Source organism: Schistocerca cancellata, chromosome 4 (genome assembly GCF_023864275.1).
Source record: "Schistocerca cancellata isolate TAMUIC-IGC-003103 chromosome 4, iqSchCanc2.1, whole genome shotgun sequence".
NCBI classification, from domain to species: domain Eukaryota; kingdom Metazoa; phylum Arthropoda; class Insecta; order Orthoptera; family Acrididae; genus Schistocerca; species Schistocerca cancellata.
Window position 1 is genome coordinate 830,637,362 of NC_064629.1, and position 72,089 is coordinate 830,709,450.

Below are 72,089 nucleotides of genomic sequence, written 5' to 3' on the forward strand. Positions count from 1 at the left end.
TGTATAACCCGGCGTGATGGTCTGGGATGACATTGCTTACACGTCTCGGTCACCTCTTGTTCGCGTTGACGGCACTTTGAACAGTGGACGTTACATTTCAGATGTCTCACGACTCGTGGCTCTACCCTTCTTTCGATCTCTGCGAAACCCTACATTTCAGCAGGATAATGCACGACCGCATGTTGCAGCTCCTGTACGGGCCTTTCTGGATACAGAAAATGTTCGACTGCTGCCCTGGCCAGCACATTCTCCAGATCTCTCACCAATTGAAAACGTCTGGTCAATGGCGGCCGAGCAACTGGCTCGTCACAATACGCCAGTAACTACTCTTGATGAACTGTGGTATCGTGTTGAAGCTGCATGGGCAGCTGTACCTGTACTCGCCATCCAAGCTCTGTTTAACTCAATGCCCAGGCGTATCAAGGCCGTTATTACGGCTAGAGGCGATTTTCTGGGTACTGAATTCTCCGGATCTATGCACCCAAATTGCGTGAAAATGTAATGACATATCAGTTCAAAAATGGTTCAGATGGCTCTGAGCGCTATCGGACTTAACATCTATGGTCGTCAGTCCCCTAGAACTTAGAACTACTTAAACCTAACTAGCCTAAGGAAGTCACACAACACCCAGTCATCACGAAGCAGAAAAAATCCCTGACCCCGCCGGGAATCGAACCCGGGAACCCGGGCGCGGGAAGCGAGAACGCTACCGCACGACCACGAGCTGCGGACACATGTCTGTTCTAGTATAATTATTTGTCCAATGAATACCCGTTTATGATCTGCATTTCTTCTTGGTGTAGCAATTTTAATGGCCAGTAGCGTACATGCGCGCAAGTGAATAACCTAAGCGCAGCTGAAAAGAAACTGACGCCATAGCACGTGGCTGGTCCTTGATACCCTGGAACTGTTTATTGTAAGGTAACCGGTAGTGCTATTGTTCAAATACCAAGTACACCAAGTCAAACGACTCCTATTATGGTCACTTAAGGGTACTGAGAAGATAGCTCTTTGGAAGCAGTTGTCAGACATTGTATTTTCTCCATGGTATCTCATATCACAAGTGTGTACTTGTGGGCTAAACTTTTGTGGGCTGTTTAGCATGTAACTGATTTCCGTGAAACATTGACGAATACATTCCAATGGCGTGTTGATATGGCCGATGTTCGTTGATGGAGTCCTGTCGTTGGAATCTAAGATATCAAATACGTTTTGTAGTGCTTGGCCGGTTTTCTTGCAGTGTTCTAGCTGTGCTCTTAAAGAAAATTGATGCGCACTGTGATTCGATATCTTTGATACCATGTGCGCCTTTAAGAAGCCCTATGGTTGGGGTCTTGTAGCTGACTTTAAAGATATTCCATTTCTAGATATACCAACAAGCGAGAGCAAATATTTCATTTGCTATAATACACTCCTGGAAATGGAAAAAAGAACACATTGACACCGGTGTGTCAGACCCACCATACTTGCTCCGGACACTGCGAGAGGGCTGTACAAGCAATGATCACACGCACGACACAGCGGACACACCAGGAACCGCGGTGTTGGCCGTCGAATGGCGCTAGCTGTGCAGCATTTGTGCACCGCCGCCGTCAGTGTCAGCCAGTTTGCCGTGGCATACGGAGCTCCATCGCAGTCTTTTAACACTGGTAGCATGCCGCGACAGCGTGGACGTGAACCGTATGTGCAGTTGACGGACTTTGAGCGAGGGCGTATAGTGGGCATGCGGGAGGCCGGGTGGACGTACCGCCGAAGTGCTCAACACGTGGGGCGTGAGGTCTCCACAGTACATCGATGTTTTCGCCAGTGGTCAGCGGAAGGTGCACGTGCCCGTCGACCTGGGACCGGAGCGCAGCGACGCACGGATGCACGCCAAGACCGTAGGATCCTACGCAGTGCCGTAGGGGACCGCACCGCCACTTCCCAGCAAATTAGGGACACTGTTGCTCCTGGGGTATCGGCGAGGACCATTCGCAACCGTCTCCATGAAGCTGGGCTACGGTCCCGCACACCGTTAGGCCGTCTTCCGCTCACGCCCCAACATCGTGCAGCCCGCCTCCAGTGGTGTCGCGACAGGCGTGAATGGAGGGACGAATGGAGACGTGTCGTCTTCAGCGATGAGAGTCGCTTCTGCCTTGGTGCCAATGATGGTCGTATGCGTGTTTGGCGCCGTGCAGGTGAGCGCCACAATCAGGACTGCATACGACCGAGGCACACAGGGCCAACACCCGGCATCATGGTGTGGGGAGCGATCTCCTACACTGGCCGTACACCACTGGTGATCGTCGAGGGGACACTGAATAGTGAACGGTACATCCAAACCGTCATCGCACCCATCGTTCTACCATTCCTAGACCGGCAAGGGAACTTGCTGTTCCAACAGGACAATGCACGTCCGCATGTATCCCGTGCCACCCAACGTGCTCTAGAAGGTGTAAGTCAACTACCCTGGCCAGCAAGATCTCCGGATCTGTCCCCCATTGAGCATGTTTGGGACTGGATGAAGCGTCGTCTCACGCGGTCTGCACGTCCAGCACGAACGCTGGTCCAACTGAGGCGCCAGGTGGAAATGGCATGGCAAGCCGTTCCACAGGACTACATCCAGCATCTCTACGATCGTCTCCATGGGAGAATAGCGGCCTGCATTGCTGCGAAAGGTGGATATACACTGTACTAGTGCCGACATTGTGCATGCTCTGTTGCCTGTGTCTATGTGCCTGTGGTTCTGTCAGTGTGATCATGTGATGTATCTGACCCCAGGAATGTGTCAATAAAGTTTCCCCTTCCTGGGACAATGAATTCACGGTGTTCTTATTTCAATTTCCAGGAGTGTAGTTACAATGCGAAGTATCGCAGTCATGAGGTATATTGTGCTAAATATGTACGTATGTAGAACGGTGAGTCTCTATATTCGTTTAAAATTCCGCGTAATTTACTCTATGATCGTATGCCGTAGTGCAATAAGTTTCATTTCCCAGTTCATTTTGATCATGTTCTTCTAATTCTGAGTCAAGGTGATCCCTAAAATTTTAATCTCATTCGTGTGCTGTAGCTAGGTTTGGTCCATGCGTCTGGTTTGGAAACCTAGGAGCATTATTTTTGATTTGGTGGAACTGAGTTTAGCTCCGGTTGCATCTTCATACTATTTATTATTCTAACTTTGTCAAACTCTTCCCTGGAATTGTCGATCATACTAACGTTATCTGCGTAAGCTTGGCATACTGTTTGTATATTAAATGTCTGAAGGCCTCGTAGGGAACTATGAAATTTATTCATCAAACGTTCTATGGCTATGGCGAAGAGACACTGAGAGTAGGACATCCCTGTCGTACTCCTTGTTTAATCGGCTCCGAAGCTGTCAGTTGCCATTAATCTTCAACTCGAACCTATGTGAGCTATGCTTTTTTATCAGCTATTTGACTCGCTAACTAAAGCCATATTCCTCCTTAGTTAGAAATAAAATTGGTGACTAACCCTGTCAAAGGCTTTATTAAAATCCAGAAAAGCTGTTGCTAATCTCGTTTTGCATACCCGTTTTATATATACAACATCTATGTACTCGGCTAAAATATGTTTCATTGAGTTCCTTGTAGATGCACTGGCTTGGTATGGTCCAATTACTTTACAGAGTATTTTTTTAACTCTGTTGTTTGTAACACTCATTAGAATTCTAAAGTTGGAAATTCTTCAGCCTATTATTCTGGGCAGTTTTTGCCATGAGAACCATTATTCCTTCCGTAAACTGGGAGAGGTGAAGACATTAATTACTAGGAGTTCATTGTACATTTCAGTCAGGTCCTCTCCTATGATATCCCAAACCTGTTCGTAATATTCGGAGGGCAATCCATCTAATCCAGCATATTCTCTCTTAGGAGCATCGGTGATACGTTTGAGTTCTCATTTGTTATCCTAGAGATAGGTTCTTCGTTTTCAGTTGACTCAAAAAATGGCGTGGTATTGTTCAAAAAGTAATCTGCTGATGTCTCTTCTACATTCGGTGATGAGTAGAGAACTTCATAATTTCTCACAACATATTCCTTGATCGTATTTTGTTGAATATATTAATTTCCATCATTATCAACAAACTTCGTGACCAGTTTATGTTTCCCACTTTTGGTTTCCCTTATCATGTGATAGACGGATGCTGTTTCATGATTGACGTCATTGATACCTCCAGCCCGAACTATAATACCAGGTAAAATTTAGCGAACTCGTGCTGTTATTTGTGCATTAATTCTTTTGTTTTTAATTGTATCTTCTTCTGTAGTGGTCAATCCAAGGATTGGTTTGCAACAGCTACAATGGCAGCTTGTCTCCATTCTGTGCGTCTTTCAGCTTTTCTCTTCATTTCTTTATAGGTGTTACATCCCACATCTTTCACGATTTGATCCATGTACCTCAGTCGTGGTCTTCCTCTTGGTCTTTTTCCCTCGACATATCCCTCTATGATTGTGTTCAGGAGTCCTTAATAGATGGCCTGTAAATTGCACTCTTCTTTTAACAATGAAACTCCAGAAGCTTCTCTTGTCACCTGCTCTTTCCAGAATCACTTCGTTTGTGACCTTGTCGATACATTTTATATTGAGCATGCGTCTATAGCACCACATTTCAAAAGAATTTAGCTTCTGGTCTTCCTCTGTCTCGAGAGTCCATGTTTCACACCCATAGCATGCCACAATCCACACATATGATTTCAAAAATCTTTTCCTGATTTCAAGGCTGATGCTCTTAGACGTTAATATGTTTTTCTTCTTGTTAAAAGCAGCCTTTGCTTGAGCTATTCTACTTCTCACTTCTGCCTTGCTCCTTCCATCCCTGGTAATATTACTGCCCAGATAAGTAAATTTATCAACTTGTTCAAGCAGATCATTGCCTACATGAACTTGGACTTTCACTTGATCTTCTTTGTCGCATGCCATTACTTTTGTTTTTGCTTTATTAATTCTCATATTATATTCTTCACCCATAACTTTATCCATTCTATTCAGTAGCACTACAAGATCTTCTTCACTTTCAGCCAGGACAGCTATATCATCGGCATATCTTATCATATCTATTCGCTGGCCATGAATTACTACACCTGTCTATGAATTTTCCCTTACTTTTTTGAGCGCCTCTTCAATGTATACGTTAAAGATAACAGGGGATAGTGCGCAACCTTGTCGGACACCTTTCCGTATCTGCATCTCTTCTTGTTTTGTCCGTCCACGGATAACTGCTGTCTCGTTTTTGTACAGGTTCCATAACATTTTTCTATCTTTAGGGTCTATTCCTACTTTTTTGAGTACCTCAAACATCTTATCCCATTTAACATTATCAAAGGCTTTCTCTACATCTACGAAAGCTATGTATGTTTTCAGGTTCTTATCTAGTCGTTTCTCTATTATTAGTTTTAGAGCAAATATTGCTTCTCTGGTTCCTCTATCTTTCCGGAATCCAAACTGGTCTTCGGAGAGTGTAGCTTCGACTTTTTGTTCTATGCGTTTTAGGATAATTGAGGTTAATATTTTAGAGGCGTGCGTAACTAGGCTGAGCGTCCTATAATTTTCACATCTTGTAGCATTTGCCTTCTTTGGAATGGGGATCATAATGTTTTTCTCAAAGTCTGTAGGAATTTTACCCTGCTCGTAGATGTTGAAAACAATATTATACAACTCCCGATTCAGTTTTCCTCCTCCAGATTTCAGAAGTTCGGCTGGGATATTGTCTATACAAGGCGATTTGTTGTTTTTCAATTTTTTCAGAGCTAGTTCAAACTCTTCCTTTAATATAGGTTCACCTATGTTGTGTGCATCTACTTCTGTTTCTTTTTCCATGATGTTTTCAGACAGGTCTGGTCCGCTGTACAGTTTTCCAATATATTGTTTCCATCTTCTTGCAATTTCATCATCGTCATGCAACATATTGCCATTTTCATCCATCACAGCCCTACACTTGTTTCTTCTGTCTCCAAAGCACGGTCTCACACATTTATAGGCCTTGTCGATATTTCCCTTGCTCATGTTGTCCTCAACTGAAATACAGAGATCATCAAGGTATTTTTCTCTTGCTTGTTTTGCCTCTCTGTTGATTCTGTTTTTCAGACTCTTGTATTTCTCTTGGTCTTCCTTCTTCACAGAATTTTTTAATTTCCTTCTTTCTTCCATCATATTTAGTAGGTCATTAGTGATCCATTCCTTCCTCTTCTCTGTCCTTTCTTTTCCTATTACTTCTTCTGCTGCTTCTAAAATACCAGTTTTTATTTTTTCCCAGCTGCTTTGGATGTCATTGCAGCCCTGTGTATTTGTTTTCTTGTCTGTTTCTAGTTGATAGTGCTTCAGAGTATTATCGTTTTTCAGGTTTGTTAAATCCCATTTACATGTACTTCTTTTTTTAATGTTCTTGAATTTTAGTTCAGTCATCATCATAACGAGTATGTGGTCACTTTCCACATCACAGCCTGGATATGATCTGCTGTCCTTAACTTGGTTTTTAAATCTTTGCTTCACTAATATGAAGTCAATTTGATATCTGTTAATGTCACCAGGTATTTTCCAAGTATATCTTCTTCTTGGATGATGATTAAAGAAGGTACTTGTAATGCAAAGTTTATTTCTTTGGCAGAATTCTACAAGTTTATCCCCTCTTTCATTTATTAATCCTAATCCAAAATTCCCTGCCACATCCTCTTCTTTACCTTCCCCGACAACGGCATTCATATCTCCCATGATGACAAGGTTTTCAGCTCCTTTAATTCTGCCAATTACTTCTTCAAGGTGGTCATACATCATGTCGATTTCATCATCCCCGTGCCTCGTAGTTGGCATGTATACTTGGACTATGATTGTGTCTCTTGGTTTAGTTTCCAATCGGACATAAATTATCCTCTCACTATGTTGAACAAATCATTGTATAGTTCTTGTAAAATTGTAAAGAATATTCCAGAGTATTTCTCCTGCAGTATGATCTATTCCGTGCAAACTGGATGATGCATTTCTTTGTTTGCAGCTTTTCCCAGTCCGTCCACCGTGGCACTCTATCTCGATACCTGTCTCCTCTATCTAAACATTTCCTCGAGATGTCTGGAATTTCCTGCTTAATCTACTATCGTCAAGTAGCAACAGATTCAATTGCCATACGCCACGCCTTGTAAAAGTCTTGTGTCTGGTGAGCGTAACGGTTATATGACAAGCGTGGTGATAGGTAAAGTTGAGCGGCCATGTCTCATAATCTTGTAGGTTATCTAGCATGTCTTTGGAGATATGAATTTTGTCTAGTCTGCTGGCATACTGGCTACTGAAGCACTTCTAGCGTGCAACATTAGGGTGGGGGTGGATCCAAGTGTCTTTGAGGTCTAGGCGCTACAGTCTGGAACCGCGCGACCGCTACGGTCGCAGGTTCGAATCCTGCCTCGGGCATGGATGTGTGTGGTGTCCTTAAGTTAGTTAGGTTTAATTGGTTCTAAGTTCTAGCGGACTGATGACCTCAGATGTTGAGTCCCATAGTGCTCAGAGCCATTTGAACCATTTTTCTTTGAAGTCTAAGCCATCTGTTAACGTTTGTAACTCTGGGCAAAAGATGTACTTCGCGTTCTCATCTTCTTCCCTTATTATGCAGTTGAAGTCTCCTCCTAATATTATGTTCCGACTTGCATTAGTAAGAAGGACTGCGATTCCATCTCGAAATAATTCACTTCTCGCTTTCGTATCAATTGAACCCGTAGGGGCGAATACGTTGATGAGGAGCACATCCTCTCTAGCAGGACAGCAATGCGTCTTTCTGATTCTAGGCAGGTTTGACCCTTGCGTTGTACAGCCTTGCTATGTAGAACCGTCATTCCAGATTCTTCAGTAGTATTGAGTATTGCATCAAATCCAAATATATCTGAAATCTTTGGCGTCATCACCTCTTGGATAAGACCTGTGTCTACATTCTCGGAATATAATTTTACTTCTGACTAATTTCGGTTGATATTGACAGTCGCTATTTTATATGACTACATGCTCACTTCCAACAGTTCAAAGTCCCTTGACTAGATTGTTTTCTACGGTTTATAGGTGTGTCGCTGCGAACTGTTGTTCTTGTCGTTCATCTGCGTTCATGGGAACATCCAAGCTGAGGAGAGTCAGCACTGTCGTATCGTCCACTGCAAATTTATTTTTCAGTTATGATTTCTCTTCTTACTCCCCAGTTTAATTTTCTTGACCGAGTCGTTTCCAGCAGGTTCATTTTCTGTTCCTTCCTTCTCGTCATCTTTGTATTGCCTTTCCATGTCTTTCTTTTTATCACGTGTCACATTTCAATTAGGTTTGACTTTCTCACTTGTTGCCTTACCGCACCTTGAGGTTTTGTAGCCTTTTGGTTGGTGCTACTCCACTTACTGAGTGTTTTTTTGATTCTGTGGTGATAATGACATTTGGTTCCTCACGATATTTCAGTTTACTGCCCCGTTTACGTATTTCAGTAACCGCCGCTGTGGTTTCACTCAGTTGTTCTGAAGTTGTTGCCTGGCGTGCTGCTTCCTGCATCGGTTGACTGTGGGTGACTGATTGTCGGGAATGGGGAACAGCTGTTTCCACGTGATTTTCCGCTACCTTGTAACGCTGCAACGTCATCGGACTTCTGTTTTCCGGGTATCTTTGCCAATTTTTCTTCGGGGTCCTCTTCGGAGCTCGTGCTACCTTTATCAAGTAGCATTTATTTTTTTCTTTTATGAGAACTGGAAGGACTTAAATCGCCCATATCCATGTCGTTATCTTGCTGGTGAATTGGAATGTCATGGATTGCGTAGCTTTTTTCCTAGAAGCTAGTTGCAGACTGCTCTTTGTCGCTTTCAACCTCGTTAGCGTTGTTTGATTTTTCACGTAATTCGTTTCCTGCTGGTTCCTTATGCAAGCCGGTCGGCGTGGCCGAGCGGTTCTGGGCGCTACAGTCTGCAACCGCGCGACCGCTACGGTCGCAGGTTCGAATCCTGCCTCGGGCATGGATGTGTGTGATGTCCTTAGGTTAGTTAGGTTTAAGTAGTTCTAAGTTCTAGGGGACTGATGACCTCAGAAGTTAAGTCCCATAGTGCTCAGAGCCATTTGAACCTTATGCAAGGAAGGGAATTCCTCCGCATCTGAGATAAGGGAGTGGTCAGTCGATTTCGTGGGAGTACTCTTGGTGTTGCCCGCTGCATTACTTGTGTGGGTCAGTTCCTGTACCACAGATTGTGCCCGCGGTTGCAGGTTATTTCGTAGATTATACACTTGCCTTGGACATTTTTCCCGAAGATGCCATGGTTCATTGCATACCTGACATGTGGGATTTGTCCCAACATATAGGCCTATTATGTGTGACTTGCAACGCCTTACTAAAATGTAGGGTGGGATACTGGACGTAACAAACCTAATCTGTTGTAGCACTGAATCCTGTATCTATTAGACTACTTTTCCGAGTTCGATGCCTTTGACTTGTCCATAATTAGAAAGTACCTAAATTAAGTCCTTGTTGTCTAGCTCTGACAGTTTTCAAAGAAATGGTTCAAATGGCTCTCATCACTATGGGACTTAACTTCTATGGTCATCAGTCCCCTAGAACTTAGAACTACTTAAACCTAACTAACCTAAGGACATCACACACATTCATGCCCGAGGCAGGATTCGAACCTGTGACCGCAGCGGTCGTGCGGTTCCAGACTGTAGCGCCTAGAACCGCTCGTCCACTCCGACCGGCTGACAGTTTTCAGTTAACTGTTAGCGTTACTTATACCGACGGTACTAACAGAATTATTACAATGACAGAATTTAAATTTGCCCTGGGTTTTAAGTAATTTCTGTCTAACATAACAGAACTACGCGTTTTAGCAAAAACACAGTACTTCTCATTACCCATTTGAATGAACTCTACGTTATGACCAGTAGTAGTGAAATCATCATGTAGCGAGTCATGGATTTCCAAAGCTATAGGTTGCACATGTCTTGTATTCTCGTCAAACGCGACTCCATGGTCATGATTCAGAGCCGCGAACTGTAGACAAAGTCGATGAAAAGGAAGTATTACAACTTACAAGTTTAGTGGCTGCACAAAGAAAAGCGACATACACGTAAAGTAACGCCTGTTTACGTTACCAGTCAGCTACACCACGGAGCGCAGCACCGCACGTCAACACAGGCTAAGACTCGGCCGCGACTGATTGAGCTACCCAAGCACGACCGACGACCCGTCCTCACATCTTTACTTCCGCCATTAACTCATCTCCTACGTTCCAAACGTCACAGAAGCTCTCCAGCGACACTTGCAGGACTAGTATTCCTGGGAGAAGGGATATGGCGGAGACACGGTTTAGCCACAGCCTGGCAGGTATTTCCAGAATGAAATTTTCACTCTGCAGCGAAGTGTGCGCTGGAGTAAAACTTTCACGCAGACCAAAATTGTGCCCCAGCCCGAGCTTGGAGCTCGGATCCTTTGCCTTACACGGTCAAGTGCTCAACCTCACTCTCAGGTACACTGAGATAAACGCGTTGACGCTCTGTAGTACATTCGAGTGAATTCCGGGGCAAAAGTGAATTTACTACTGAACCTATAAGCGTCAGTCGTCAATTTGCTCAGATGTGTCTTACAACTCCGTCGATACCTAAGTTGTGATTAGAACATTAACTTCGAAGACAAGAACTTAAACAGTTTCAGTTCATCCGCTTGGCTAACTGGCAAATTATTTCTACAACGTATGAGAGAAAGCGAGCAATATTTCAAAAGGAAAAAAAAAAAAATGTTTCAAATGGCTCTGAGCACTTTGGGACTTAACTTCTGAGGGCATCAGCCCCATAGAACTTAGAACTACTTAAACCTAACTAACCTAAGGACATCACACACATCCATGCCCGAGGCAGGATTCGAACCTGCGACCGTAGCGGTCGCCCGCTTCCAGACTCTAGCGCCTAGAACCACTCGGCCGGCAAAGGAAAAAAAGACGAATCACTTGATATTCCCTAGTTTATGTTTGCCATGCCATTCACGGAAGATTTTGGTCTTCTACTAAGACGTAATCTGTGTTTTCTGCGTTTAGAGGGAGATTACTCCACGTAAAGCAGCTGAGGATTGTTGGTTGGTTGGTTGAGTTGGCAGGAGAGGACAAAAAAGGCGAGGTTCAAAATGGTTCAAATACTTCTGAGCACTATGGGACTTAACTTCTGAGGTCATCAGTCCCCTAGAACTTAGAACTACTTAAACCTAACTAACCTAAGGACAGCACACACAACTATGCCCTAGGCAGGATTCGAACCTGCGACCGTAGCGGTCGCGCGGTTCCAGAATGTAGCGCCTAGAACCGCTCGCCACTCAGGCCAGCAAAAAGGCGAGGTCATCGGTTCCATCGCGGTAGGGAAGAATGGGGAAAGAAGTCGGTAGGGCCCTTTAAAAGAACCATCACAGCATTTGCCTGAAGCGAATTAGGCCAATTACTGAAAACCTAAATCAGAAGGACCAGACACGGGCTTGAACCGCCGTCCTCCTAACCACGGCGCCATGTTGCGCGGTAGAGGATTGTCATACAGGACACAATGTTCGTGAACCGTCACCTCTCGGCGTGATACTAATGGCAGCCACACTTCATATACTTCTCTCAATTGTTTGATATGTAAAGTTCGTTGAAGCGTCCTGGTCACATACAGGACATCCACCTCAAGAGCAGTGCTTCTACTGCTTCGCTGCCTCTTTTTCTGTGTATGTTGGTTTTATCACTATGCGAATTACCCTGCAACGGGTGATAGTTGATACCAGTTCTTAACATTACATGGCTGCCTTTCCATTCCAATCGTTGGAATAAATTTCTCTCATAATTGGCGTCTCCACGCGGCATGTAACGTGCAAAACAACTTGTTTTCTGTCACCTTTTTGAGGCAGTGTTTGGAAAAGTTCAAGAGCAAGTAGCCATGGAAAAAAATGATTTTCTTAGATAAATGTTCCGGCATTTGACTGCACAGATCACTTATTCTACTGCACAATCATGATTTCGGCCTTTTGTCACTTTCAAGTACCACACTCAAATACCACATTTGTTGGTATTGAAATAGATTTAATCCTCAGCTGGATGTAGCTCAGGATGATGTTATTGGTCATACACTTTTTGTTAAACATGATGCGTTCAGTCGCTTTAACCAACTTTATCTTCGTACGGTGGAAACGAAGAATTGCCTTCGGTGTTTGGCTAGGCCAACTGTTGATAATTTTACCATGGTTTGTGCCCAGAGACATGTAATTCTTTTTAAATCAAAGTTCCGCCGTTTGACGGTATAGATAGTTTATTCTACTGCACAATCATGATTTCAGCCGTCAGCCATTTTCGAATACCACATTCCAAATACCTGTTTTGCTGGTATCGAAGTAGATTTAATCCTCAGCTGGATGCAATTCGGGATCAGTTATCGCTCCTGCACATTTTGTAAAACCTGATGCGTTCAGTTGCTTTATTATTATTATTTTCGATTATTCGCATTTATAGAGAGCGTTTGAACTGATGATTGTTTATGTTTTTCCTGAGCCCAAATTTTCTTCATGTGTTCACTGTGTTGTTTCTTTCGCTCCGCTGTCCATTTTCATCCTGGTCTCTTCTGTGTTGTGGTGTCAAATTTATGTTTTTTGATGATGTTCCTGAAATCAGTTCTATTTTCTGCGTCGTTTACTGTTATGTGTGCTTGTCTGAGGTCCTATTCAACTTCTTTTGTCCATCTTGTTTTTCCCCTGCCTGAGTTGGTGACTTTAAGAATTAACTTTGACATTCTGTTTTCATTCATCCTGTGAATATGTCCGTAGAACTGCATTCTACTTTTCCTTATTGTATCCGTAATCTTGTCTGTGTATTTATATAATTCTGATGTTGGACTCTTCTTCCAGATTCCTTGCTCTTGTATCGGGCCAAAAATTTTCCTGAGAATTTTCCTTTCTTGTTTCTCTATTTCTTTGATTTTAGTTTGCCCACCTATTTGTGTTGTTTCAGATGCATGCAGCGCCTCCGGAAATACGACAGTGTTGAAGTGCCTCAGTTTTGCGTTAATGGATACGGACTTTTTGTTATGATAGTTCAACGTGAGTTTATATGCTTTCTGTAGTTTTTTTATTCTTTCCTCATTGGCCTTTAGGTTGAACCCTGATGGCTGGATGATTTCTCCCGGGTACTTAAAATGTGGTACTTGTACGATTTTCCCATGGGTTGTCACAATAGGCAATTTGTCTTGTGGCACTCTTTCTATGTACTGCGTTTTCTCATACGAGTTTTGCGGGCCAGTTCTTTGGTCAATTTCGTGTAACTTCTCTATGGCGTTAGTGGCTTCTTTTCTATTATTTGTGAGGATTGTAAGGTCATCTGCAAAATCTAAACACTTCACATGGAATCTATTATCTTTTCTAATACCAATTTGGATTCCTTTGACTTCTTTTTCCCATGTCCTGATAATTTTTTCAAGAATGATATTAAAGAGTAATAGTGAAAGTCCGTCACTCTGTCGCACTCCAGTTTGGATTTCAAGCGATTCAGAGATATCCCCCATAAATTTAACCTTGGAGACTGTGTCAGTTAATGTTTGCCGAATTATTGCTCTTGTCTTTGTGTCAATGCTGAATTCTTCCAGCGTGTTGCAGAGCGCTACTCTGTCTATTGAGTCGTAGGCCTTTTTAAAATCTACAAAAGTGACTTCTGTGTTTCGGGTGTTTCTCATCTGGAGAATCATTTTCAGATTCCAGATCATGTTCCATGCATGATCGTCCCTTGCAAAAACCAGCCTGGTATTCTCCTACTTGTGGGTCAGCTTGTTCTTCTAATCTATTCATGAGAACTTCTGATAGGATTTTATATGTGACCGGCATGAGTGAGATACCCCTGTAATTATTTGGTTCAGATTTGTCCCCTTTTTTGTTGAGTGGATGGATGAGTGAGCATTTCCATTCAGAAGGGATCTGCTCTGTTTCCCAAATGTTTAATATGATTTTGTGGATTTTTCCTGTTAATCTTTCATCATTTAGTTTCCATAGTTCTGCAATAATTCCATCTTCTCCTGGGGCTATATTGTTTTTCAGTGTCTTGATAATTTCTACTATTTCGTTGATGGTTGGTGGTTTAGCGTCGGGATTTGGTGTAGACGTCTGGTAGTGACGTGACGTCTGGTAGTGACGTCTGTAGGTCTTTCGCAGTTGAGAAGTTTGTTGAAATAGTCTGCGAGGATTTGGCAGTTATCCTTCGTGTTAGTTTCTAGTGAACCATCCGGTTTCTTGAAGCACAGATTGGGCGGCTGGTATCCTGCAATATGTTCTTTAAACGTCATATAAAAATTCCTGGTGTTGTTCTTCTTAAAGTCTTGTTCTGTCTCATCTAGTCGCCGTTTGTCATAATTTCTTTTTTCCCTCCGGAAAGTTTTCAGTGTTTTTTTCGGATTACTAGAAATTGTTGCCATTTTTCTGATGTATTGTGACTATTGAAGTTTTTCCAGGCATTGGTCCTTTCTTCTATTGTTTGGTCACATATTATATTCCACCACTTGTGTTTTCTCCTTCTCGGGGGTTGACCCAATCTCATTACGGATTTGAGGACGTCCACAAGTTCTCTCCAGTTTGTTGTGTTTGTCTGACTAATTTCCTGTAAGATGTTTTCCTTATTGAGTTTTATGCATTAGGGGTCTGGTCTCAGCACTTTGTTTGGTTTTGGCTTTTTTCTATTGTGTTGCAATCTGCTCTTTATCTGTAGATGATGGTGGTCTGATTCAAAAAATCCTCTTCAGTCGCTTTATTATTATTATTATTATTATTATTATTTTATGGCCAGCATTGAACCGCTCTTGTCATACAAAGGTTTACACAGGTCATTGTTATTCAGTAATACAATACAGTTCACTAATATTTCAATAAGACAATACAATAGTGTAGTGGTTGTACAGGGTTTATTATAATTTGTTATTATATGAAGGGTGGTTTTCTTTTCTGTCTGGTCAGTACTTCTATATTCCTTTAGATATTTTCATTCTTTCGTCGTCTGAGATCACTCAGACCTTTTATTGACCTTCGTTTGTAGCCTAGTTTGTGTGTCTTGCAGTATTCTGGGTTTCTCTGTTTTGTTTTTTAAGTCATCTACTGGAATTTGGAGTTCTCTTATATCTTCTTTCATTTCTGCGATCCATTTAATGTTTCTCTTCCTATTCCACAATTTTTCTACTATTCCCTTACTGATTGTATTTTCTGCTGCTCTCATCATATGTCCAAGGAATGAGATACGCTTCTCCCCGTTTTCCAATACCAATTTATGTGATACTGTTTACTTGTCCATGTCCTAAGTATTCTTCTTTCTACCTATAGTATTTTGTCAATTTCTGCTGTATTAGTTGTTCTGAAGATGGTTTCAGCTGCGTAAGTTATTTCTGATTAACTAACTGTTTTATAATGTTTTAATTTTGCATGTACGGATAGGCTTTTCTTGTTGTGTGTGTTTTTGGTAATGTAATTTGCTTTGTTCAGCTTTTTTATTTTATTTTGCCATGAGAGTTTCTCATTCAGACAGTAAATTACGATTTCACCTACATAATTAAATTTATAATTGTTTTGATTTCTTGTTCTCCTATTGTAATTTTGTTTGCAAGTGGTGAGTCAGTTAGCATAATCTCTGTGTTTTCAAATAATGTTCCAAGGCCGCCAATTTTTTGTGCTATTTCTTGTAGTGATTTAACTTTCCTGAACATTGTTGACTAGGAGAGCAAGATCATCAGCAAATACAAAGCAGTTTAAGTTTATTTTATTTTTAGCACTTCCAGTTCTTATGTTCTTTGGGTTATCCTTGTACCATTCTCTCATTATGTATTTCAGAGAGCAGTTGAACAATAATGGTGGTAGACAGTCACCTTGTCTTAAACGAGTTTTTATAAGGAATGGTTCAGAAATTTCTCCTCTAAACTTAACTTTCGATTTGGTGTTGGTTAGAATAAGTCCTATTAATTTTATTAGATTTCTATGCAGTTCCAGATACCTTAAAAGTTTTAGTGTTTAAGGTCTACGGAGGTAGTCATATGCCTTCTTAAAGTCTACAAATGTTATTGCGAGAGGTTTGTTCCATTCTTTTAGTATGCCATAATCAAATTTAAATTAATAATCTGCACTGCACAGCTTCTCCATGGTCTGAAACCTCCCTGGTATTCCTCTAACTCCTGTTCTAGTTGTTCCTTGATTCTTTCATATAGGATCTTGGATAAAATATTGTATGTACAGTCTAGGTGAGCGATTCCTCTGTAGTTGTCTGGATTGCTGTTATCTCCCTTCTTGTATAGTGAGTGTACGATGGCCGTGTTCCAGCGTTCAGCGAATTGTTCTGTTGTCCAGATTTTTGTTCGAGCCTTGTGTAAGGATGTCTTGACTGTGTCACACGAATATTTTCATATTTAAACAAAAACGTGATCTTCTCCACATTCCCTATAATTTTTTTGCCCTTTGAGGAATCTTTCTACTTCTTGGAAAGTTGGGGGGTCTAATTTATTATATTCGGTTTTAATTGGCTCATTTACGATGATTTGTAAGAGTTCTTTGGGCTCTTCACAATTCAAAAGTTTATTAAATGCTTTTGCCATGTTTTCAGCATTTTCTTTGTTATTGTGTACCATTCTTCCATCTTCATCTTTTAGTATTGACATCGGGGGCTCATACGGTTGTAGTTGTTTCCCAAAGATTTTGTAGTAATTCCTGGAGTTGATTTTGTGGTAATTATCTTCTGTGGAGTTTATTATGTCTTTAAAGAATCCTCTCTTCATGATCCTAATGTTTTGTGTTAATTTTTTCCTTCCGTTTATAAGGTTATGGCATTTTCTTCTGTTTTGTTTTTCTGAAACTTTAACAATGCTTGGTGTCTTTCTTCATAGAATTTGACACATTCTAGAGTCAACAATGCATGTTTTCTTCGTGGTTTCAAGGGAGCTAGATTCTCGGCTTTTTTCTTGAGACTTGGTATCAGTTCTTCTAGATCGTCTGTTAATTTAATGGTTTGTGTTATTCGTTGGTATTTGTCATTTTTAATTAGCTTATGAAGATCATACCTCCTTTTCGTTTTATTAGTGTTTTCATTCTTTTTCTTTAGTGGTGTGAATTTAATTTTAATTTTAACTAAGTAGTGGTCTGGGTCTGTGTCTACTCCTCTCAACACTTCAGTCATGATTTCGAACTTCTATCATTTTCAAGTACCACACTCAAATGTCCGTTTTGCTCGTCTTGAAATAGAGTTAATGCTCAGGTGGATGTAGCTCCGGATGATGTTACTGGTCCCACACTCTTTTTTAAACATGATGCATTCAGTCGTTTTGATCAGATTTATGATCGTGCATTGGAAACAGAAAAACATCCCCAAATGCCTGACAAGCCAAACTGTTGATAATTTTACCATAGTTTGGGCCCAGAGTCATGTAATTCTCTTGAACTGAATGGTCCGCCATTTGACGCCATATATCGTTTGTTCTACTGTACAATCATGATTTCGGCCGTGGCGATTTTCAGGCACCACACTCAAATGCCCATTTTTCTGGTGTCGAAGTACATTTAATCCTCAGCTGTATGTAGTATGGAGTGATTTTATTGTTCCTGCACCTTTAGTTAAATCTGATGCATTCAGTCGTTTTAATCAGCTTTATCTTCGCCCACTGGAAACGAATAACTTCCCCAAGTGCTTGGCTGCGCAAACTGTGGTCATAAACCATGTTATAATTATCAACAGTTTGCCTAGCCAGGCACTTGGCGAAGTTTTTCGTTTCCATCGTACGAAGATAATGTTCATTAAAACGACTGAATGCATCAAGTTAACAAAAAGTGTAGGTCCAATAACATCATCCCGAACTACTTCCAGCTGAAGATTAAATTTACTTTAAGACAGCAAAACAGGCATCTGGGTGTGGTACTTGAAAATGTCCAAAGGCAGAAATCTTGATTGTACTGCAAAACAAATGATCTATACAATAAAACGGGGGAACTTTCGTGTAAAAAGTATTACATGACTGTGGACCAAAACCATGAAAAATTATCAAAATGACCTTTTATTATAGCGTCCCGAAACATGTGCCGAGAAAAACAAACTGTCTTGAATCGTGCACCTTTGGACTTTTATCGACATTCCACTTCTGGAAATACCCAACACTCAGTAACTGTCCGATCTATGGCGTTATACACGGCTGAGTTACCTCACCTTGCCCTTTTCTCGTGCTGAGTACGAAAATATTCTATCACTTGGACCCTGCGACACTACGTTTTTCTCTGCATTCGGGGCTGTGCTCGCAATTTGTGTTTTACAGCCACCGAACATCAAGAGGTAAGAAATGCTAAAGTAAGCGATGTACTGATTACAATAAAATACGTTCGTCAACATCGAGAAGCCTAGCGACTTTCGACTGATAATGTTCTGATGCAGCCTGACATTACTCTAGACGTACCCAGACAGTTGTTTTGCGTCTAGAGGAGTCTATTTTACAATATATATCATATTTTTAATACCGTTCTGTTACCTTTAAGCTCATCAACAAGTATATTTTACTGTGAATTGTATAGGGATTCCCTTCTGTATGAAAAAATATTGACCGCCTAATTTCATCCATAAAGAATTTCACCAAAACAAACCCTCAGTGTAGGAAATGAAATTATTCATGACCAAGACTAGCAACTAGACACTTAAAAAACGGAAGTATGGTGTAATATGGTTGATATAGAGGATAATACATGTGATGCAACCTTTAACGTATTATATGTGATTGTGCAACTAAATATTTTGTAGTTACCTAACATGGAATGATGGCAACATTCAACATACAAATTCACTTGATAATGGATAGTCCACACTATCTGAAGATGAGATTTGCAGCTCCAAACCGGTAATGGCATAAATAAATTTTGTTGACTGTAACTGTTTGCTGTTCTAATTTATGTATGGACAAGGTCGGTATCATGGTAAGTTGAAGACGAGGTACAAGGAAGATGCCTCCTCGAAGACGGCTAAACAATCGGGCGTACCCTGGAAAATGTTGAGGGTAAAACCAGTGGCTGAATCTTCCACCACCAAAGACACTACAATAGTCACTTAAAACGACATTTGTCAATGCCAGATTTGGTAGCAATCTCCTCCACTAATGCTGGGGGGATTTCAGCAGAGAAGGAAGCACTACTGTCTGACATTTGCATGATGCATAACTGTGGTATATTAGTGGACGAAGAAACACACAGTGGACGAAATGACCGTCGACCGAGGGTGAATGGAATGAAATTTACCTTAGAGGGACCTAATGAGCGCTATGGGAGTGCAATTTTCGCAAAACTGGACACTGATATGTCCGCAAATATGAACCGTGTACACAACATTGAAATCCTAACAGTAGAGATTCAATCTTGCACTATTAAATCTGTTTACAAGCCACCAAATTAGGGACAAAAATTTACAAAAACTTGTGGTTTTTATTCTTAGCCAACAGAGCTGGTCACGGGTGTCATAGTACTTATTGCGGATATAAGAAGACAACCACTAATGGCGAAAACGTAGAACACTGGCCGAATTCATGGGTTTAAACCTAATGCATGATCCAAAGTTGCCCTATTTTTTAACAGTGGACGATGGAGGAGTGGCTACCATTTTGCTCACTAAATCAAGAAGCACATTGTAGAACCATTCCCATGTACATAACACCGAGGTCTTATATCTACTGTAGAAGCAGTTGTTACACCAGAAAAAGTTATAGTCAGAAGACATCTCAACTTCATAACAGTTCGGTGGGATCAATTTTCTCAGAACTTGAGTGAAGAAGTCATAAAAATCAGGCCTAATCCAGAAAATTATGAAGATTTTTCAGAGCTAATAAAGAGAACCTCTCGCAAATACATTCGAAGAGGTTATAGAACAGTGTACTTACCAGGATTTGTTAGAGAGTCAAAAGTGCTCCTTAAGAGGTATGAACAACTTTTCGAAAACAATCCATTTTCAGAAGAGACAATACAAAGAGGAGAATCATTTATCCAAGTAACATCAACATCTGGAACAGAAAAAGGGCGTAATCTCCTCTAAAGTTTGTACATGAAACGTAGTAGTCGACAAGCCTGGAAGTTACTGAGAAACCTAAGCGGTATTACTACAGTTTCAGACTCAGGAGTGATCAAGGTCACCTCTGAACAAAAAGCACACCAACTGCTGTTGAGTGAAAAAACCACAAAAAGAACAAAATCAAATGAGGTGGGAGGAGAATCATCGTCTTGACACTCCATTCACGTATGGAGAACTGAGAACTGCTATTCGTTGAATGAGAAGTAACAAAGCTGCAGGCTTGGACGACATTAGATCAGAGCAAATAAAGAACCTCGGCCTTGTAACTATCAACTGGATACTGAATGATGAACACTTGTGTTGCTAGAATGATAATTCCACATATCTGGCACAAGGCAAAAGCGGCTCCATTGCTTAAATCAGGCAAAAAACCAAATAACCCCAAGAACATCAGACCTGTCTCATTTCTGTGCCATCTGTTTAAAGTTCTGGAGGGTATGATTTTGTATCGAATTTCTGATCTGCCGACAGGAATATCATTAAAGAACAGTCAGGCTTCATGTGCTAGTCAGATAGTTAATTTAACCCAGTACATCGAGGAAGGGTATGAAAGAAATCAGATTACAAGAGTTGCCTTTATCGATATTACAGCTTATGATACCGTGAATCATAAAAACTAACAAAGAAGCAGAACACAACAACTAAGGACAACCGACTGACGCAGTTTATTGAGCGTTTACTGCTGAACAGATGATTTTTTGTCATTCTAAATGACAAAAAGAGTCAGTGGAGGATGCAAAAGAATGACCTTCCGCTGGCTCCGGGATTATATAATATTATGCCAATGATGGGCCACTCAACACAGGAACTCGGTCCTTCATGTTTGCAGACGACACAGCTGTCGCTGCTCAGGGAGCGACATTTGAAGAAGTAGAGACCAAGCTAACGTCTGTTGTGGAAGAACGTGCCATCTATTACGATCACAGCCACTTGGAACCCAATCCAGATAAAACTCAAGTGTGTAGGTTCTATCTTCGCATCAAGGCAAGGAGAAAGTTGAACATCACCTAGAATGGATGCAGTCTTAGGCACTGTGTGCAACCCCAATGCCTAGAGTTAAAGTTGGATCGTGGCTTAATCTACAAACAGCAATGTATAGATACAAGGTAGAAGCTATGCACCAGGAATAACTCTATCCGCAAGCTGACAAACATGATATGGGGAGCCCAGTGCAGCGTCCTCTGTACATCTGCACTTACTCTCTGTTTCTCTACTGCGGAGTACGTCGCACCAGTCTGGAGGAACCCTGCACATGCTAACGAAGTTGATTTGGCTCTTTATGAGACAGGCTGCTTAGTCATAGGGTGTCTAAGACCAATCCCAGTCAACAAGATCTTCCCACTCATTGGAGTATCACCTCCAGATGTAAGAAGACAAGTTGCAACAGAGAATGGGAGGAAGAAACAAGAAACAAATCCAAGATATCCATGGTTCGGAGCTCACGCCTATCCATCATAATTGAAATCCAGAAAAACCTTCCTACTTACAACAGCAGCAATTGCCTGTTTAGTAGAAGCCCGCCGAGCCGAGCTGCGGAGAACAAAGCCTACTGGAGAATTATGGTCAGCAAAAGGGAAGCCACCATCAAGCTGCCATCTCCAGTACGGGATCTGGAAGACCCTCAACAGATTGGGAACAGGGGTGACAAGGTGCAAGACTAATTTGAAGTACTGTGGTGTCAGTAATAATGAAATGATGAATTTTGTGAATGTGGAGCAAGGCAGGACGCTGAACACTTTTGGTCTGCAGTAACGTGAGAAAACGCTGTGACGTTGAATAGTCGTTGGCAGCGAATGACTCGGCCATTATGGTTGCTGAACATTAGACTCGTAAGTGCGAAATTCTCTGTGATCAATATTGAATTGCAGTTTTTATTGTATTGTGTTTTAGTATTCTCTGGACACGGATAAATAAAAGTTGAAAATATCGGTGGGGGGTGGGGCGTTGGGGGAAGGGCTTATTACCTGTCTGCAGGTAACTTGAAATAGGGGTAATGTTTGGTATTCTTTGTGGTGGGAGTGGGATATGCCAGAAGGCTATAGAAAAGAGAAGGAAGATGAGGAAGAAGTAGCTGACTGACAGGAAGAATGAGCAGAAAATGGAGCATTTTCTCAACACCAGAACGATCACGAAGCGAATCCTGAGAACAGAGAAGAGAATATATCTAACCAGTTTATTTAGAACAAGTTGAGATAGAGAGCTACAACAAGGATTCAAGATAATTTTTCCAATGCATATACAACCAAGAACGTGGATTTCAGAGCCCAGCATTTTCGTTAGAGATAAAAACTTCAACCTGATAAACGACAAGGAAAGAATTATAGGAAGATGGAGAGAATACGTCTCAGAACTTCTGAATAGCCCAGACCCAGATGGGATGCCACCTGCAGACACCACAGAGGAAAGGAAAGATGAAAAATAATGGGAAGTGACTGAACAAGCTGTGAAGATTGCAATCAAAGACCCCGAAACTACAAGGCCCCAGGTGATGACAGAATAACGGCAGAATGACCTAACAGGGAGATGATAGCTTGCACTTAGAGATATATAAGCATATCCAGTTGCTTTGGAAGAATGAGGCATTCATAGAAGAATGAAAATTGGCCATAATAAGCCCGACATACTAGAAGGAAATCAAAACGGAATGTGGTAATTACAGAGTCATCAGCTCGCTGAATGTAACCTACAAAATAATCTCTATCATTACCTTCATAAAATTACAACCATTCAAAGAGAACAACACACAGGGAAAACCAGCCTGACTTTCAACCAAACCGATCGACAGTGGATGACATTTTCACTCTAAGACAATTGTTTGAAAACCACTGGGAATATGATAGAAATTTAGTCTCTTCGTCGATTTTCAACTTGTATACGACGGCATGAACAGGAATAGCCTATAAAGTGCACTGCGTGGCATAATCCCTGAGAAGCTAGTGAGAATGGTGCAAATGTGTATGGATGGGTCAAGGGCAGCTGTGCATTTTCGAGGAGTCACGTCAGAAACATTCGAGACTGAGACAGCCTCAAGCACAGGGATGCTCTCTCACGTGTTTTGTTCAGTGTCAGCTTAGAGAAAGTAATAATGGATTTAGGCAACAGGAACAGGTTAGAGTACAGGTGGATGGTAATTTCAGTTGTCTCGCTTACACAGCTGATATAGCACTACTAAGTGAATCAATCCATGAGTTGAAAGAAATGTAACAGAAAATGGTCCACTACGCACAAAAGGTTGGGCTAAAAGTAGGTCAAGACAAAATGGAGTTCATGCAGAAGAAGACAAGACCAGCAAGAATTTCTTGAGATAGATGGCGTGACGTTCATGAGAGTTCACCACTTCAAATACTTGAGATCTTGGTTCACCAGCAACAACAGCACAGAAATGGACATTAAGGGGAAAAATAGCAGTGGGAATGAAATGCATGTATTTCGTGAGGGACACGCTCAGTTCAAATCAAATCAGCGAATACTAAGATGAGAATATATAACGCAGTGATATGTCTAGCAGTCATGTACAGTTCAGAAACCTGGAGAATGACTAAACGAGAACTATTTATATCTGGAAGAAGAGTAATAAGGAAGAAATGGGGACCGATCTTAGAAAAAGTAGAATGTAGAAGGAGGAAGAATGATGAAAACTACCCCTTGATGCAACAACCAACAATATTACAGAAACTGAAGAGCAAAAGAAACCAATGAGCGGGCCATATAGCCCGTAAACCAGAAGAAAGACAGGAGCAAAAAGCACTTGAGTGGAAACCAAACACCAGACGCCCCATAGGACGACCAAGGTAGCGTTGGATGGACGACCTGGGGAAGGACGCGATAGACCTGGGGACTGCAGACACGTGGAGCAACCGAACACAAGACAGAAAGGAATGGAGGCAGTTTGCCAAACCAGCGTGTGGTCTGCATGGCATGTGACCGCTGGGTATGTATGTCTGTGGTACTGCATTTTGATATGTAATAACGATAGTAAATATGTTTGAAACTGCTGAGTTCAGGGCCAACCACTCCATATTAGCAACGTTAGTCATTATAGGCGAAACAACGCCAATATTGTTAGTGCCAAGAAGATCATAAAAATAATGTTGATATGGATCCGAAAACTAATGAGAATATGCCGAATGGCTCGCTGCAGATTTAAAGAAATTCGAATAACACCACCAGCTCCTACTTCCGAATAATATGGGATGGAGGTAACTCGACAAGAGAGAATAAATTTGGACTGTACAAATGTTCAAAGACTTCGCTTATATCAATTAACGTCAAGCCTTATCTATACTCTTGGCTATGCTAGCTAAAGTGGGAACTTAGACAGACTGCGGCACTAAAGAGCCTGGGTTGTCCAACTTTTTCAGGAAAGAAACTTTCCTCAGAACATCCCAGCCATTGAATAACTTCTCAGTTAATAGTGAACTTCATTTTTTCCAAGGTAAACATCTGTTTCTTTTCAAAACTATACCCTCCCATTTAAATACCTACTGCTCACAGTTTTCTTGCTTCCTATTTTGCAATCGCTCAGCCACTTGACCCGAAGGACTTTCGGCCTCTCACATATTACAAATTCAGGCAAAGAAGAAAAAAGAACTCCACGCCTTCTAATTTACCAACGTAAATAATTATTAGATGTAACTTCTTTCCTTAGTCTGGGAATAGAAAGAAGAAAACTACAGAATCGGCAGTTGTGCTGTCTCCTGTAATGACGTTAATAAGAAACACTTTATTTATTTCTCTTATTTTACCAGTGTAGTTTGGGGAATTTCTTCAGATCTTATAACGGAATCAGCCTTAAAGTACACCTATCACAAAAAGCCCAATATAATCACTCAATCACTTTGTAATTGCTTTAAGTGAATTAACTGCTACAGATTCTAAAATTTTCTTAGCTACCCTCTTTATCATGGGCTGAGTCCACTCAACTTCCAATTGCACTTCAAGCCCTCTGACGGACTCGTCAGTAGGTGATACTTCCCACAGCTGTCTGCCACCTGTACCAGCCTAAATCTAGTCTGCTACAGGGCATGTGTTTTTATCCGTCTTAGATGATCGATTTAGAATTTTTATGATCGAATTACAGTAGTATTTATCTTACGAGTAAATTATGTAAGCAAAATAAACGCATATCCCGACAGTCACATGGAAACGACATCGAAGACTGATGAACAATTACAGAAACTGCAAACTAGATGCGAAGCACGAGTACAAGTATACATCAGATTCTTCTGGTTGAAATAAAATATCTCGTTCACACTTTCGACATACACACGGCCACGGGCAGCTCACTTCGTTCTTTGCTTGCCTCTGTATGAACGTCCTCATTCAATGGTAAAGCGGAAAGACTGGCGATTGCAGAGCCATTGATGATAAAAAGGGCACAGAGAGGTCATACGTGATGATAATGTGGGTCGCAATACACGCGAGACGAGCTAAATGAAATGAAGAAAGCTTTCAGTGCTGTTTACGACCTCTCGCAGCCTCACTCTAAACTACCGTATGACATTCGTCGTTGTTAATTAATTTTTCGACATGCAAGTGATAAAAAGTCAAAGTGGAGTATTCTGTTCACGTGTTACTACATCTCTGGGCGCTTTCATAACCTCTTTTTGCGAATAAACGCTATGTATGTTGCCTGGACTTACTACGCTTAAATTATTTTCTTGTGACTGTAGATGTGGAGTGACGTTTCTTACACATTTACACACAAATGCTATAGCAGTCTGCAGTCCACCTTGCCGGCTCGTAACTTCTTGAGTTTGGGCCAGTGTGGATTGCGGCGAATAATTAATTTGGTTATTTGCCTTATCTTCTCATCACACAAATTTTTAACCTTTCACAGACTTTCTTCCTCCTATCTTGACCAGGACTTTTAACTTTGGTTTTCCTGGAACCCACTGAAGTTGTAGAACCCAGTTAGAGACACGACTTGTTCCAAATTCCCTTTAATCAGTCACAAATTTGTCCACAATTTTTTTTTATTTCATCAACCTATTTCGTCGTCTCTACTAAATGGTTGCTGTAGCTGAATATTTTCTTTGTTAATTTACTCTCACTCTTTCTTAGGTATACGTTATAGAATTTCAGGTTTCCCTTGTGTATCGTGTCTGTTCTCGACAATACCTTTACAGTTCCACATTTTCTCTCTGCCTCAATTTTTTTCTGTTTTTGGTCTTCAGATCTTCCTTAAGATTTTTCTTTCTTTCTTCTCTAGCTCTTTCATTTCTCTTTTCTTGCGTAATATCACCCATTACAAATTACTCAGTCCTTCGGTCTTCACTACTGGAGTGTAATTTTTCATCCTCTCGTTGTACGAAATTGTATTCTTCTGGTATATACTGTGAGTTAAGCTATACGCTCCTTTGATCTTCCTAGCTCTTCCTTTTTTCTCTTCTACATCACGTTTTTCTGGCTGTATCCGATACCCAAGATTTTTAAGTTTCTTTACCGTCTTTTTGTTCCAAAAACTTGTTTTCAGACGCTTTTCTTTGTACACTTCTTTTCGCTGTAGACCTAATCACGTTTCCTTGTTTGTTTTTTTTTAAGATTTTTTTCGATGATGTGCATACTTTATTCTTTTACCAAAATCTCTTCATCTTCTCACTGTGGTTTTTCTTACCTTTCTCTACCCTTATTCTCTTGGATATCACACTTGGTTTACATTACTCTGATTCTTGTTCGTTGAACTTTTGAATGCAGCTCTGCCATGTAGAATTTTGTTTTTAATGCCTGTTTCATGAAGATCATTTTAAATTCAAGTATCCAACTGTTTTTAACTTTCAATGAGAGGGCAAGGTAGAGAATACATTCAGTCTGCCTATTATCGTTCATTCTGAGAATGTGACCAAAAAATTTCAATCTTATCTTCTTGAAAGTGTTCGACATTTTCTCCAAATTTTGATAGAACTCCTTAGACTTCTGTCCATCTAGATTCTCTCAACATTAATCGCACCAAAAATTTACCTTAGTATTTCCTTTCTTCTTTTTCGATGTCTTCAGTTAACAGTCTACCTCCGGTGATTACAGTCTCTGATGCATATAACGTTTGAGATATGACTGCAGTGATCTAATATTTTAATTTTGCATTACAAGATATTGATTTGTTTTTGTATGTATTCCATGTAATTCTATATGCTTTTTGTAATTTAATGATTCTTTGTTTGCTTCACTATTTAATGCAGAGCGTTGGATGATTTATACTAGGTATTGAAATTTGGATACTTCAAATATTTCACCGAACTCTGTAAACATTGGTTGTCCCTCTAGGTATCGAGGAGGATCTTCTATGTATTTCCATAATAAATTTTCAGTCCACTGATAGTTGCTATTTCATGGGGTTTTTCAAGGAAGTTAACTTTCTGTTATCTGTTGCTTGAAAAGATCGCTACATCATATGCACAAGTCAAACGAAAATAAATTGTAGTTTCACGTAGTCTGCCAGTGGTTATTCCATTTATTTCATTTTCTCACGTCCAAATTATATTTGGTAGAAGAAGACTGAATACTGTGGAGGTTAGACTGTATCCCTGCCGGACTCCTGTTTTAATATCAAAGGAATTTAACTTGGAATTTAACTTCTGAATTGGTATCAGTTAATGTTTGTTTAATCAACTGTCTTGTGTTTCTATCCATCTTAAAATCTTGCAGTATATTAAACAGTGAACATGTATCTATTGAATCATATGCTTGTTTGAAGTCCACAAAGGTGATCGTCGTTCGTCTGCCCTTACGGATTTGTAAGACAGTTTTGAAGTTGAGAACTTGTTCCACAAAGTATCTACCGTTCCTAAAACTTGATTCATAATCGCCAAATGCATTGCCCGTTTTTACTTCAAGCTTTGTGAAAGAATTTTGTAGGTAAATGGTAGCAATGAAATCTCAATCATGTTATAAATGATTTTGTGTCTAAAATAAAGCGGAGCGTAAAATAGATCAATAACCCTTCTCCTCAGGCAGAATGTTGCTTATCTTTCACTTGCTGATACTCATAAGTAGTCTTGAATAGAGTTTTTCTACGATATGATGTAGTTTTCTAGGCTTTCCTGACCATCCTCTTTTTTTTTTTCAGGTAGTGTTAGTGTGACAAATTGACGTTGGGCGCCGGTACTGGTACGGCGCAGTAGGGTTTAAACACAAGCACCACTGTTCATTTCAGCTGCAGACAACAGCAATAGTGCTGCTGCTCTTTGGAAGTACCTATGCATTAAGAGAAATACGGACAGGTCCAGCACAGCGGTTGAAGAACATGATTCGGAAGTTCGAATCAGCTGGCGATTTGGGAATTGCTTCTGGGAGAGGCCGACGATCAGTTGTGCCACAAATTGTTGGAGAAGTTACTGTTTCCATGGCTGAGAATGATGGGCGCAATATGCGATCTTCTAGCAGTGCACGAACTGTGCCACGAGACCTGAATATTCCATGGTCCATCGTGGAAAAATGCTGCAAAAAATTATGAAATAGTAGCACTAATGTGGTTCCAGGCTGTCCTGGATGCAGATGGTCGTCCCGTTGAGCTAAGTTTGTAACCTGGAACGGAAACATGGTACGATATTAACAAATGTTGCCCTCTCATGTGGAAACTAAAATGTTTTTCTTTCGATGGTTTATTCGTCATTTCTTTTCCGCATTTCCTTACATATGTTTCCAAAATTTCGTTGCCCCACAATCACTCGTTTTTCACAGGAGCCCTCTAAAGTAGCGAAAGTTTAATAATAATCAGCCATGATATTGTCTCTTCGTCTATTTACAACTCTTGAGAGAGTATCTATCGAACTATGTGTTTTATGTTTTTTTGTAATCTATGAACGCAACTACCATGTTTACTCCTGCGATTTTTCTAACTCTTATAACAATTTTGAGACAGCAATTTTTTCACAAAGGATCTATTTTTCCTAAAAGTCCCTTTAGTGATTCAACTGTACTTCTGCTATTTTTAATAAGGCATTGGAAAGTACTTTATACGAAATAATTAGCAGGGAAAGCTCACAGTAGTTATTTGGGTCGTTCTGGATTACCCTGTTATAGATATATAAATGCCCATTTCGAGTATTCAGGGATTTCCTCTTTTTTCCGGATATCACAGATCAGACGAATTGTCCCTAAACATTTATCACATTTCAGTGGTCATTCTATCTTCCTTAGGCTCTGTATTTTTTTTTACTTCGTTGATAATATCTTTCACTTTCTTTAGACTAAATAGATTTAAATCTGTTAGACGTCCTTGTAGTTTTTAAATTCCAGTCTCGTTTGCTGTTCCTTGCAGTTTAGTGTGGTTTCAAAATACATGACCATTCACTGCAAAATGCTACTAGATCATCCACTACGATGCCTAAAGCAAGAACGAGGATCTGTTGTGATGTTGACGCTTGCTTACGGCGACGAAAAACGGGAAAGGCATCAAACTGAAAAAAAAAACGCTTATCTACAGATATATGAATGCAGACTGTTTTTCGCTGCTCTTAAAAGTAAAGCATTATATTTTAAAAGATTAAATTACATTTTCGCTGCAGAATATGCATTTCCAGAAAAATATTATCTTCACTATTGTTAGAAGGCAACATTGTCTTCACCATTCACGTAGTTATGACAATATCGTAATAAGCTGCGTTCAGTACGGTTATATACACCCCAAGTCACTGATGTGTTACAGTAAACAGCCGGATTTCTGACAGGAGATTGTCTTTCCAGTGTACAGGTGTCTTACAAAAACTAATTTTTACGGCGATCAGCCGCACTGGAGAAGGAGGATCTCTCCTAAGCACTGATGACTGAAGCAAGGTCTGTGCAAGATGTGCATTGGTATTAGGTATGATATTAGCTGCGACCCCAGAGAAACATGCGATTAAGAGAAACATGTAACAATAGTTGGGAGAAGCAGCGTATAAACATCTTCCGTTATAAGGGCTGGAAGAAAATACTGGTTTATTGTGTGGTCCACCTTGTGTTTGCTCACAATAGTATCACAACCACCCATATTATTCAGAATGACTATCAGATTATTAATAATACTATCTCTAGTGATTCATGGCTTTCAGCTGATAAGCACTTTCCTGATTCTATTAAATAATGAGACATCGATATCTAACAAGGGAACCTCCCCACCGCAGCCCCCTCAGATTTAATTATAAGTTGGCACAGTTGATAGTCCTTGACAAACTGAACACAGATCAATCGAGAAAACAGGAAGAAGTTGTGTGGAACTATGAAAAAATTAAGCAAAATATACAGACGGAGTAGTCCATGCGCAAGATAGGCAACATCAAAGAGTGTGTGGGTTCAGGTGCGCCGTGGTCCCGTGGTTAGCGTGAGCAGCTATGGAAAGATAGGTCCTTGATTCAAGTCTTCCCTCGAGTGAATAGTTTATTTTTTTTATTTTCAGACAATTATTATCTGTCCGTCCGATGCGAGGTAACTGCGCCGTAGTATGGGGACGCTACACCTAAACAAATATCGAAACACACGACGTCAGTTGACTACAGCGCACGGAAGTGAGAATATTCCTGGTAACGAGGCTCCCTGGCTGGTAGTTGACTGTTCGCTAAATTGGACTAGAGTGCATTAAATACGTGAGATGTTCCCATTGGAGAGGCGCGTCCTTTCGTCTACTAATCGCATGGCTTTTCGGTGCGGTCGCAAAACACAGACACTAAATTTATTACAGTGAACAGAGACGTCAATGAACGAACGGACAGATCATAACTTCGCGAAAACAAAGAAAGTAAACGTTTCACTCGAGGGAAGACTTGAACCAACAACCTCTCGTTCCGCAGCTGCTCACGGTAACCACGGGACCACGGCGCTCCTCAGTTCAAACTCTCCTTGATGTTGCCTATCCTGCTCATGGACTACTCCGTTTGTATATTTTGCTTGTTTTTTTCATAGTTCCACACAACTTCTTCCTGTTTTCTCCATTGATCTGTGCTCAGTTTTTCAAGGCCTATCCACTGTGCCAACTTATAACTAAATCTGAGGGGGGTGCGATGGGGAGGTTCCCTTGTAAGTTACCCGACAGGAGTTGAAACAGAATTGGACAAATATTGAGAAAGGAAATTGTGGTGTCATCGCCAGACACCACACTTGCTAGGTGGTAGCTTTAAATCGGCCGCGGTCCATTAGTACATGTCGGACCCGCGTGTCGCCACTGTCAGTACTTGCAGACCTAGCGCCACCACATGGTAGGTCTAGAAAGACGGACTAGCACTCGCCCCAGTTGTACGACGACTTTGCTAGCGACTACACTGACGAAGCATCGCTCATTAGCCGAGCAGATAGTTAGAATAGCCTTCAGCTCAGTCCATGACTACGACCTAGCAAGGCGCCATTAACCGTATCTGAAGATAGTCTAATTTGTATAGTCAAGAGCGATGTACTACAAGGATGCAATAAAGTTAAGTATCCGAGGAACTGCATATTTTTCTCTATAGCATTCACCAAGTATCCTGTTCCAGAACTCACGCCAGCCGGCGTGTGTGTACGTGTGCCTTTCGGCTATTTCCTAGTGGCGTGGCTGTCTTGCTACGCCACAACAGAAATAGCTGTCATCTTGACGGAGACATTTTATTTCATTCAACAGTAGCAGTATAGGATAATTAAGGAAATTCTAAATGAGGAAGGCACAATGAAGTTTGAATGCTACATCTGAAGGAGGGAAGGTTAGAATTCAAAGTCCTATCTACATCGAGGTTACTGAAGACGGAGCACTAGCTCAGTTGATGAGAGAAAAGCTCTGGCATTTTTAAGGACCCATCACAGCATTCGCTTAAAACTACTAAAGGAACAAAAAATTACATCAGACTTGTTGGGTGGAGATTTAACACCCGCATCTCCCAAATATCTTCGTGGTCCTTAAGCGAAAAGTACGTTGGCGGCAGTAGGATCATTCTACAATCAGCTTCAAATGCCAGTTCTCTAAATTTTCTCACCTGTGTTCCTCGAAAAGAACTCCTCCCCTCCACGGATTCTCATTTGTGTTCCCGAAGCATCCCCGTACTATTTGCGTTTTGTTCGAACCCACTGGTAACGAATTTAGCAGCCTGCCTTTGAATTGATTTAATGTTTTCCTTTATTCCGACCTGGTACGGATTCCAAACACTCGAGCAATACTCAACAACAGGTTGCAATACCGTCCTACACGCGGTGTACTTTACGGATGAACCCACACATTCACAAAATTCTCCCAGGAAACCGAAGTCGACCATTCACCTTCACTACCACAATCCTCACATGCTGACTCCATTTCATGTTGCTTTGCAGCGTTACGTCCAGATATTTAAACGACATGACTGTGTCGAGCAGAACGCTACTAATGCTGTATCCGAACATTATGGCTTTGTTTTTCTTACTCACCCAAATTAACTTACATGTTTCTATATTCAGGGCTAGCTGCCATCCGTCACACCAACTAGAAATTTTGTCGAAGTCATCTTGCATCCTCCTACAATCATTCAATTTCGACACCTTGCCGTACACCACAGCATCATCAGCAAACAACGCAGATTGCTGCCCACTCTGTCCGTCAAATCATTGATGTGCTATATAGAAAATGATAGTGGACCTATCACTCTTCCCTGGACCACTCCTGATGGTACCCCTGTCTCTGATGAACACTCGCCATCGAGGATAACTTACTAGGTTCTATTATTTAAGAAGTCTTCGTGCCCTCACATACCTGGCAACCTTTTCCACATTCTCGTACCTTCTTTAAGTCTGTGGTGGGGTGCTGTGTCAAATGCTTTCCGGAAATCTAGAAATATGGAAATATGGAATCAGCCTGCTGCCCTTACCCATAGTTCGCAGTATATCATGTGAAAAACGGGAAGCTGAGTTTAGCGCGACCTCCGCTTTCTAAATCCGTGTTGATTCGTTGACATAAGCTTCTCGGTCTCAAGAAAATTTATTATATTTGAACTGAGAAAATGTTCAAGGATTCGGGAGTGAACCGTTGTTAGGAATATTGGTACGTAATTTTGCGGCTCCTTTATTTTACCCTTCTCATATATATAGGAGTCACTTGCGCTTTTCTCCAGTCGCTTGGGACTTTGCATAGAGCGAGAAACTCGCGATAAATGCAAGGTAAGTATGGGGATAATGCCGTAGAATACTCTTTGTAAAATCAAACTTTGATTCCATCTCGACCTGACGATTTATTTGTTTTCAACTCTTCCAGCTTTTTCTCTACTCCAGGGATGCTTATTTCTATGTCGTCCACACGGGGGTCTGTGCGATGGTCAAACGACAGTGTGGTTGTAGTGCCTAAAGCCGTCGGCACACGGACCTTGCTGCCGAACGTTAACGTTGAGTGTTGTGTGCTGTCCCTAGGTTAGTTAGGTTTAACTAGTTCTAAATTCTAGGGGACTGATGACCATAGATGTTAAGTCCCATAGTGCTCAGAGCAGTTTGAACCATTTTTTAACGTTGAGTGTGCCAAGTTCAAAGTGCTGCTGAACGCTCAGGAACGGTGCGACTTGTGTATACGGTACGTGGGCCCCAGCGTGGTATACGGTATCGCGACGCACTCTAGCGGCAGTTGTAGGATGTTTCCAGTTCGTAAATCACACTGTTTACTTAACGGGCGCGCGTAAAATTCCCTACGTTAGCTCTGTTAAAACGCACATGTCCTGCATCGTCCACGAAAAGGAAAGAACCATGTCCATTAAATAAGGACACAGGCTTGTAAAAGTTCCATTACAAACAGTGCGGTACTAATTTGGTTCTTGGTTATTTCATCATTCCCACATTTTAGTACAACCCCAAGGTCAGTCTTACATGAGGACTGTTCCTACCTCCCAGTTTCAGAATCTTTGCAACATGTGAATTACGAAGCGTAAAAGAAAAAGGAGCAAAATATCTTTATACAAGTAGCGCAAACTGCCCTGTAGATTAAGCCAATCGAACAAAGTCACCCCTCAAAAAATGGTTTACATAACATCAAATATTATAATATATACTTATATTAAACTAATAATAAAGTATCAGAACCCAATTAAAACGCTAATTGACGCTACTCATTGCGCTACACGAACAACGTGCGACAAGTGTTCCGTTATTTTATGTTAAGCGTTGCTGAAAACCTTAATCGTAGATATGTTACTAACTGAAATTTAATCATAGAAAGTTGTACCAAGAACAATGCGTTTTGGGTGGATCTTCAGTGCGTCGCTGCCGTCAAATAGCCTGCTCTCATAATACGCAAATTACACTACTTCTTTTGCCACGAATATGACGCTTGTGATTATTATATTGGAACGAATCACGCAGTTAACAACGGGTTTTGCAGTGATTCTCAATTTGCTGGTGCCCAGAAACGGCACATATACATATAGGCTTGAAATGGGTGCCAATATGGCGCCTCACAACTCTGTACTGAAGGAAGACGGCGTGCGTGTGACGTAGGTGGCGTTGTGCCATCTCATTGGTCAACGCTCAGACGCACGCTCAGGATATCTGACATGCCAGATATTGCTCTGCACGTTCGGAAAGACTCCCGAACGTTCTATTCCACGCTATGACGTCAGAAACTCGGCAGGCTCAACGCTCAACGTTCGGATGCACGGTCCGTGTGCCGACGGCTTAAACGCTACCCTTGACGCTCCTTTATGCGATGCAGCGACAATCGTTTTTCAGATTTCGCGTGGAAGAGTCGTATGCAATCGATTCGCGCCGAAAACATATTAAAAGTTAGCAGTTGTTGATAAAGTGTGATTTTGAAGTTTGCCGTCAAATCGTAGAGCAATAATGAGTGATTAACCTATTTATTTGCGGAGGGTGAAGGTAATTACACACGAACTAATTGAACAAATGAGTATCGTCATTCGTATTCCGCGGAATCCGTTGGCAGGCTGTATTATAACTTGAACAATTTTTAAGGTTAGCGTGAACTGTTACAGCGCAACAGTGTGGTCTTGAAAAGCAATATAGCAATGGCAAACTTCAGTGTGAAAGTGGAACCAAATTAAACTGCTAATACAAGCATGGTTGGGTCTAACTATTGCCGTAAAATATATTGCGTTCAGCTTCAATAAACGGAGTAAATGGTACGAGGCACATTCCATAAGTGAGTTTCCCTACTTCATTAAAAAACATAACATAAAATGTATGATGTTGAAATGGTTTTATTGACATTGTACAAAGTTTATGTTACTTTTCTACATAGCCTCTATGTTTTTTCTAGAATTTTTGGTAAGGTGACAAGTTTTTCCAAACCAGTGTTGTACCGGGTCGTGTCCTGTGCTCATAACCAGCTGTTAACTGTTGATGTGATTTCATGATGGCTCAAATGGTTCAAATGGCTCTGAGCACTATGGGACTTAACAGCGGAGGTCATCAGTCCCCTAGAACTTAGAACTACTTAAACCTACCTAACCTAAGGACATCACACACATCCATGCCCGAGGCAGGATTCGAACCTGCGACCGTAGCGGTCGCGCGGTTCCGAACTGTAGCGCCTAGAACCGCTCGGCCACTCGGGCCGGCAATTTCATGATCAGCATCGAAGTGCTTACCTTCAAGATAACTTTTGATTTGGGGCAACATGCAAAAATCACTTTGGGTAAGCTCTGGTGAATATGGAGGATGCGGGAACACCTCCCGGTTAAATGCTCCAGTTAAATGAACCATCATTTGTGCTCTATGAGGCCGAGCATTGTCGTGAAGGAAGATAACTTCGCTAGACAGAAGTTGAGAGCCTTTTTTATGCTAGGTCGCTGATTCCTCGAGACAGTACAGTACCTCTCTGCATACATTGTGGTGTTACGAGGGAGGTAGTGAGCGAGCAAAACCTCCTCACAGGCCCAAAAGATGATTGCCATAACTTGTTCTGCCGAATTTGTGTCCTCTGCCTTTTTTGGACCACATTCGCCAGGTTTCTTCCACACGATGCCCTGATGTTTTGTCTCGGGAGTGGAAAGATGGATCCAGCTCTCATCCCAGTGACAAGCCGTTTGAAGAACAAATCTCGCTCTCTCTGATGCATTTCGAGAAACTTTCTCGCAGAGTCCATCCATTGCTGCTTGTGGACGTCACTGGGCGAACGTGGCACCCATCTTTGCGGTAGTGGAGATGGTATACCAGTATCTTTGCAATGGATGAGTGTCCGACTGAAGTGCCAGGAGACTGCCATATTAGAACGCAGTCAATGGTACCAGGATGTTCGTCCTCCACAATACTGCGAATTACAATAATAGCATCATCACATGTTACTGCGGTGGCTCTCCCTGTACACTGCTCGTCATGCATATCTTTGCGCCCTTTCACAAACTGTACACGCCAACGTCGAACCATTTGGATGCTCAAACAACCTTCTCCATAGGAAGGAGTTAACTGTCGTTGGATATCGACTGCGGATAGCTGTTTTTCTACGAAAAAACGAATGACAGAGCGTAGCTCTCAAGCGGACACACTTGGTAGTGGTAATTCCATGCCAACTAGCAGCGTACAGGCAAGATACTAGGATGCGTAACAGAAACCGGTGTGAGCGTTGTCCCATGTCACGGCCACAGTTCACGAGGGACATTCAGTAATTAATGCAACACATGTTTTCCGAAAGCAGGCCGGTTTTATTCAGGTTCGGTCAAGAATACCATCATAACGACCGGGAAGGCGGTGTGCTGACCCCACGCCCCTCCTATCCGCATCCTCCACTGAGGATGACACGGCGGTCGGATGGTCCCGGTAGGCCACTCTTGGCCTGGTGACGGAGTTACTTATTGAAAGCACCTCATAACTTGCGGAGAAACGAAATAGGGAAACTTACTTATTGCACGATCCTCGTATGAACTGTTACCATTTCAAAGAAACCTTTTCACATAAATCGGACTTTAAGGTTCGTGAATAAAAGAGACGCGTATCCGTTTTTGGTAACACAGAATTCGTAAAAGCACGTTCTCTCTGGTAACCATCGCTTACCGATGTCCAGTCGCCGCAATGAAGACTGTTTCAACTAAAAATCAGAAAAAAATATAGCGAGAGAAGACTAGACACTACGTAATCACATCCGGTTGGTGAATACAAATACACTGCCTTAATTATTGTTTCACCTCGTTCTTCGTAATGGATGTTACGCCAGTTCAGCGCTCTTCCTGCCCATGGATCTGTCAGATAAATTATATTCGCTCCCTAGATATGAAATATTTGATATTTCATGGAAGTCCTCCAAGTAATATGATACATTTCAGTTCCGCTAACAACGCGACAACCTACCACTTTCTGGTGTCACCTAGATCATGAGATCATTAGACAATATCAGCTCCTTAAACGCACACTGTCTCAGAGCGCTACAGAATTCTGCTATACTACACCCTTCTGGAAGTGAACAAATCGTCACTGTACCTATATACACCGACAGCTATTAGCCGCGCCGTAGGGGGACAGTGCGCGTCGCCCTCGCGGCTATAGATTTGCTCAGCCGCTCTGTCGTTAGCGTCGCCGGTAGACCGCATCCTCCGATCAATGTGCGTGGCCGACTTGCGTAATGAATCCTTCCTCATCTCGCTAAAGGCATTGCGTGACATGCAAAATCCATCTCTTTTCGCAAACCGGTAAGCCATCACGTCAAACTCGGATCGACAAAACACACCACTACATCCGAAGGCTGCAGCTGCATGTAGGAAATGTACAAATGGCAAACACATCGGACAAGAACTTCGACACTCCCAGGAGACACGGCGCTAATACCGAGTAACACCCTCGCTAGCCTTATTGACGGCCTCAGTTCGGCGAGGAAGAGACTCAACAGGTTTCCTAACGTGTGCCATTCAAGCTGAAGCCATTTACTGTTGATTAGATCCCGTAGAGCCACCAAATTGCAGGGATGTTGATTACTACGTTTCATCCGCTGTTTGGAAGACGAGGCTGTGCACTAGAGATCAGAAATGAGCTCCGCGCACTCGCTTTAAACACGTCAGCGGGTGTTATGACGTCATCTCCGCAATCGCCGTCTCCGCACGCTCGGAAACTCGACCCTCGTGTCTCCTCGCTGCCCAATTAACTGAAAACTGGTCGCTTCAGTCTGTTGTCGGGGACAAGTGGATTATATCAGCGTAGAAAGGACGGCGAGCACGTCAATTTGCAAGTGTAACCGATGCCTTCCTGCATTGCAGCTACATAAACATTGTAAGGACATGACCATTATTCTGTACCAACACAATGACTGATCGGATCTGTTAGCAGTGAACATTTTCTTTTTTTGTAAACACGCATGCGCACACAAGCGCGCGCGCGCGTGAGCTTGCGCGCTCTTGTAGCACTTTTTACATTCAACATACAACTATAAATAATAAATCAAATAAAAGAGCAACTCAAACAGCTTCGTTTGTATACCTTTGCGCAAGGGGAATTGTATGGAACGACCAAGAGTGTTGAAGAATGTGTGTTGAACGAGTGAGAGTCTTTCACGCGTAGTCCCAAGAAATCAGTGCGGAAAGCTAGTCGCGAATTAGCAATACCAGTGATGTTTGTGGAGAGACTTTTAAGGAGACGCTTATAGCTACGTCCTCACCATTTGCAGGTGTTACAAGCTTTAGAGTCTAAAGTCTACGGTTTACGTGCCAACATTGCAAACGAAATGTTGCTGCATGACGATGAAGATTTTCCGGTTCGTGTCGTCTTCAGTAATGAACTGACACTTCACGTAAGTGAAAATGCGAACACACATAATGTGCGCATCTGGAGGTCAGCAAATCAACACGAGATGGTACCGTTACAACGAGACTTCCATAATTTTTTGTGCCATATCCCGACGAAAAGTTTACGGGCCTTTCTTTTGCGGTGAAGGAACTGTAAGTGGCATTTTTTATCTCGAAAAAGCTAGAATTATACCTCTTCCCTAAACTGGAGAAATCTGAACCACAGAACTTTATTTAACGGTAAGATGATGCGCCACCTCTCTGGCATAACTCATTACGCCTTTGGTTAAATGACGTTGCGCCCGATCATTGGAATGGCTGGAAGGGGCCATATGACAGAGCTTGTTTTGTACGGTTTCCATGTTCACATACGATCTTACGCCATGCGATTTACACATTTGGGCGTTCATAAAGGACCATGTGTATGTGCCTCCGCTACCAGCTGATCTACCCGACTTTAGAAACAGCATTGTTGCAACAGTTTCTTCAGACACGCTGATCAGGGTTTGGAAAGAACTCGTCTATCTACTGTAGACTGTTGCTTTGAATACGGTAAGTGACTGCTACAATGGACTATATTCGTAGATGTACCTCAGTGTACCAGTAGACGTCTCTGTCTTTCGGGCAGAAACGACTGGTACTGAAAGGACTAATAGGATGATTAATATTTTCTCTGTTAAATTTATGAAGCTCACAGTAAGTTCTAAACAGATCATGGCATGTAAATTATTATAGGTACAGACCTAAAATGTGCATGTGACCTAAAGAGGACATTTTTATGCCTTCCTAACGCTAAATGGCGTTATATGAACAAGTTACTAAGTTGAAAAAGGGTGGATTGATGGAATCTGTTATTTTGACACATAGGTTGTAGTTCATGCAGGGAATAACACTATTACAATACACAAAGTGGTAGACGTGAGACGTTTGCTTACCACAGAAGTAACGTCACTATGAAATTAGAGTAAGCTCGTCAGAATGGTAGATGCTCATCGCAGAGATTCAACTCCACTGTTGGCAAACTGTTGAATAACGGCTACAAAAGCGAGTTAAGCTGCACACACAGTTTTTTAGTGTCTGTAGACCCATAATCAGCACGCAGGATACCCATGTCTATGAACCGGATGTGTGCCAATTGGCGACAAGCTACCCTTTTTACAATAAAGTATCACTAGATTTTCGACTGCAGTCAAGGTCGACTGTATGTGAGGTCAACGTCATCGTGCACGGAGAACTGTAAAGAACTTCGACTACATTCACACGACAGAACCCTGCTCAGTTCGCAGTAAGTTTGTTGGAAAAAAGAGTAAATACACTTCAATCCAGTATGGAAAGCAGCAGACGGAGGATAAACACAGAAAGTGCAATGCAAGGTAAATTTCGTCGCGTCGGAAACCATTGCATAAGCTACACGTGGCTCCAAATATCGAGTACTTCTGGTAACCATTAACTGATTAACTGAAGTCGGATTTGGCCTATCCACGGATCCCGAAATGGAGGCTGGTCAGCACTGTCATACATTTGTTTGTTAGGTAGTTCAATTTTCGTAAATCATTTAAACGATTCTTGTCGAAATGATGTGGAATGCATCAGTTTACAGGTGATGTCTACATTACGTGTTTTTCAGCACATGCTTTTCGTCTTCATGTTGCAATAGTACATCGTCTTAAGTTTGACGTGAACGAACATATCAGTCATTAACACTGCTTCTGTGACTTAAATACATATGCTACCAGTTTTTAAGAAATATGTGTCGACGGGGAAAAAGGCGTTGCCCAGAAGAAATTATATTAGGGTAGATTAAAGGTGTAATTTACTTACCTGTTAGACGTGTTATATTTTTCGACAAAAAGTAAAAGATTTTGTGGCCATGTACTGAAAGTCATTCTGAGCCACTCACAGCTTTAGTGATGTGAAGTCAAGGTAATTTTGTCTTCTAATTTTGTAGCTGCGGATATTATTATTCTTCTCAGATTGTGATGGATTAGTTATGACGAACTTTATCGGCAAAGATAAGTATTCTGAAACTTCAAATAAATTCCCTCACTTCTCTCACTGATTACATTTATACAGTCAGTACTTTCTAAGTAATTAATTACTCCAAAAAATGACGCTATACATATTGATGAGAGGTAATACGTAAAATATGCTAAAACTTTAATTTGTTTGTTTGCACAACTAGGAATTGCATGAAGAGAGGTAGTTACTGATCTCTCTTGTTTTGATAACACAGAAGTTCTAACTCAAGTTTTCTTCAGTCTATATGCCCAGAATTTTGAATATTCTCCCCTGGTTTCCTGACTCATGTCGATGTGCTGCATTAAACTGTTAGTGTTATTCTATTTGTTGTAAAGTCTGAATTCAGTGTTGTTCTTTTTCTCAAAATTGAGTGGAAGTCCGCAGCGTCACACACAGTCCAGTACAAGTGACCTTCAACACCTCACAGATGGCAGACAGTCAGTAGCGTTGTCAGATATTAACAATAAATACATGGTGTAATATGTTTTAAATTCTTAATACTAAATAAACTTTGGGAGATCTTAGTAAATGCTGTCAGCTTACGATCAAGATCTGAAGAATTCTAACATTGACATCCCAACGTAAATTCGCTCTTACGAGAAAAATAATCTGCAACTGGGTTATATTTCTGGAACTATTGCAAAGAAGATATGGGCGTGAGATCTTGTGTGTGTGAGGGCGGGGAGAGGGGAGTTTAATGTGACACATTCCAATTAAATATCCTAGTAGTTAAGGACAGGACATGTGTCGACATCTCAACTGAAAACCTCCTTAATTGTAGAGTCTCTTCTTATGTTTTCTTTCTCTTAACGGGTGATTAGAATGTAGCTGTAAGACCTTGTAATGAAATCTTCGAAACAATAATATTACAAACTTTCGTTTTCAAGTTTAATTTTAACTAAAATACTACGATGTAAGAGAATTGATTGAGCGTGCAGATGGTCACTTGCTATCGCTAATTAATGGAAACTACGTAGTGTTGTACCACTAGCTGGTCTGGAGCACTGAACTGCCTGGCACCAATGCGGCAAAACGACGTCATACTCGAGAGGTGCCATCATTATTGTGACCGCACATTCATAGTGCAAGAGTACGTTTTCAGTACGCCGACGCTGCAAAATTCGCTCGCCACCGCTTATGAGAGGAAAAGCTGAGACACCTTTCAGCTACGTTAGGACACACAGAAAATCTGACCGGACGAGAAAAGCAGGCCAAGTGAAATCACTATCGCTTCACGGTTTCGAGCGTGCACGCTAAGTTATTTTGGTTTACAGGCTAAAGCACTGGCGAGATGAAAAAAGTAGCTGGCTGTCTTGTTTCGCATAGATAGTACTTGAATCAGATCTCTTACGGTGTTCAGATGATCTCAGACAGTATCCAGGTGTGTTCGTGATACCGAGCTACAGCACCATCGCCTGAGTCAGCCTCTAAAGCCGTCGGCACACAGGACCAGTTAGCTAACGTTGACGTAGCGCTTTACGAGTTTTGTGACGTCACTCCCTCCTATTTCACGTTGAGGAGCTATTTCTTCACGTGAAACAAAAAAGAAGTTCTGCGTGTCACGTAAAGCAGAACCAGCAGGAAGCAGCAGCGCTCCGTACGTCACAAGCAGAAAGCTTGAGAGGCCGGCAGAAAGCAAGACGCCGTATCGTGTTTTTGGTGTTCAATAGAAGCCCATATTCGGTGGGTTTTGTGTTACACTTTGCTGTTTCCTAAGCACCAGCACATTGAATGTCTCGCGAATGATTCGTTATTCGTACGATTTGTTGTAATAACATGACCGAAAACGTCATATTGATGGTTCAAGAGTTTTCGTATTTAGTTACCATAGCGTTATATCTCGTGTCTTATGAGAGTAAGCCGTCTTAAGGCAACGGTGAGCTGAAGATTCATGATAAATCTGTCGTTCTTGTTAGAATTTGTTACAATTAAATATTGATAACATTTCGGTGATTACAGCCTTTGAAAGATTATAATATAAAGTAAAACTTATGATCACAAAGGTACGGCCTAGTGTGGTGGCTTGAGGCGCTATATTATGGAACAGAAGGTAGCTAGGTACAGGGTTCGAATTCTCCAGCATCCGTAATTTTTATCACTTTTCTTTTCTAAGAGATTGTGGGACTTTCTTACGAAATTAATAGGAATAATTTCTGTAATACTTGATATTATGTTAATATAAGTACATGCTTTCTCTATCAGGAGTGAGTTTGTCTGATTTGCTAATCTTTTATAAGCCGATGTCCTTACTGACTCGACACATCTTTCCTTTTTGTCTTATTACACGTTCACGAATACTGAAGTTTTTATTGGTGTATACTACAGATAGAACAACACGACTAGCATATGGATAAGGAAGAAAATGTGCATTTTAACAGAGAAAACGTAGCAATTTTACAGTCGGCCGGTGTGGCCGTGCGGTTCTAGGCGCTTCAGTCTGGAACCGCGTGACCGCTACGGTCGCAGGTTCGAATTCTGCCTCGGGCATGGATGTGTGTGATGTCCTTAGGTTAATTAGGTTTAAGTAGTTCTAAGTTCTAGGGGATTGATGACCACAGATGTTAAGTTCCATAGTGCTCATAGCCATAGCAATTTCACGAGAATACATTTTCGTGAACGGTTGTATTGTTTGAAAAGCATAAAAGCCGACATATGCCGCTGGAGAGCAGTGAGAGTGGAACGTTAACCCCATCGACCCGTGTGGCGACGGCGCTGTCTCTCGTGACGGATATCCCGCCTGCGTATATGTCAACGTTAGCTACCTCGTCCCGTGTGCCGACGGCTTAACTTAAGAGACGAAGACAGCAATACACAGTGATGCACCAGCCGCCTATTCTGCACTTAGACTCCATAAGCTACAGGCATCGCCCTATGCAGGAGATCGCTTGACCACTCAGCGTCTTCACACCGCCGAGTCACCTACTAGATGACTACATCCTAAAGGCGCCCACCTCTCTGGTGGGGCGTGTGTTCGTGTATCGAATGGTAGTTACCTGGCTTCCTTGTCGCTGCACTCCGATCCTTGTGGGCCACCATGTCGCTGACCACCGCCCAGGCCGACCACACGCCTCCGACGTCGATCACGCTGGGGACGTCGGTTTGAGTCAAAGACCTTGTAAAAAATAACTAGACTCACTGATGGCGCTGCAGTCGCGGGACAATTTGAACCTTCGGCTGGACGCCATTATAGTGGTTGTAGTCTGATGTGTTGTGTAGTATTGTTGTTTATGAAGACCCTGATTCAACGTTGTATATTTGTTGGGGCGTACATACAGTATTTGTTACTCGTAATTCTACTGTCTGTACGTTCCAATCAAAAGAAGTACAATGGTGACGAGTTGTGCAGCGATTAATTGTACAAATAAATTCGAGAAAGGAACGAATATTACATTTCACAGATATGTGAATATTTTAAGTTGTTTTGTATGTCAGTACACTTGCTTAATAAGTGTTTTGTAACACGGTATTAGCATAATGTCTGTGCATCTATTTGCAGGTATCCTTTCTCAAAACCACAGCCGTTACAAAAATTGTTACACGCTGTCAGGAGGCAAGATTTCCGACCGACAGAATACCATTTTATATGTTCTGATCATTTTGAAGAAAGTTGGCTGATCGGCAGTGTTTTCATGGTCTAGATTAGGTTGAAACTTGATAATTTGGTCGTGAGTTGCCAAAGCACTATGCCATATATAACGCACTTCTCGTCATAAAATCTAAAGCAAGGTAGAGTCAGAAAATATCTATTAATACAGTGGGCAAATCTTCGAGTATTTTGATGCATTTTGCGTACATCTATCGTAAATGAACTACGAAAACTGCTAGGGGTCCAGTACATAACTTTTAGCTACGGCAGATTCCACGTAGTACATAAGATAAATTCATAAACAGTGACTAGTTGCTGTTTGTTCATAAATTAAGAAGTATATTGTAGTAACGTATTTAAATGAGGCATTATGTTTGTGACCTAACTCAAGGGAAGGCATTTTATAACCAAAAGCGATGTATAAATATTCGAACTCCGCGCGTCAGTTTACCACTCTAATGGCCGCCGCCCAGCTATTCAATTTGTCCACTCTTCACAGTCGACCACTCGTGCGGTTGTGGGGGCCTGGTTTGAGTACAGTCCGTCCCTGTGCTGTACTTCGCGACCCGAAACGGGCAAATAGCCGGGACGTGGCTACCATTCATGGTCCCTGTCACCTATTGCCATCTTGTTCGCATTAGTCGGTACCGCTCCCTATATACGGCGCTGCCCACGCTGCCCTGTTCGCGGCGTCATCTCACGACCAACGGTCTCCCTTCCAGCGGTGAGCACACCTCTGTACCTGACATGGATCAAACTCTGATTCATTCAGGGATGTCTTACTAACAGTTCGCCGCTCACCACCACCCTCCTCCCACGTTCAGGCGAAGGAAGCGGTGCTTCTTACAGATCTTCGTGCAGCCGTTTTCTCCGTCACTGTTGGGGGCCACCTCCCGGCACCAATAACAGTATATACTGACAAGTGCTTGAACCATATGGTTTATCATCTCAAGAAATAAATAAATGCTGCAGGAACTCAGTAGTGTTCTTATAGAGGAGGAAATGCAACCAAGGGGTTAGGAGTCGCATGAGCATACACAAGAAAGTGTAAGGAGGTTTAATTTACAAACATAGCCATGTCAGACGTACAATTTGGACGTAGGCAGTAGCTTTACTGTTAAAAAGACGTGTACAGATCTTTAGAGTAATTGCAGACAGAACTGCGCATTACAAGTAACACAGTTCATAGTGTGACATAATACACATTGAGCAAATTCTTCACCCCACGTTTCTTCATTTTCAGTAGACGTATCTGTTTAATTTTCACTTGCGATGTCAGCTGATTCACTGTAATCTTCACTTGCGGAGTCGGTAATGCTTCCATCGCTATGACTGTCACTATTCGAATCTGTACCACTTCCCACATGTATAATTATCTCCAGAACTTGCTCCAGTAAACCTTCACTGGAAATATACTTCTCTTCAATTTCTTTACGTGCTCACAGCGCTTCTTCAAGTCTTCTTCTCTTATGGAAACAATTTGTTCATCTATAAGTTCATTCTGAACGTCACATTACGTTTATAAACGCCGTTCTTGCCTCTTGCCCTTGTCAGTCTTACGTGATTCAATTCTGGGTTGTGTGGAGGAAGCATTAGCACTGTATGACCATCTTCGATTAAAATACTATTTTATAAGTGAAGTGGCCTGCTTTGCTCACTTTGATCAATGAATGCAACTGCGGTCTCAGCATGTCCTTGGAGCCGATGACCAAGCAGTTTGGTCCCTTCCCCCTCCCTCACCCCTCCCTTAAACCAACCAACCAATCAGCATGTCCTTGTAGAATGGAACTCCCTATTCTGTTAATCAAAACATCGTTTCTCTCCTCATAGAGTTTGACGTAGGAGCACGAATCCGTTGTTTACTGTGGTAAGGGGCGTTATGCATCACGAGAACAGTATTAGGTAGCAGATTAGGTATTAATCCCTCCCTCAGACACTTTAAATAATTTTAGAGTTCCATTGCCGTTGAGATAATCCACCGTTTTTAGGCCAGTTTAAACCTTACGAAGGCATTCATTAAAAACTTGTCCTCCACACCAGTTTCAACAGACCCTGTGGTAGACTTTCACTCCATTCGTACAATGGCTCTGAGCACTATTGGACTTAACATCTGAGGTCATCAGTCCCCTAGAACATAGAACTGCTTAAACCTAACTAACATAAGGACATCACACACATCCATGCCCGAGGCAGGCTTCGAACCTGCGACCGTAGCAGTCGCGCGGTTCCGGACTGAAGCGCCTAGAACCGCTCGGCCACCGCGGCCGGTCATTCATACAATGCTGTGCGACAAGTGTGTACGTACGCCTCGTCTATATAGACAATTGCACGACACTCACGTCTGTAGTCTCGTACTGTTTTTAAGTAAGCAATTCGTTTTGCTCTGATATTACTTTATTCCTGGAGAACTTTTCGCTTATTCGCCGTCTTCTTCCACCTAAATCCTAGAGCACGAAGAAATTTACGAAGTATGTTTATACAACGTTCAAAATTTATTAAATTCTGTAACTCTTTATGAATTTTCTTCAAAGTCGGTCTTCTTTTATCTCTCACAAAACAAAAAAAATGGTTCAAATGGCTCTGAGCACTATGGGACTCAACTGCTGTGGTCATAAGTCCCCTAGAACTTAGAACTACTTAAACCTAACTAACCTAAGGACAGCACACAACACCCAGCCATCACGAGGCAGAGAAAATCCCTGACCCCGCCGGGAATCGAACCCAGGAACCCGGGCGTGGGAAGCGAGAACGCTACCGCACGACCACGAGATGCGGGCTATCTCTCACAACCTGCCGAACAACTTGCTGATTAAAATTGTCTCACCTGGCTTCCCAAGACCTTCTGGGTCTCTCCTAATGGGACTTTGCCTTCCTGGACCCCTTCCAATTCTCTCTTGATTCAACTGACGGAAGTCAACTGTGCACCAGTTGTTCCCACAATTCGTCTCAGTGTGGATTTTAATTTCAGTAGAGCACCTAGCACAGCTTCTTTTTTCATGACCTGCTATACATTTGCAATCACTTCGCTTGTTTGACTATGCAGAACTTCGCCTTTCGCATCTTCAGTTTCGAATGTGTTCTCGTAGAGCTTTACTAGAGGAGCGCTCCGCCTGACTCGCTGGCAACACGTCCAACGTCGGCGACCGAATGAGCCGCGGCTATTGCGCATCGCGTATACTGCTTTCTCGTCTGTGTGCATCGTCTGCATTAGTCGACTACAATGGGAGTGAGGGCATTTCGGTCGTCTTATCGTGAGTTTCCATCGTGATATTTCACGAGGGCACCCTGAATCACTTGATATTATATGCACAACTGTCTCGCAATCAATCACAGTGCGATCCTTTTTCCTTAGTCACTACTGCACTTGTTTTCTGTGACGTCACCACGTGTTTCCGATAACGGTCACGAAAGGCCAAGTGCAATATATCGTGGTCAGCGAATACAAAAATGAAACCTACCTCGTGCAGTATTGTGTACACTCTAATGAAATTTCTGGCTGTACTGAAACTGTGTATCACACTTGGACTCGAACCTGGAACTTTGCATCTGTCGGACAACGCTCGAACCAAGCGAGCTATCCGAGAAAGACTCTGGTTTACTGTGTTTCAGGTGGTATTAAAATTGTCATGAAAAGTGAAGGTAGGAGCCCCAGTCGTGCGGTGAGGCATATTCCGATAGTGTAGTTCCAGCTAAAAGCTTTAATTTATTTATTTTAACCCTTCGCTGATAGTAAAACAGGAAATATTGTTTGACTTACCTTAACGTACAGCATAAATATTTCGTTGTGGAACATTTTACCAAGGAACTGCAGCACACTTTCAAAATATTGAAACATACCATCACATGCTTTATAGGATGAGTAATTTTTTTTTCGTACGAACAGACTCAAATAAACGCGTAATGCATTGTATACTATGCATATATTGACATTTAAAAGAATAAATCATGGCAGCGCATTCTATATCAGTCATTACACAAAACTGGATGTGAATCTAAGCTGCAATCGCAGAAAGACTCCACCGACAAATCAGTAAGCAGTTCGAAATCCACTATTCATTCACTCAAAGCAAAACAGAAGATAGACAGTAGGCCGAAATACTGAATTCGATCTTCCGAAATAGTTTCACCGCGGTTGGAATACGGTACCTCCTTTTAATCGTAGTACGAGCGTCGATACGGCTGACATTAACCGACGGCGGAACAGAAAAGCAACTATAGTCGCTTCGCAGTAGAAAGGCATCAGGACCAGTCGAGATACCGACAATATTGTACAAAATTATGCGAAAGAACTTGCTCGCCTTCTAGGTGCAGTTCATCGTAGATCGCTGGAGCAACGAAGGGGGCCTAGCGGCTGGAAAAAGCCGCAGCTTATTCCAGTGTGCAAGGAGGACCGTATACAGTCGATGTCAACCTGTTACAGTCATGGAACATATTTTATGCTGAAGAATTATGACTTTTTAAAGAGTGAAAATCTCCTCTATAAAAATCAAGAGTTCCGCAAATAGAGATCTTGCAAAACTCAGTTCTCTCTGTTGCTCCATGAGATCCTTAGGGCAGTAGACAACGGCGCTCAGGTTGTTGCTGTGTTCCCTGACCTCAATGAGGGAACTGACACCGTCTTGCACTGCCGTTTAGTGAAAAAAATACGAACTTACTAAATGTCGGACCAGATTTGCGGCCGGCCGCGGTGGCCGTGCGGTTCTAGGCGCTTCAGTCCGGAACCGCGTGACTGCTACAGTCGCAGGTTCGAATCCTGCCTCGGGCATGGATGTGTGTGATGTGCTTAGGTTAGTTAGGTTTAAGTAGTTCTAAGTTCTAGGGGACTGATGACCTAAGATGTTACGTCCCATAATGCTCAGAGCCATTCGAACCATTTTTTTTTTAACCAGATTTGCGACTAGATTCCATACTTCCTTGCAGGCAGAACTCAATTCGTCGCTCTTAACGGAACAAAATGGATAGATATCTATAAGAAATTAGAAACGCCAGAAGAGAGTATCGATCTGCAGAACGACCTGCAAAGGATTGATGAATGGTGCAGATTCTGGCAGTTGACTCTAACGTAAATAAATGTAACATATTGCGCATACAGCTATCAAGAGCGACCTTAAGTGGAATTATCATATAAAACAAACAGTATGAAACGCAGATGCTGAGATTCATAGGAAGAATCTTAAGAAATGTAACTCATCCACGGAGGAAGTGGCTAATCTCCAGTGGCCAACGTTACAAGAGAAGCGATATGCTTCACGGAGAGGTTTGCTTCTGAAATTTCGAGAGAGAACTTTCCAGGAAGAGTCAGACAACATATTACTTCCTCCCACATACATCTTGCGAAATGACCGAGACGAGAAAAATCGAATAATTGGATCTAATACAGAGACTTACCGACAATAAATCATCCAACGTGCCATTCTCGAGGGAAGCAGGGTATCAGTTAGTGATACCACAAGTACCCTCCGCCACACACTGTTAGGTGGCTTGCGGACTATGATGTAGATGAAGAGGAATCCTTACGTCACCTTGTGTTTATAAAGATGCGTATTTAGTGTGAAGGATGCACTTCCGAACTTATCTTAGACATCTTTAAAAGTATTAACTAACTCACGCAGAAACTGTAACGATGTGGTGGCCGCTTTTCGAAGTCCGGTTCAAGAAATATCCTTGCCGTGGTCAACTTCGCCCTAAGCCAATAAGCAATAGGAAGATTTTCAGGTCAGCATTTCCCGAAGGGGATCGTTCGTGCGTCAATAAAAAAACTTTCGATACCTCACTGCTAACAGAATTTCGCCCTCATGAAGTTCCGAGACGAACGTGTAATTGGGTTCAGGACTTCCCACTGAGAAGAACCGATTGACCACCCTAGAGACCAGTCCTCGGTCCGGAATTCAACGGCGTATGGAGTAATGGGTCGGCGGAGAAGTTACAAGACTTCAGTGTTCTTTCGTAAATAAAAGGAAGAATAATACTTTTTTATTCATTTATCCGCGTCAAAAGCACAGTTGAAATTTCGTACTTCTAAGACGTGATACGCTAAAGTAAATAATGATGGCTATGAAAACACTTTTCTCAGATGATCGTGTGGATTAAAAAAAAAAAAAAAAAAGAAAAATAGAACAGCAGAGGTTATAAGCAAATAGTAAACATAACAGGATCAAACTATAGAAAGAGAAAAGAAAATAAAGAGGAATAGTAGCCAGTGCTATAAACTCGTCACTCAGATAGTGTTCACTTACCTTCTAATGGGCCACAGCTAGCACGTTTTCGCTTGCAGTCATGAGTTCACACTGAGCACAAGGGCAAACGCCCCTTGGTAAATCTAGCTGTCTCATTCAGAGCAACGTCTACCTGTTTTGTGTGCATAGATTTGACGTCATCAGTGCATATGGCAGAGCGCCCCACTCGGAGGCCGTCAGCTTCCAGAAGATGCTGTTCCTCGCCGATATTTTCTGCTTAGTAGTGACACAACGAAGCCATAAAGTCGACATGCTGTCTGTAATTACCTTCCTGATGGATTGGTATGAAGTACTACTCCAGATTTGTGTCCCAATTTCTCAACTGGTAATGACTAACTTGTAATTTTTTAGTAGTCATAATACAGGTAATTCTTCCTATAATACGCTGGTATAAAGTTGACAAGTTTTAAAACCATTATCCGTAAGTCCTCCGAGCGTGGAAAGATGAATACAGCAGAAGACCGATTACCACAACGAGACCTAGTTAGGATCACCAAACACTAAGGCAGGACTCAAGAATGTGTCGCACTAGTGTTCTATACTAGATCTCCTTAACATATGAGCTACAGAATTCTCCCATAAAACCGAAGTCATCCAATCGCCGTGCCTACTACCGATACAGACCTTCCGCGCTTTTTCCATTTCATATCGCTTTGCAACGTTACGTCTAGATATTTCATCGATGTGACTGTGTCAGGCATCATTAGTAATGAGGTTTTCGAACATTATAGAAATGTTTTTTCCTACTCATCTGCGACTGCGTTACGCCATGCTGCTGCAGTTATGCAGGGTGTTTCAGTGATTCTGCTAAAAACTTTCAGGGATGACGGAAAATGGTAAATGTATCTCTTTGATTGTGGGGGGGGCTAAATACACTAGAAAATTATATGTATAACCTAAAGCGCTTTTGGAGCCGTTATTCAACATTTTCCCAATAGTGGAGATGAATCTCTGCGATTCGCAGCTACCACTCTGACGAGCTTAATCGAACTTCTTAGTGACGTCAATTCTCTCGTACGCGAGCGTCCCACGTTTTCCACTTTGTGTATTGTAACAGTGTTATTCCCCGTATGTACTGCAATCTACGCGACAAAATTATGGATGCAGTCCGTAATGCTCTAATATCGTAGCACTGTCTATGTGGATAGTTATATTGTTGCAAGAAGACGATTTCCCGACTCAAGGGAAGCGATGTGGCTGTATGATCCTGCATGGAAGAGCAAAAAAAATGTCTGTCCTCTCGGGCGCTAGTCCTGTGGATCCGCCGCGGTCCACTGTGCTGTGGAGTTCGGCCCTCCTGAGCCCATATTCAGCTGACAGTCGTGACATCCGACCAATGCAAGCGACAATCAATATCGCGGAATGAAAAACCGCATTTTCTATACGACACGATCCTACTACTGTTGAATTCAGACATTCTAGCCATTTCTCCTTCTTTCACGACGCATCAAATCATCCTCTAAAAGCCGGCCGCTGTGGCCGAGCGGTTATAGGCGTTTCAGTCCGGAACCGCGCGACCGCTACGGTCACAGGTTCTAATCCGGCTTGGGGCTTGGATGTGTGTGATGTCCTTAGGTTAGTGAGGTTTAAGTAGTTCTGAGTGACAGCAAGGTGACTGCTGACCTCAGATGTTAAGTCCCATAGTGCTCATAGCTATTTGAACCATTTTGAGGCATCCTCTCATAAACATTCAACATTCAAATGCCATTTTTGAATGAGTCATCAGCTGCGTAATTTTTCTTTATGTGGATAATGTAGACGGTTTACTCTTACGTGCCCGCATCTCGTGGTCGTGCGGTAGCGTTCTCGCTTCCCACGCTCGGGTTCCCGGGTTCGATTCCCGGCGGGGTCAGGGATTTTCTCTGCCTCGTGATGGCTGGGTGTTGTGTGCTGTCCTTAGGTTAGTTAGGTTTAAGTAGTTCTAAGTTCTAGGGGACTGATGACCATAGATGTTAAGTCCCATGGTGCTCAGAGCCAGCCACTCTTACGTGCTTTGTGCGACTGCACCGTGTATCCAAGCTTCATGCCAGTTTTACGCTTGTTCAAAACCAGCTTCACGGTCTTGAAGTTTAATGGGCAGCATTATAGTGCAGGGTGGTTATTATTAAACATTCGCTACCGGAGCCAGTATACACGAAAAACTATCTATCGGATGGGTACCCAACTTCATAGGATTGATGTTGAGACTGTGCGCTACAGGATTTGCATTGTTAGTGTTGTTAGTGTCTTAACTTGCAGTTAGGCGCCGGTACTGGTAAAGCGACGTAATGTTGAACACAGTCATCAGTGTGAATTACGTTTCCAGACAAAGAGAGCAGGCCTTTACTCGTAAAGCTGTTTTATCGAAACAAGAGCAATAGTGCTGCTACTATTCCAGATTATTGACGTATAAAAGGAATACGGAGAGGTCCTCTTTCCGCATTGGGGTTGAAGAATATTACTGAAAAGTTCGAATGAACTGGCGGTTTGGGAGTTGCTCCTGCTAGAGGCTGATGGCCAATGGTCCCATAAATTGTTGAAGAAGTTACTGTTTACATGGCTGAGAATGCTTGACGCAATGTGCAAACTGTGCACGAGATGTCACAGGAGCTGAACATTCCATAACCACCGTCCAAAAATGCTGAGAACAGTTTTGAAATGGTATCTGTAGTGCATTTCCAGGCTGCCGTGGATGCAGATGCCCGTCACACTGAGCAACTTTTATAACATGGATCTTAAAAATGGTACGCAGTTAACAAATGTTAGCCGGCCGGTGTGGCCGTGCGGTTCTAGGCGCTTCAGTCTGGAACCGCGTGACCGCTACGGTCGCAGGTTCGAATCCTGCCTCGGGCATGGATGCGTGTGATGTCCTTAGGTTAGTTAGGTTTAAGTAGTTCTAAGTTCTAGGGGACTGATGACCACAGATGTTAAGTCCCATAGTGCGCAGAGCCAGCAAATGTTACCCTCTCATGTGGAAATTACATCTTTCAATGATTTATTCGTTATTTATCTTCTGCATGTCCTTATAAAAGGTTGCGCAATGTATCATTGTTCTACGAGCGCTCGTTTTTCATGGCGCCGTCTCAAGTGGCGAAAGTTTAATTACAACCACCCTATACTTATTTAAGCCATCGATGTGGAATTCCTCCGCTGCTTAGTGGGACGATAATATCTCTTCAGCTAGGGGCAGTACGTGCACTCGCAGTGTTCCGATATACCTCAGCTACATTTCATTGACTGAAGTGTAAGTTATCGACCAGCTGATCAACATAGTCTACTCCGACAGTCAACGACGACCTAACAGGACGTCACGACCTGCAAACTGTAATTATTTGCATCAGTAGAGGGAGAGCACTAGACGCGCAAATTAAGTTGACATTCGGCGCTGTGGCTGATCAGAGCGACTGCAAATGGGAAATGCCTTTACAGTCGCTCCCATCAGCCACCGCGCCGAGTGTCAATTTAGTCTGCGCGGGTGCTTCCAGCAACGACACGTGGCTTTCCACATCTGGAGATTGGATGTAGCGAACTGGTGATCTGGAGCTATTGAGACAGAGCGCTAGATACATCACTGCCTGGTCAAAGGAGACAGCGCAGGTATCTGCGGCTGACAGCCGCTTACGGGAACAGATGAACGCATCGCGCACCGGTCTAGTATGCTGTAGTGCAGTGCGACGCAGCTGCGCCAGCCAATTCTCTGCCGCATGAATTCAACAGCGAGTAGCTACAGCCGGCCGACGCATCTCTAGGCAATAAAATAGTCGCTGATGTAGTCATCATTTCTGTAAATAGGATGTCATTTTCGATTTTTATCTCTTCATTCGCTGTGAATTTCTTTCTACAGAGCAATTTCTTCAGGTCAGTGACAAGTAACTCGTCGTTAACGAACGAACCTACAGAGTAGAATTGATGAAGTGTAAGTAGCGGTGGTCAAAATGAGGAATTAGCACATTTCGAGGGAGACATTAAACGGTTATATAACTAACGAGGGAGAGACTGGCTGGGTAGGTAATTACTTAAAGTCTTTCTTAAAAAATGGTGATAGCTAATACAGCGAAAAGCGTTTAACAGGCTAAAGCTTAAGATGAAAAATCGGTTAAAATGAAATAATATTGCGATCCAGACAAAATACTATGTAATTTCATACTTTTTTGTTTTAGTACGAAAAAAAATCGTTTAACAGGAAAAGGTTGCCCTACTCGGACGACGAAATATACCAGTTTTCTGCTGTCGCCTAGATTTATTGTCCATTTCTTTTTTCGTTGTTGCTGTTGCTGTGTTACCGCTTGCCTTACGGTACTGTCATTGTCAAAACAATTCAGTCAGTTTTCGAGCTCGCTGATTTCTTACGTGCAATCGTAGAGGAACCGAGATGAAAACAAATCACTATTTGACTTAAAGATGAATCTACATGAAGCATTTGATGAAAAATGGAGTTTGAAAACGGAAACGCCGGACGATGTGGCCGAACGGCTCTAGGCGCTTCAGTCTGGAACCGCGCGACCGCTACGGTCGCAGGTTCGAATCCTGCCTCGGGCATGGATGTATGTGATGTCCTTAGGTTAGTTAGGTTTAAGTAGTTGTAAGTTCTAGGGGACTGATGACCTCAGATGTTAAGTCCCATAATGCTCAGAGCCATTTGAAAACGGAAATCTGTAAACAATTTGGCAATGGCTAACTCCACACGGTACATGAGAATTAAAAACAGAGAACCAATGACGGCAATTTCTGAGCGCAGTATGTTCGAGCCAAACAGAACACGTAAGAGAAAGCAAACACGAAAATGTTGAGACTAGTAATGCGGGTTAGTTTAAAAAAGCAAGGTTCCAGATCGCTCGCATATTACGACCTTTATTACTGCAGACAACTTATGAACTTGAGAAACAAATGGATATTGAATTGTCTTCATACCTAGGCTGGCTGGAATGTTCCAATAAAATCAACGAATCAATGTTAAGAAATATTTGCGGTGAATGCAGATTGGTTGCAGTTTATATTGCCTTCTGTACTTGGACAGTATGACGCATATGATGTCTACAGAGCCGAATAAACTGGCTTGTTTTACCACTGCTTACCCAACAAAATTCTGCAGCTTGAGGTACAACCGTCTTCAGGGGGGAAAGTCTCGAAAGAAAGAATTACAGTAATGGTAGGAGGCAATTCGGATGGCTCTGAAAAACTACCCTTTTGTCACAGATAAAGTTTTAAAACCGAGAGGTTTTAATAATGTTAGAGTTAGCAGTCAACTATGAGGCGAAAGAACATGCGTGGGTAGTGAGAGTCATAATTATTCAGACTCTGGAGTCTCAGTTTCAGTAATAGACTATTACGAGAAAAGCGCAAATTCGTCATTATTGGTGATAATTTTTCGGGACACGCGGTATCAACTGAAAAGCTATGTAACTTATATTTTTGCCTGTCAATACCAAAAGTTTCCTTTTTTTTCCATTTTTCAACTGTGAGAATAAGCCAATATACAACACTTCAAATTCCACTATCGAAAACCATTGTTCCGAAAATTTACTTCAATCGAAGAAAAAGAAGATTTCTCCATTAGTTTACGCCGCACTCGGCAAGAACTATGATACACCTAAAAAATTCGATACTTGAGAAAAATCGACAAAAGATCTATAACACTTACACTGAAATATTACAAGCTTCTTTTAAATTTTAGTAAGTATTTTTGGCAGTAAATTCCGTTATATTCCATACATTAGTAATATGGACATAGTTCTGTTCTCGTCGAATATGAGTTGTTATCAGGTAATTATTAATTAGTTCTTTGAGTTGTGTCGCTTTTCTTAATTTCCTAAACATCTGCTTCTTTTTAAAATAACCCTCATGCAATGCCTTTGTCACTTTTCCATCGCAAATAATATTTTTTTAAATTTATTGTAATATGATACGACATTCGAAACTCATTCAAGCAAAATTAGTACATAAGTTAAAATAAAAAATGAAAAACAAGTAGAAATTGTTTTATTAGAAAAATACAAAATGCAGTCTTATTAGAAAAATACAAAACGCAAAATTATAATTTATGAAAATTAATACAATTTCATAAGGAACATCAATTATGTACAATTTTCAAAAACAGAGAATCGTACATGAGCTTGTATAAAATAGGAACACATTTCTCCGAGAAAAGGGAGTCTGTGTGGAATTTCTTTACAGCAGAAATGTCCATTTCTTTTTTTCTTGTATGCCGCAACACACAAAATTTCTTAATATTTACAACAGCTGCACTCGACAAAAGTGTCTGTTGCTTCAGATATGCATGCATCTCTGAAATAGATTGTAATGTAAGACACAGACACTGTATAAACACAGTCACTGGAATAATCAATGACATTATACATTATATTCCACTTACCTTACACATGAAAAATTTCACCACTCAAGATGTGCCGCTCTTCTTGAACGTCCCATGCACACCTGTGCGACACCTCTCTTGCCAAGGTGGATCATGAAGTAGCATACAATAATCCTGACAAGTTCCCTGAAGCGGACAAATTGCGAGATAGAGACGTGAGGTTTTTCGTGCACATTGCGGCACTTCATATGGATTTTTCAGTGATATTAACTAAAAATTGGAATTCCTTGAGTTGTGTGTCTTTTCTCGCCAGAGTGCGATACGACGCATTACATACACTGAATTCTGCGTAAAATTTCAAACTGTATCGAGATTTAACGAAATGTTTTGGAAAATTTTGTACATCATTGCACTGTCCTACTATATCACCGCTCGAATTTGTTGCAGTCGACGAAGATGTGTATTCAGCGCCTATCATGAGAGACGAATACATTTTAGACATCGTTCGGAGCTCGAAAGACCGTGATGTGGACGACGAGCACGCACGACAATTAATCCAACACTGCAGTTCTCGCCCCCAACTACAGGTTGTTCCATTTATCTGATGACCGGATGACCGCACGCGCGGGGTTGCGTTTGCCGGCCACCGCAGCCGCGCAGGCCGGTCGAATGGGTCCCGCGTTTGCCAGTAACTGCCGCGTTATGCGCCTTTCCGGCCAGTGTCATTAAAACAGTGAAACAAACATCAGGAGTGTAACAGTGAAGTCTGCGAACACAACAACGCCAATACTGATTTATTCCATTCCACAACGAGTGTTTATTTACGATTCGTATGCACGGGCACAGAGTCCGCTCGTGTTGTCCGGAGATTGTTTGAACAGAAGTTTCCAGGTGCTCGAATTCCCGAGTCGTGACGTAGTTCACAAATTAGTGAATAAATTTTGTGTAACGGGAAGCATCATGACAAGAAGCGGAAATGATGACACGAAATACTGTCTGTAAAATTTCCCTAAAAGGTCTCTTAGACATCTTTCACAGCAAACGCATAGTTCTTGAACCTCTGTACAAAAAGCTGTTAAATTACTTTGGCTAAGGTCCTATAAAGTAACTGCAAGAACGCAAACCTGGTGATTCTACGCACAGAGTCAGGTTTTGCAAATGGGTTTTCAAACAATTGCATTCCGTTTCAGACGAGGCTTGGTTCCATTTACACGGGTATGTTAATTCCCAAAACTGTCGACATTGGAACGCTGATAGACCTATTGTGCTTCATAGGGAAACCCTTCACGATCAGAAAGTAGGAATTTGTTGCGCAGTTAGTGATGACAGAATAATAGGCCCAGGTTTCTTTATGACACAGTTAACAGTGAAAAATCTGTGCAAAACATTTTGAAGCAGCTTTTTTAATGAACTGAGTGGAAGAGAACGGAGCTTCGAGTTTTTCCAACAATATTCGACAAGGGTTTATATGGCCAATGTTTCTTTGCGCACAATCGTCCCACGACAGAGTATTTGGCCTGCTCGAAGTCTCGAGTTAACCACGTGCGATTTCTATTTGTGGGGAGCACTAAAGGATAAAGTGTGCACAACAAATCCGCACCCGTTACAGGAACTGCAGGGTAATATCCGCGAGTCAATTAATTCAATTTCTCGAAGCGAATTACATCGTGTGATGAATAATTTCTTAAACAGATGTCAGAAATGCGTGGAAGACAATGACAGGCACTTTCAGCATCTCCTTGCGTGACATGGGGGAGTATAAAATTTATTTGTATATATTTTAAGTTTAGTACTGCGCTAGTAGACGGGCAACACGGCATCTGATTCGCCGGGCAACGGAGTGCTCGTTCGCCGCCATCTTGTGCGCCGTGTTTGCGGTCTTCAGATAAATGGAACATCCTGTACTTCATAAATGCGGAACATCATGAAAAGTGTAACAGCTATTTAGATGCGCATGCGAAGCGAATGGAATAAATCTATGTACGATATCCAATATCTGTAGAAAATCTGATGCCGTAAAAAGTCAATCCAAAAAACAATTACAATAGACGTTGAATACAGTCTGTACTTACAAGAGTTAATTTTAGCAGGAAGTCGAGCCACCGTACAGTAATCAAATTTGACGAGGCCGAACGTACGGTAATGTTTTTCGCATGCATCGTTTGACACGAAGTTTTTTTTAACGTGTAAAAATATTTCACTCTATTTCATTTGTTGTTGAACGTTTTTCATTGTACAATAATTCTTATGTCATTAAGCCACTACGTTCACGTTTATTAGCACACTTCTAATCTGAATTAGTCTATATAAAGTCTGCACGCTTTGGTGAACGTAGTCACTGATGATAAAATCTTGTGGGCCATGAGGCCGTATCAGGTTCCTCTCCAAATTTCTTCACTGCATGACGTTTCAGTTAGTTAGTTCATATTAATTATTTCGATTAGTTAGTTCATAAATCACCTGACTGCACTCCTCTAGGGGCGATTATTTGTCTCCTTGCTTGTACGTCTCACTATCAAACAACCTGTCTGCCAAAAAAAATTGAACAACTTATTATACAGTCCACTACTAACTGAATATGTGGTGCACAAGAAAGAAGATGTTCAATCACGATTCAACCCATGATTGTTTTGCACATTCTAGTGCGACGTGAAAAGTATTAAGTGTTTTAATCAGGGAAAGAAGTCGTTGACACTAGCTGTGACTGGATTAATGTTAGGCACGCTGGAAATGTTCAGCGAATGAATAGCCCTAAGTGGCTGACACGTTTCTTACTAAAAAAGCAGGTGTAAAACGTTGATTTCCGTAGATACAGCGGGAGACGAATGGAATCGATACGTGAAAAAAAATTGAAACACTGATGGTGGTATGGATTTGTCTCTTATTGCAACACGCAATTAAAATTGCAGAATATGGATCTTCACGTAAGCAGTAACAATGAAAACTACCGAATGAATAATGTTTCTTCTCACACTTGCTCGCAGATCAAAATGACTGGGAGGAAAAGCTTAAGTTTTGGAGGTCGTTTCCAGTACTTCATAGCCTGAGGTTCGATGTGCTTTACAGTGCTAGCTTTTTAGTAAAACCGTAGCACATTTTTAAGTCAACGTACTACAGAAATAATAATAATCCTGTTCTTTGTCTATAGAATCTGAGAATTAGACCCATCTCCCTGCACAGTTGGTACCTACAGAGTGATGAAATTATAGCAGTGAAGTTGTCTTCTGAGTTTGTCTGCCTGTACTAAATGTTTCTGTGTTAGAACCCTAAAATTTGTCTTCTATACACCATAGAGAGCTTTTATTGTAAAACATGGTAAACTAAATGGTTTACGACATTTAGACATGAAAACGATTATATATTTCAGGATTTGGAAGTACGGTACATAATAGGCAAACCGAAAGAACGTCTGATACAAACACTTCTTTATTCTGAATTAAAATGAAATATTTCAGTTTAAAGAGGATTTTCACATCTACTTGTTAGCTTTCGGAGCATCTCACTTGGATGCACGTTTTTCTTGAAGTAAAGTTTCTAATTGCTCACGCGCGTTGGTGACGTGGGAGGAGTGACTAACGCAAGCGAGGAAAAACCTCTGAGTAAATATTCTGAGAATCACGCAGGACGACTTGTCGATACGAGATGCTGCCTGCGACAGTTTCGCGTTAAGTGGACCAGTCATTTCCTTGCCGTGTTGCCGTGGGGGAGAACAATACAGTTTTATGCGGCGCATCAGCTGTTCTCATTATTGGTTTCCCATTTGTATTGCACCAGGTGACACACGAGGCAGCGTTCATTAGCGCCGCGAGGAAGGTTGGCGAAAACATTGTATTATAATTATGAATGCAAACAGAAGAGTATGCAGAACATCTAAAAAGCTTTTCATAGTCACCTATCGCGTAGATAACAAATCACAGGAGGTGTATCGAGAGTAGACAATAGTTCTCTGGTAGACAAGCATTGTAGGGTGCGTGCTTGCGTGTGAATCAATGTCCGAAATATAGGAAAAGAGGCAGAGAAATTAACTGTATCTGCTTTAAACAGAAGTAGAGAGTCGCCTTCAAAACGAACTAAAAATAATACAATGTAGCACATTATCCTAAACGCAAGGAATTCACACAAACAGAAGTAATTTTGGGTGTGCCCAAGTGAAATACAAGGTGAACATTAGCGTTCATGATACACAGTACCATTCCTGAAAACTGCAACGCTCATAGACTCGTCCATACGAATCCAAACTCGGAGGATGCGTAGAACAGGGTACCAGCAATAGCTGATTAAGATTCCCAAGAGACAGAATGCAAGTGGGGAGAGCGTCGCCACAGTTACGTCAGTGAAACGATGTGAACGAATATCTGGCAGTCGACGTCAAAGGATGTAATACCAGCGTTCTAATAGGGCAGAGCAATGGGACTTTCAGACTGCCGCTTCGGCTCATACTGTAAATGCTGCAACAACAGTGATGAGTGTCGAAGCAGTAGATAGGAGAGGATCGTACGCATCGATGTACCGGTACTGGATCACGCAATGTGATCACAGCGCTAGATGACGGCCACGGTCACAACGGATTAAAAAAAAAAAAACTGTCGTGTGGCGTTGTTGGTTGGAAGTCCTTGAGAGGTAGTGTCAGCTCTCTAGTCGGAAAAAAGTGTGTCTTCCTCCGCGCAAAACAGCGCGCAGTGTGAGAAAGTTGTGAGGTGCATCTGCTGAGTGTAGCTGAATGAAGTGGATGCGTATATAGTTGTGGTGTCATGTTGGTGTCGCGTGATGACGAGAGAACGAAGACGGTGAAACGTAGTGTCGGCATTCAGCCTACTCCTCCGGTATAGCAACGAGCTTAACTGCTCCATCCGACGCACGGATCATCAACAGCACTGCAAAGAGGTCTGGAATATGGTCCACGACATTGGAGCGAAGTGTGGTGAACACGAACTTTACGCTATGGCAGTGATTTCTTCCTAAACTGGAAGTCTAACTCCTGCTGTCATAATGTGCTGGCCAAATATCATTCTATTTCGTTTCTTGCCTGACTAACAACATAGTAGCCACAGACGTGGTATGTGTCGACGATGCAGCACTCTGTTGGCTGGTTTATTGGCTTGCATGCTATCAGGTCGGCTTTCATTAACTAAACAACGGAAACGTCTCTGGTCGTATAGCATCGCCGGCGTGATGAGTGGTGAAATGCATTTTCTGGACGAGATTCCCTTCATCCTGTCTTAAGATGACAGCCGCACAGGAGCTGGAAGCTACCATGATGGCTTGAATCTAACAGCTTACATATTTGAGCGGGGTACCAGACAAAAGCCAAATGGTACGGCTTAGGACGCCATTAAATACAGCATAGTTTTTGCCTCCTGCGTATTAAGACCAATCTTAACTGACGTTGGAGATCGAGGAGACTGTGATCCTGAGGTGCCGTCCTTTAGATGCTATATTTCAGCAGGACAATGTGTTGAGGAATTAATACGTCTCTTCGAAGGAGATGCGTGGAGATACCAAGTACTGTTCAATTACACCACTGGCCATTAGTTAGTGGATACGGTAATAACCTTAAAATAATTAGCAGTAACCGCTCCGAAAACCAGCTGTCAGTCTGAGATTCACTGGAAGAATCTTAAAGAAATGTAAGTCATACACGAAGGAAGTGATTTACAGAAAAAACTCTTCAACCAGTTGCTTAGAGTTGCCCATCAGTGTGGGACACTTACCAGACTGCATTGAACAGAAGATGTAGCGAAGGTCCAACGAACAGCGGCGCATGGAGTGGGCTGGAGAGGATTACTGAGAAGCTCAATAAATCCAGTGGCAGATGGTACAGGGAGGCGTTATGCATCACGGAGAGGTTTACTATTAAAAGTCCGAGAGCGTACTTACCAAAAATGGTCAGGGAACATATTAATTCCTCCCATACACGTCTACGAAATGATCACGACGAGGAAATCAGTGAAATTAGATCTTATACGGAAGTTAGCCGTCAGCCGTTCATTGCGCACTGCATTCTCAAATAAAACAGTTAAAGGCGGCGGAGGAGAATAACAGAGGTACCAGCAATACGCTCCACCACACACACTAAGGTAGATTGTAGTGTATAGACGTAGATATAGAAGAAAGTCGGGCTCGTCTGAATCCGTAGCTTACACGTTCTCGTGATATGTTATTTATCAAACCCGTCTGGGACACACTGAGTGCCGGCCGATGTGGCCAAGCGGTTCTAGGCGCTATAGTTTGGAACCGCACGACCGCTACGGTCGCAGGTTCGAATCCTGCCTCGGGCATGGATGTGTGTGATGTCCTTAGGTTGGTTAGGTTTAAGTAGTTCTAAGTTCTAGGGGACTGATGACCTCGGAAGTTAAGTCCCATAGTGCTCAGAGCCATTTGAACCATTTTGAACACACTGAGCCGGCAACTGGTTCTTATGGTCCACCACTAAACACTGTAGATGTTTTGCGTATTCTCGCAAATGGCATGATGGACGTGTTGTGCGCTAAAATTGTAGTAACGTGCAATTGGATCGTGGCAAAATATCAGGCTATTGCAAAAACTAATTCTCAATCTAGAGAAACGTTAAGTTTTGCGTTTCACCAACATTAACGTATAACAGCCTTTGAAATAAGGAAGAAAAGAAGGAATTAGAGTCTCATTGACGACGAGGCCGTTGCAGGCTGAGCGTGAGTTCGGAAATCGCTTGTGTCCTTGCCACCAACGGAAAACCTAAATCTTGACGAGTAGGCGGGGATATGAATCCCGTTTTCGCGAATGCGATTCCAGCCAGTCGCTACTGTGCCACCTTGATGGATGGTGGCCTTTGCTTACGCAATTAATTACTCCTACAATAGCGTACAAATATCTGGGAGTAAAAAATGTGAGGATACGACGTACAACGATTACGTAGTCTCAGATGTAGTGGTAGAAATGACGGTTCCGATTAATTAATTGGATTCAGGGAATCGCGCCTGTCTTTCAAGAAGTTTGCATACGCAATACGATTACAACCTATGCTTGAATCCTTCTGGGTTGCATTACTGCTTTTTTCGATTAATGAGTTCCCATAGAAAGTACATGTATGACTTTCGTAAGGATACTGGTCAGCTGTGTAGCAAAAAGGTTAGACTGGGGCAACGGGAGAAACGGAACTGATATAAAGAAGACCGGCGAACTGTCATAGTCTTCCTTGACCGACGGGAGAGGCAACCCTCTTCCAAGAACTTTTCAGTGTGTTGAAGTACAGTATATGTATGAGGCTAATTTACAGGTGCCAATCATTTCTCGCTTCGCTGAGTTCTTCAGTGGTTTCGTAGACTATACTAGACAACGAGGCAAAGATAAACGTCTACAGCGATACGGATAACATTTCGTACATAATTTAACATCAAAGAACACACAACAACACAAAAGGTTGCGTAGGATGAAATCCAGCTAACTAAGTTCAGCTGGTCTTGAACCCAGACTCGCTGGCTAATGGCCGTCCGTCGTAGCTGACGCATTTAACTGAGCTGATCTGCGAATGGAGCACTTCAGTATAATTATTTAGTTTTTTTACATGTTTTGTGTTTTATGATGCTGAAAGCGATCTTGGAAATCGCCATTGTAGTACCTTATCCGTTGTAAACGTGTCATACGATTAATAAGCGATTTGCTGTAGACAATTGAAGGTTAGGTTAAGTAATTTTTCAGTTGCAATAAATGTATCAAAAATGCGAGCAATTCGAGAACCATGGTTTTAGGTCTACATTATACGCGATACCTACACTTCCCATAGCAATAATTGTAATGGGGCGTGGTAATAAATAATTACATGAGACAGTTCTATCACTGAAAAGTTAGAAAAATAGGAAGTTTCAAGGAAGTACGTAAGTCTTACGTTTAAATCTATAAATTAAGATTCGTATGTGGTGGGGTGACGGTTACGAAACGTGAATAATCAATCACGTTCTTAAGAAAAAAAAATGGCTTAGACTGTGATTAAAGGTGGCGATACACTAAAATTAAAACACGCAAGACTTGGCGAATATTAGAATTCGTCGTTTTTACCAAATTTGACAGTGTCAACATTTTCTGGTATAACCAGGAAAGCGATATTAATTTTTAGTAATTAGCAGTATTAGATCTGGCGATGAAGAAGCGGCTGAGCCCACGAAAGTGAGGCTTTTTGGCCTGCAGTATCAACATTATCAGCTCTTACGACGATAGAATGAATGACACTATACCCAAAATTGTCTGTCAAGTAGCTTAGCAACTTTAGTTACAATTTTCAATATTGTACGAATGAGAGAGTTAAATAGGTACCACAATGTACCCCCTTCCGTTCATTTGAAACTGATGTGAAAAGCCGTAAAATTCTCCAAATTTCTTATCGCCGCTCTCTACATATATGTAGTAAACAGTTCCCAGTAAATGTTCGTAATTAGAGAAGGAATATAGGCGAAATTCTGTCCCGCTTAACGAATCCAATATTATCAGCACTGCTCCTGAATAAGAAATTCTCTCAAATTAAAAATTTAAAAACATATGTAGGAAAAAAAAGGATAGATGTTCGTCAGAAAACAACGCTAAAATTGTGTACATTTTCTAAAGCTTTTTCATACCTCGGTTGTCTCACTGAGGACCTGATCGTATAGCGTAACGCGGATAACGCATGCTTGCGCAACAGGGACAACTGTGACGTCAGCAAGTGAATCCGTCCACTTAGTTAAGTAATCAGTAAAACTTGCCAAATTCAGAAAAATTGGATCCCGTGCTAGGCTGGACAGACGCTTGGGAAAAGAAGAAAGAAAGTTAGCCTCACTAAGATATCTGTTTCAGATAGTGGTACCGAAAGTACCCTCGGCCACACACCATTAGGTGGCTTGCGGAGTATGATGTACATGTAGATTTTATATATCCGGAGAGGCATTTTAATTACAGTTTAGGGTTTGTTCGTCTACCAGTAATGCATGAGATTCTGTGCGACTTGCGCCGCTACAGGCATCTTCTTGTTACCTTTGGACAATTGTGCTCAGGAAATAGTTCACTGGGTATCGAATACATCCCTCTCAGTGTTTATCCAACTTCACTCTACTCACTCATGGGGGAGGAGATTAGGAGGAGATTAGAGTTTAACGCCTCGTCGACAATGCGGTCATCAGAGACGGAGCACAAGCTCGGACTCCTTTTCAAAGGAATTATCCCTGCTTTTGCCTGTAGCGATTTACAGAAATCACCGAAAACCTAATTCTGGGTGGTCGGACGGGGATTTGAACCGTCGTCCTCCAGAATGCGAGTCCAGTGTGCTAATCCCTGCGCTACCTCGCTCGGTCTACTCACTCATAAACTAGTAAGTGTGTGAGCACCGGTAAGAAACAGCGAAGTTTCGTGGCAGTCAGTGAATCCAATGAACATATTTAAAGAATAATATTTTACTGCCTGCGATGTAAGATCGTGTAATGCAACAAAGTGCAAATAACTCTGCAAAACTGACGTTCCGACCGGTGTTGGTATCAATGCGTAATATATAAAAATTATTTTCCTTGTTTCTGAAGCATATCTTGTCCAGTACACAGTTAAGATTAATAGAAACGTATAAAAGGAACGAAGGAATTGTTTTCACGGACGTGTTGTGAATATTTTCTGTATGGGGAGTTAGCAACACTATTCCAATTCATTGCTCGTGTACTTACCATTATGACAGAGTTACCGCACCGCACAGACCAAAGATAATTTGAGCTGAAAATATATCTAAAATTTCAGAACTTTTTGCGTCCATTAAAAACCATTAAGATATTACCCGCCTAGAATTAACAGTAAGCTACTTTTCTCCACTGTATGGTACAAAGTAATCTGTTCGCTGAAGCCATAATACCTGTAACCGCGCCGTCTGGCGGACACCTGTGTGTTCTTTGTGTTCGCAGCCCGTCTCTCAGCAGGAACCTGTTGCACAGCCCGAGAAGCCTCGTGCTCCGTCAGATCCTCTCCTGCTTGTAATGTGGAGTAGGGCAACAAGTGACGATATTTCGGTCGCCAGCTGTCGGATTCGTAGGCTTACAATGCTCACTCCTTATACATAATCAAACTATGTCCCCTACCATTAGTGAAATTTAAAGCTGGTTTGTAACGTTAGTGGCGTTTTATTATATTTATGGTTTAATAACGAAATTTTTAAAATTTCTAGTAAGAAAAGACCATTGCAGTCTCTGTTCAAAAGAAAACGCGCAAATGACGACAGGCAAAAGTTAGACGAGATTCGTGCGTCTGTAAAATCATCGAGGGGATTCGTGTGTCTGTAAAAGGATCAATGCGAAAAACATACAACTACCACCCCCAAACTTTCGCAAGATGGTTCAAATGGCTCTGAGCAAAAATGGTTCAAATGGCTCTGAGCACTATGGGACTTAACTTCTGAGGTCATCAGTCCCCTAGAACTTAGAACTACTTGAACCAAACTAACCTAAGGACATCACACACATCCATGCCCGAGGTAGAATTCGAACCTGTGACCGTAGCGGTCGCGCGGTTCCAGACTGTAGCGCCTAGAACCACTCGGCCACCCCGGCCGGCCTTTCGCAAGAGATCTTCCCGAGAACACGAGAAAATTCTGGTTCTACGTAAATTCGCCAAACGGGTCGAATGCTTCTATCTAGTCACTCGTTGACCAGTCTGGGGTGGCAATGGAAGCTAGCTAGCACATGTAAAGCTGAGCAGTTAAAGCGTTTAAGAAATCGTTCGCGATGGTAAATCGTACAAACAAGCCGTCGTTTGACCACCGCACAGATTCTCGTATAGAGGACACAGTAGTAGGTATCCCTGGCGCAGAGAGCCGGCCGCGGTGGCCGAGCGATTCTAGGCGCTTCAGTCCGGAACCGCGCGTCTGCTACGGTCGCAGGTTCTAATCCTGCCTCGGGCATGGATGTGTGTGATGTCCTTAGGTTAGTTCGGTTTAAGTAGTTCTACGTTCTAGGGGACTGATGACTTCAGATGTTAAGTCCCATAGTGTTCAGAGCCATTTGAACCTGGCGCAGAGAAGCAAGTGAAAGAATTGAAAACAAGTAAATCGTCAGGTCCTGATGGAATACCAGTTCGGTTTCGCAAAGAGTACTCTACGGTATTTGCCTCTTACCTAGTTTGCATTTATCGCTAATTTCTCGGCCAGAGCAAAGTCCCAAGCTACTGGAAAAAAGCGCTGGTGACTTCTGTATAGCCGGCCTGAGTGGCCGAGTGGTTCTAGGCGCGACAGTCTGGAACCGCGCGACCGCTACTGGCTCAGGTTCGAATCCTGACTCGGGCATGGATGTGTGTGATGTCCTTAGGTTCGTTAGGTTTAAGTAGTTCTAAGTTCTAGGGGACTGATGACCTCAGAAGTTAAGTCCCATAGTGCTCAGAGCCATTTGAACCATTTTTGACTCCTGTAACTATGAAGCGTAAAAGAGCGGACCCGCAAAATTACAGACCAATATTCGTAACATTGGTTGCAGAATTATTGAGCGTATTCTCAATTCGAATATGATTAATTCCCTTGAGACGCAAAAGATCCTGTCCGCAAATGAGCACGGTTTTAGAAAGCATCGCTCGTGCGAACCTGAACTTGCCCTTTTCTCACAGGATACGCTCCGAACCATGGATAAAGGGTAACAGGCAGATTCCATATTCCTAGATTTCCGAAAAGCGTTTGACGCGTTGCCCCACTGCAAATTCTTCATGAAGCTACGAACATACGGAATAGGTTCCGAGGTCGTGATTGGCACGAGGACTTCTCAAATAATAGAACCCAGTACGCTATACTGGACGGCGAGTGTTCATCAGAGACAAGACTATCGTCAGGAACGTCTGGAAGGACCCCTATTATTCTCTGTGAGCATAAACGGTATGACAGACAGGTAATGCTGCAATCTGCGCCTGTTCGTACATGATGCTGTGGCTTACCGGAAGGTGTCGTCGTGGAGTGACTGCATTGGGATACAAGATGACTTGATGAGTGGCAGATACCTCTAAATGTAGGTAAATGTACGTTAATGCAGGTGAGTAGGAAAAACAATCCCTTAATATTCGCATACGGCATCAGTAGTGTGCTGCACGACACAATCACGTCGATTTAATATCCAGCCGTAATGTCGCAATGCGACGTGGAATGGAACGACCATGTAAAGACTGTCGGAGGGAATGTGAATAGTCGACCTCGGTTTGTTGCTAGAATTTTAGGAAAATGTAGTTCAACTGTAAAGGAGACCTCGTATAGAATACTAGTGCGACCTATTCTTGACTACTGCTCGGGTGTTTGGGATCCCCACCAGGTCGGATTGAAGGAAGACATCGAAGCATCTCAGAGGCAGACCAGTTACCAGTGGGCTCGAACAACACACAAGTATTACGGAGATGCTTCGGAAACTCAAATGGCAATTCTGGAGGAAAAGTGACTTTCTTTTAGAGGAAATTTAGAGAACCAGCATTTGAAGCTGCCAGCAGAACGACTTTAGTGCCACAAACGCTCATTTCAAATAAGGAGCACGAAGATAAGTAAAAGAAATTAGGGCTCATACGGGGTATAGAGATGTTTTTCCATCGCTGTATTTGCGAGTGGAAGTAAAGGAAAGGTCTAGTAGCGCTACAAGGTACCCTTCGCCATGCAACATACTGTGGCTTGCGGAGTAAGTATGTGTGAAGATGTAGAAGGTAAGTGCAGTTCAAATCAGAGACTAGAAAATCAACCTGAGATATAAGTTTGAAAAACTGGGTGAAAACCAAGAATTATCAGAATGAAAAGTCTTGTAGTCTCCTGTGGAATGACATAAATATCATGGCTGATTCGTGCTGTACCTGGTACAGTACAATACTATCCGTCGATCTCTGTGCGTGAATAATCCTTTCAGTTTCACACAAGTAAAATCTACAGCCTGTTTAGCAGTTTTTACAGATACGTTAATATTCGGTAAGGGATAATGGTGAAAATGACCGGCGCATTTAACACAGCGTAGAATGCAACATCGAAAAGGAAAATTGTGGCGCTGATTTTTGGCCGTGGCCGTACTGACAGAATGTTCGTGAAAATATAACCCATTTTCATGTTCTCTTGCTGAAAAGGAAGCTTTTTTTGCCGATACCTGCTGTTCTTGCTAATGGAGACGATCTGACTTGCGTGGCACGTAAGTCGTGCGAAAATTCTCGAAATGTAAATGTTTAATTTCATGTATTGCCAACCAACGTAGATTCTGCGATGGGAAATATGTTATTTATTTTATGAGAACGAATAAACGTTGTTTGTTGTAGTAAGGCTCATTTTTATTTATAACAGATGTTTCTAAGCTTCCAAGAGGATATCGTCTCCATGTTTAATTCCCCTAGTGTTTTAAAAACTTGCTAATATACACACAACTCGTAAATGAATTAGTTCATCTAACAATATTTTCATATTGCACGTTGCGGGATTTTTTTCAGTACAGGCCTCGAATTGAAAAATTGAATACCGAGAAAGTGAAATAACGTTGCTTGAAGTCAAGCTAGAATACAGCCTAAGATCTAAATATTTATACAAGTGTTATGCTGCTCGAGCCGGGGTGTATATTTAAACTTTCAAAGAAATAAGTTAAACTTCCAGAATAATATACATTAAGGTGTAAATACATCTTGCGAATGGCGCACTCGCTTCTGACAAGGCACGCAGCTGCTGCGGAGAAATAGTTAATTTTTTCAAAGAATATTATGGATAGTCCATAGCCTGTTTAAGTATAATTACATATGCAAAGCGTACCCATGTGATTGTTAAAATGGAATACTAAAAATTTTGGACTGAATGAGACGAAGTGGAAAATCCCCTTAGGCAGTGAACAATGGCCTGAGTAGAAGTACTGAGAATAGATCATCAGAAAAGCAGTTGAATATAATAATTGTCATGAAAGGAAGCTGTAGGTGTAGCGTAAGTGGAGCAGCAAAAATCACGCATGAATTATGAAATATTTGAGTTTGTGGATGAAAGAAGAATATATAAGAATCGCACGAATGAGGTACAAACGCAGCAGTAAACGTTGCTGAGGAAAAATATTAACTGGAAATGCAAAGAGGCTAAATCGTAATGGATTACAGAAACGTGTAAAGATATTGAGAAATATAAGAGTGGAGGAAAAGTTGACATAACTTGGAAGAGGTGTTAACCTAAGATGTACTTATGGAAAAAGCCTATATTAAATTCGGAAGAAAGGGTAACAAATTGTAGAAGTACACAAAGGCCTGTACATTGGAAAAGGACGGTTGCAAAGTGTTATCGAAAAGGACAGGAAGTTGATTCGTAAGAAATACGTGTGATACAGTTAAGCGATCAGAATTTGACAAGAGGTCATTTATTTGAGCTCAGACAAGTGAGCAGCAGTCGACGATATATCTTGGAAGATACTAAAATCTGGCCGGCCGGGGTGGCCAAGCGGTTCTAGGCGCTACAGTCTGGAACCGCGCGACCGCTACGGTCGCAGGTTCGAATCCTGCCTCGGGCATGGATGTGTGTGATGTCTTTAGGTTAGTTAAGTTTAAGTAGTTCTAAGTTCTAGGGGACTGACGACCTCAGAAGTTAAGTCCCATAGTGCTCAGAGCCATTTGAACCATTTAGCCATACTAAAATCTCTGGGAGTTGGAGGAATTTATGCAGTTGCTGAAATCTGTGGGATATGTGTGACCTATAAGGATACTTGTATTGGTATTGAAAATGCACAAAACAGGAAACAGAAGACTATGGAGTTACAGAAATCTGTGGGATGTGTAGGACCTACATGGCTATTTGAATTGTTGTTGAAAATGCACAAAACAGGGGACTTGCCATCAGATTTACCAAGTTTTATCACCAAATTACCAAAGAAGACAAGTAGACAAGTTCGAATAAACGTGAAAATTATTGTGGGACTGAAACGTCAAATCACGGTTGTGAACTGCTGACCAAAAATAGTATACAGAAAATAAAAAAAGTTGCCTATCTCAAGGGGCACGAAATCTTTTCTGGGGCAGTTGCATTTTGCCCATCCTGTAGAAGGGCGAATAACGGCTTACTTAACGTCAAAATCGGGATTTAGTGAAAGAAATAAATCTACTGTTTAGTAAGCAAGATTACAGAGAATGATCGAAACGCCGAAGATACTGTACCATCAATAGACGGGCATAGGTGAAGAAAGCTTTCTTCAGTAAAACAGTCTTACTGGTAGCAAATATTCGTATGGAACTGGGAAATAAGTTCCTGGTAACGTACATCTGAGGCACTGCATTGTATGGAAGTAAAACGTGGGCCATCGGGAATCTCGAGAAGAAGAATCTGGAAGCTTCTGTGATGCCGTGA

At 41.9% G+C, this 72,089-nt stretch overlaps 1 non-coding gene across 1 annotated transcript; it reads right to left on the minus strand.

The window, feature by feature from the left end:
- Nucleotides 1-35,433: 35,433 nt before the first annotated feature.
- Trnap-cgg (transfer RNA proline (anticodon CGG)) lies at nucleotides 35,434-35,517 on the minus strand. Its single transcript has one exon. It is a non-coding gene; the product is annotated as a tRNA-Pro (tRNA).
- Nucleotides 35,518-72,089: the final 36,572 nt, after the last annotated feature.